Here is a 72,089-nt window from a genome sequence, read left to right as displayed (position 1 = left end):
GGGAGGGAGGGTTGCTGGAGGGCAGCACTGCGGTGGTCCCGGGCTGGCCAGCAATCAACTGGCTAGTAAACAGGGAGATTGACAGATCGGGACCACTGCACATGTGCAGAGTCCCAGAACTGTCAGACTCCAGCGTGATAGGTCCCACCCCCTGGGTTTATAATGAGATTCACGATTGTGACCTCTGCAGTGCGCAGAGTGCAGAGATTCTGGTGAGAAGTCAAACTGACAAAACGGTAGGGATCTCAAACAGTTTTCCCGCCAGTTCAGCGCTTTAGGGAGAATCGCAGTCAATATTCTGGGTGTGGCCCCACCAAGGCTCCGTATAAATGCAACAACGCATCCCTGCTCTTGCATGTGAAACCTTTCAGAATGAAGGCTAACATACCATTTGCCTTCTTTACCACTTGCTGCACCCGCATGCTTATCTTCAGCGACTGATCCACAAGAGTACCCAGGTTCCGCTGCACACTGTCCTCTTCCAATTTACAGCCATTCAGGTAGTAATGACTATCTGAGTACGTACGTCCGACGGACAAAACATTCAGGCCCTGAACTTTCCAAGGTCTTTGAGATCAAACACCTGCTGAGGAGAACAGGAACTCTTCATTCCATTTACTGAACCTATCAAAGCATTTGCCTCAGTAAATGGAGAGGGCTCTGTGGATTATGCCCTAAAGATTTGGATGTTGCAAAAGCTTGACCCTTCATGGTGATATGACTGCAACTGTTCTGATTAAGAGATCTGAAACAGACGCATTCAAAATCTTGGCTAGTGTCAAACAAGGTTGTGTGATAGCCCACAGATTATTTACAATCAACCTGAAGTGGTTATTCATCTTATCAAAGTTCAACTGCCCTCTGGTATCAATATTACATAATGCCTAAATATCATATGCTTTAACCTCAGTTGCCTCCATGTCAAAACTAAACTGACCACCATAGACACACATGATATACAGTTAGTGGATGACTGCAGCGTTGTTATCCACACTGCACCAGACATGCAAGCCACTCTCAATCACAACCAATTCTGCATAGAGGAAACCTGACTAGTCATTGAATTTTACCAAATCTGAACTTATATATCAATCCACACCTGGGCAGCCAAATGTTCAATCCCCTGTCTGTGTCGAAGCTGAGACTCTGGAATATGTTCAGCACTCCCCATACCTTGGCAGCCACTCCTCTCAAAGGAAATCTAATACAGGATCAGCTGCACCAGTCCAGCCTTCTACTTATTTAAATTTATTTATTATTATCACAAGTAGGCTTACATTAACATTGCAATGGTGTTACTGTGTAAAATCCCCTAGTCGCCACACTCCTATTGGGGTACACTAAGGGAGAATTTAGGATGGCCAATGTATCTAACCTGCACGTCTTTCAGGTGGGAGACCCAGACCAAACCCACACAGACATGGGGAGAACGTGCAAAATCCTCACAGACAGTGACCCAAGTTGGTAAACGAACCTGGGTTTCTGGCACTGTAAGACAGCAGTGCTTACCAGTGTGCCATCATGCTGTCCTACCATGCCACCCCAAGCGACAGTAATATCACTGAATATATCAAAAAGTTCCATTGTGCATTTGCCATTTGCTTAAACATATGATAATAATCATTATTATTTTTATAAACACTGGCAGACCTAATAGGGCACGATAGATGGTGACTCTGAAAGATTAAAATAACAGGGGTGTTATGCCAAATCATTTTACCAGGGACATACTAAGTCATCTAAATTGGAAAGAGTGACCTCTGACCTGGAAATACTGGGAGGGGTCTCGGGACACAGTCGTATTTTGAAGGGAGGACTCAATAACCATCGGAAAAGAACATTGGGACTTGTCTTGAGATCTGGAATCACTGAGAGAGGGCCCTGCAATATGGGGCATTTTGCATGAAGATCCCAGAGCTTGGGATAATTGGGAGATCCCTGGAAATAAAGGATACTGGAAATGCAGCCTAGGTGCTATAGAGGATAATGCTGTGAACTGGAACCATGAAGCCCTTGAGAAAGGATGTCAGAACATTATCAGAGCATAATGTGGCACAATTGGGATTATTATAATGTGAGTACTAAGGTGGGGTGGGCTTACACTCCCCACAAGTGCCTCTGCATCCCAGTCAGGGGTGATGATCCTGGCGGGAGGCTTCCTCCTGGATCAGGGGTAAAGTGCATCCTGCTTCTGCTCCACTCCATCCAAAAGTCTGGTCCCTCTGAGACTCATGGTGTGGGTTTTCTGGCTGTCATCCCCTGCAGTCACTGTGGAACAAGTGCTGGAAGCTGTTTATATGTAGGTCCCCAGTGATTGGTGCGATTACGTAGAGTGGTGGCAGGCGAATCAGAAGGAGGCCACTGTGGACATGGCGTTATTCTCATGGCCATTAAAACCTTTGTCAATGGGGCTCAAGATCTGGTTAGTAATTACGTCAGAGCCATCACCATGATTCATGCCATTTTGCCCACCTGAGCTGACACTTTGCCAAATTCTGGTATGATTGACCCCACTCCCTCCTGAGAGTAGACACAGTCACTCTGGGGGATTTTCTCGCCTGCCGGAAGTGTGTTTCTCAGGGTGGGAGGCAGTGCACTGTTCACCACTGTCAATGATTATAGCCCTCGACACCGGGAAACCGGAGACAGGGATGCACTGTCAGCAAGAGCAGAAAATCCCACCACTGTGAACAGCTGGAAAATTCCAGCCCCTCTCTCTAAACTATCTTCTGATATATAGACATTGCCACTCTCTCCCAAGCTGTTTCTTCCTATGGTTACGGAGAACATTTCTCACCAGCTAAATAACAGTTATAATGTCTGTCCTCCCTAACTGTGTTTGCTACGACTTCGAACAGAGCCTCAACCCTTCATTTATGTTTTCCTGTTGTTGGCACAGCTTGTTTCTCAATCTCTGTTTGTTTTCTGTTCTGCTTATAACTGTTGCCCCATTGCTATTGAATTCCAGAGCATTCAATAGATAATTATTGCAAGCAAAAGCAGATCCATTTGAACAGTTTCTTTCAGAACATGTCAGAGCTCCTTAGAAAAATGTTGAAATTAAAGGATCAGTGATGCCAGCATTACCATGTTTTCAGTATTAATTGAGTGAGATATTAAAGTAGGAGGCGAAGCTGAGCACAATAAGCTAAAAGGGGTTTTAACGTATTTGGGAACTGGACAGACAGGTGACCATTGAAATATAAGACGTTCATAATTTGTAACATGTGTCTCTATCTGGCAAATGAATTTCAGCATAAATATGTGTGAGAGTGCATCCTGTTGGAGAAAATAAGGGGATCACACCATCCCTTGGTGTAGATGAGCAAAGGGATCTCAGGGCACAGATACACAAATCGCTCCCAGTAGTGACCCGAAGCAGAGAAAAGCAAATAAAGAACTGTGCTTCATTTCTTGAGGGGTAGCATTCAAAAGCAAAGGTGTTGGCCGGAATCCTCCAACTGTTCATGCTGGGGATTCTTCAGTCCTTCAGAAGCGCACCCCAGTCGCGGGTTTCCTGCCAGCTTGGAGTATATCAATGAGAATTCCCATTGACAGTGGAAAGACCAGAAAATCCCATTGCTAACAAACAACTTGCCACCTCCTGCTGGTGGAAACATGCGCCTGGGAGGCCGGTGACTCTTGCTTGTTATGTTAAATCTCTGAGCTAGAATTTGTCCTTTTTTGGGTGCAGGATCACAATTTGAGGTAGAGGTAGACAGCAAGCACGATGATGCTGCTTCCCCACTTGCCTGATTGTAGCACTGGGACAAGTGGTCCTCATGTTGCTGGCTGCTCAAGCAGTAAGCAATGAGCCGAACAGTGTGTGCTAATAGCAGGTGTTGCAGACAGCCTCTGTTCTTAAAGGCAGCCTGTCCCTCTCAAATGCAAACTGCATGGGCTGACAAGAGGTTGCTGCTGAACATTATTACTGCAATTGAAAATTAAGGAAACTGGACCACCAGTATATAGAGAGAGCTCCAGGTTCATGGTCATGGTGCCAGAGGCCTTGATGATGAAGGTGAAGAAGAGAAAAGGGATTAAGGATCCACAGTTGGTTAGGGGTGGGGAAGGTGGGGGGAGGGGATGCGGGGGGAGTGGATTGGAGTGAAGTGGAAAATGGTCAGGAAGTTCTCAAGAACCCACCCTCAACAGAGATTGGGAACAGATGGCCAAGGATATCTGACCCATAGATTTAGCTGCAATGATACAAGAAATCTATGTCCTCAAGCATCATCACATGCAATTTCCTACCCAAAATTCCACCCAACCTCTACACGGCTCAATGCACCATACCTCTATCACTACCCATCAAAGGAAGCCTTATGACACAGTAAGGGTGTGAAGATACACAAGAGAGAGAGGGACTTACACAACAGTAATTTCTGACAATCTAGATTCACACTTAATGTGCAGATATTTCACCTCACCTTCACATGCATTCCAATGCTGCCATCCTCACACCCAGGCCTCATTGCTTCCATACACCTCCAGCTATTCAACTGTGGTAAGAACATCAACCAAATTTGATTTGATTTTGATTTGATTTATTATTGTCGCATGTATTAGCATACAATAAAAAGTATTGTATCTTGTGCGCTATACGGATAAAGCACACCATTCATTGAGAAGGAAACAAGAGAGTATGGAAGATAGTGTTATAGTCATAGCTAGGGTATAGAGAAAGATCAACTTAGTGCAAGGTAGGTCCATCCAAAAGGCTGATAGCAGCAGGGAAGAAGCTGTTCTTGAGTCAGTTGGTATGTGACCTCAGAGTTTTATATCTTTTTCCCGGTGGAAAAGGGTGAAAGAGAGATTGTCTGGAGCACATGGGATCCTTAATTACACTGGCTGCTTTGCTGAGGCAGTGGAAAGTGTAGACAGAGTCAGTGGATGGGAGGCTGGTTTGTGTGATGGATTGGGCCACATTCATGACCTTTTGTAGTTTCTTGCGGTCTTGGGCAGGGCAGGTGCCATACCAAGCTGTGATACAACCAGAAGGAATGCTTTTGATGGTGCATCTGTAAAAGTTGGTGAGAGTCGTAGCTAAATTTTCTTAGTCTTCTGAGAAAATAGAGGTGTTGGTGGGCTTTCTTAACTATAGTGTCGACATGGGTGGACCAGGTCAGCTTGTTGGTGATCTGGATGCTTAAAAACTTAAAGTTCTTGACCCTTACTACTTTGTCCCCTTTTGCTTCTTGAAGTCAATGACAACCTCCTTCATTTTGTTGACATTGAGGGAGAGATTATTGTCACCTCACCAATTCACCAGTGTCTCTATCTCATTCCTGTACTCTGTCTTGTCATTGTTTCAGATCCAACCCACTACGGTGGTGTCGTCAGCAAACTTGAAAATCGAATTGGAGGGGGATTTGGCTACATGGTCATAGATCTATAAGGGGTATAGTAGGGGGCTGAGAACACAGCTGTGTGGGGCACTGGTGTTGAGGATGATCATGGAGGAGGTGTTGTTGCCTATCCTTATTGATTGTAGTCTGAGAATTAGGAAGTTCAGGATCCAGTTGCAGAGGGAGGACCGAGGCCCAGGCCACAGAGTTGGAGATGAGTTTCATGGGAATAATGGCGTTGAAGGCTGAGCTGTAGTCAATAAATAGGAGTTAGACATAGGTAACTTTGTTATCCAGGTGTTCCAGGGTTGAGTGCAGGGCCAGGGAGTTGGTATCTGCTGTGGACCTGTTGCGGCGGTAGGCAAACTGTAGTGGATCCAGGTCATCCGGGAGGCTGGAATTGATTCATGCCATGTCTAGCCATTCGAAGCATTTCATAATGATAGCTGTCACAGCCATGGGCTAATAGTCATTAAGGCACATTGCTTGGTTTTACTTTGGTACCAGGATGATCATTGTCATCTTAAAGCGGATAGGGACCTGAGATTGTTGTAAAGAGAGGTTGAAGATGTCTGCGAGTATCCCCGCCAGCTGATCCATGCAGAATCTTAGTGTTCGTCTGGGCACCCCATCTGGGCCAGTCATTTTCTGTGGGCTGGCCTTTGAGAAAGTTGCTCTGACATCTTTACAATGGTGAGCCCATCCAGGGCTTCCGGGGTAAAGGGCATGCTCTTACTTACCTCTTGCACAAAACGGGCATAGAATGCATTGAGCTCATCAGGGAGGGATGCGTTGAAGCCGACAATTTTATATGCCTTCATCTTGTAGCCTATTATGTCTTGCAGACCTTGCCACAGTTGGTGGGGTCGATGTGGCTAGCCTGGGACTATAGCTTGGACTGGTATTGTCTTTTGTCATCTTTGATGGATCTCCTTAGATCGTATCTGCATTACATTAAATCATAATGCATTGCAACACAATCACTGACATTCGCCCTCTTTCTTGCAAGGCAAGTTGACACATAGGGAATAGAATAGAATTAATGGGTGACAAAGAAGCCTACATTTCATGAACCCTATGAAGGAGATGGCTCTCAGTATCATGTAGCATCCAACTTCTCTGAGAACAGTGAGGATGATGGTAATATCCTGTCTTGTGTTCTCATCAACATCCAGCTCAGCTTCATCTTGTTCTCTGCATTGTGAGTAAGTTGAAGATGGTGTAATGATGCATTTCCAGAATTCCACCCCACCCTTTTCCCTTATACTAACCTTCCCCTTTGGAGCCCTGCTTTTAGGCACCCAAAAAAAAACTACTACAGAAGCTCCAGGTCAAAGAGAGGCAGCAAGAACACAGCCCTCATGAAGATACACTACAATTTGATCTGACACTTGTAGGCACCAACTCAGATACTGGCACCATATGTACTTTATTCTTGTAAATGGAGATTGCAGAACTCTGTGACGCAGAAGGGTCTGAGTGTCCTAGTACATGTAAATCACAAAAGGTCAGCATGCAGAGACAGCAGGTGATCAGGAAGGTGAAGAAATGGTGGTATTTATTCATTGAAGTTCAGAAGAAGGCCATTGAGTCTGACCCTACATCACAGTCTTATCCCAATAACCTCACTTATTTACCTTTCTAATCCACATTGCCTATACATCTCAGGACTCTAAGGGACAATTTAACAGGACCATTCACCTAACCTGCACATCTTTGAAATGTAGAAGAAAATTAGAGTACCTGGAGGAAGCCCATGCAGACACCAGGAGAATGTGCAAACTTCACACAGATAGTCATCCAAGGCTGGAATCGAACCTAGGTCCCTGGTGCTGTGAGACAACAGTGCTAACCACTGTGTTACCATGGTGTCACAATTAGTGCAAGTTGACTCAAGTATAAAAATACTGTAGAAAAATCTAAGTTATACAGGGCGTTGGTGAGATCACATCTGGAGTGCTTTGTAACGTTTTGGTCTCTTTACTGAAGAAATTATACAATTATATTAGAAGTTTAGAGAATGTCTGGTAGACTGATTTCAGGGATGAAGAGGCTATCTTATAAGGATAAGTTGACCAAGTTTGACCTGTATTTACTGGATTTTAGAAAAATGTGAGATGTTCTTATTGAAACGTAAGATTCTAAGGGGACTTGACGCTATGGACGCTGAGAGGATGTTCCCTCTTGTGGGAGAGGCTAGAACTAGGGGGCACCATTTATTTATTTATCAGTGTCACAAAAAACTTGCATTAACTCTACTATGAAGTTACTCTGAAATGAAATTACTGTGAAAATCCCATTCTGGTGCCTGTTCGGATACACTGAGGAAGAATTTAGCATTGCCAATGCACCTAACCAGTATGTCTTTCAGATTGTGGAAGGAAACTGGAGTACCTGTAGGAAATCCACACAGACACAGGGAGAATGTGCAAACTCCACACAGACAGTAACTCAAGCCTGGAGTCGAACCTGGGTCCCTGGTGCGTTGAGGCAGCATTGCAAACCACTCTGCCACCATGGCGACGGGGGGGGGATCTTCTATGCCCCCACAGTATGGTTCACAGTGGCAGACATGGCCCTCTACTGGCCGGTGGTGAGATCTTCTGGTGTCAACAGGGTTTTCCCATTGTTTGCACCCTCCGCTGCCAGGGAACCCGCAGCAGGAGTTTGTTGTTGGTGGGACTTGAAGACCTGCTGGCATGTACAGCTGGGAAATTCAAGCTAAGTGCTCTCCCTTTTAAGACAGAGATGAGGAGAATTTTTTTCTCTCAGAAACTCATTAATCTGTGAAATTATTTTCCCCAGGGAGCAGTGGAAGCAAGATCATTGAATACTTTTAAAGTTAAATTATGTCGATTCTTGATTAATACGACATGGAGATGTCGATGTTGGACTAGGGTGAACAAGATGAGTGGTCATACAACACCAGGTTAGAATCCAACAGGTTAATTTGGAATCACAAACTATCGGAGTGCTGCTCCTTTATCTGGTCTTCATCAGGCCTCCTCATAGACTTTTACAGCACAAAAAGAAGCACTTTGGCCCTTTATGTATATTGGCCATTAAGCATTTATCTATTCTAATCCTGTTTTCCAGCACTTTGGTCCATAACCTTGTATACAGTGGCATTTCAAGTGCTCATATAAATGCTTCTTAATTGTTGTGAAGGTTCCCACCTTTACCACCCATTCAGGCAGTGAGTTCAGATTCTGGGTGAAATTATTTTTCCTTGAATCCCCTCTAAATCTCCTGCCCCTTACCTTAAATCTCTGCCCCTTGGTTATTGACCCCTCTACTAAGGAGAAAAGATTCTTCCTATCTATATCCCTCATAATTTTGAATAGTTCAATCAGGCCTCTCCCTCACCTTTCTCTACTCTAAGGAAAACAACCCTGACCTCTTCATAGCTGAAATGCTCTAAATCAGGCAACACCCTAGTGAATCGTCTCTGCATCCTTTCTAGTGCAATCACATCCTTCCTACAGTGTTATGACCAGAAATGCACACAGTGCTCTAGCTGTGGCATAATTTTGTACAGCTCCATTATAACCTCCATGCTCTTATATTCTATGCCTCAGCTAATAAAGGCAAGTATCCTATATGCCATCTTAGCCACCTTATCAATCTGTCCTGCTGACTTCAGGGATCTATGGACATTTAAGAGAGGCAATGATGTAGTGCAGATGGTGAAATTTGACTTCAATAAAAAAAATTGGAATTGAAAGTCTAATGATGACTATGAAACCATTGTCAATTGTTGTAAAAACCCATGTTCTTTAGGGAAGGAAATTTGACTCCAGATCCACGTCAGTGTGCCCTCTGGAATGGAGGGTAGTTAGGGATGGGTAATAATTGCTGCCCACCCAACAATGCCCACATCCCATAAAATATATAATTTTTTAAGCCTCAAGATCCCTTTAGTCCTCTGCACTTCCTAGCATTGTACTGATCATTGTGTTATTAGTCTTTCCAAAATACACCTCACATTATTCAGGGTTAAACTCCATTTGCCATTGTGCTGTTCATCTGAACTGCCCATCCATATTGACACTATTCTCCCCTGAATCTGGCTAAGTTAGGGGTTCCATTCGTAGACACGCAGGGTAGAATAGGTGTAGGATGGTGCGGCGGCGCGGGCTCGTTGGGCCGAAGGGCCTGTTTCCCGTGCTGGGTTGTTCTTTGTTCTTTGTTCTTTGTTCATATCACCCTGTAATCTAACGCTTTCCTCCTATTTACCATACAGCCAATCTTCATGCTATCTGTGAACTTATTGATCGAACAAAGAACAAAGAACTACAAAGCATGGGAAACAGGCCCTTCGGCCCAACGAGCCCACGCCGCCATTTTAACATTGTGAGTGCCCTCCTCTACCTACAACCTTTGTCTATGCCTATTGGGGAAGATTGAGGGAAGACTAATTTAGGGACAATTTGTTACACCAATCAGCCTAAGAGCACGTTTTTGGGGTGTGGGAGGAAACTGGAGCACCAAGAGAAAACACAAGCAATCACGAGGAGAATGTGTAAACTCCCGCAGACACTGGCCCAAATCCATGTATCTGCACAGCAAACAGCGATAGTCACTGAGCTGTCATGTTGCCCGTCAGATGGTCCAGTTTAAGCGTACACTAACAATGTGAAGCGCTAGGCAACTCTCGAAGCAACATCCAAGAGCAGCCCTTGCACGACTCACCGCGTGTATGCCCCTTGTTGGACAACAAGGCGGACTGAATCACCTGTGAAGTAAAAGAAAAGACATCAATAAACATGCACAACTTAAACAGACATTTAAGGAATCCCCAGAAACTCAGAAGTAAGACAAATAAGCTTTGAAATATGTTGGAAGGTCCATAGGAATCAGTTGATTCCCAGGGATGTCCCAAGGCTCTTGATCTTTATTTAGAATGGTCTCCTGTACCCCTCCATCTCTAGTTTGCTCATGTGCCTATCTAAGTAAACCTTAAACAACTCTAGCGTGCCTGCCTCCACCACCCTACTTGGCAGTGCATTGCAGGCCCCCACCATCCTCTGTGTGAAAAACCTCCCTCTAACATCCAAATTATACCTCACCCCTCTCACCCTAAGCCCATGGCCCCTCGTAATTTTTGTATCCAACCTAGGAAAAAGCTTACCACTGTTCACTCTATCTATACCCTTCATAATCTTACACACCTCTATTAGATCCCCCCTCATTCTCCATCTTTCTAAGGAGAACAGCCCCAATTTGCACAATCTCTCCTCATAGCTCAGTCTTTCCATACCAGGCAGCATCCTGGTAAACCTCCTCTGCACTCTCTCCAGGGTCTCCATGTCCTTTCGGTAGTAAGGCGACCAGAACCGGACGCAGTACTCCAAATGCGAATGAACCTACGTTCTATACAACTGCAATATTAGACGCCAGTTTTATACTCTATACCCCTCCCTATAAAGGCAAGCATACCATAGGCCTTCTTTGACACCTTCTCCACCTGTACTGCCACCTTCAAGTACTTGTGAACTTGCACCCCCAGGTTCTTCTGCGTTTCCATACTCTTAATAGGCCTACCATTTATCATGTAACTCCCCCCTACATTATTTCTTCCAAAATGCATCACCTTGCATTTATCTGGATTAAATTCCATCTGCCTTTTCTCTGCCCAATATACCAGCCTATCTATATCCTGCTGTGTTGCCTGACACTGCTCCTCATTATTAGCAAGTCCAGCCATCTTCGTGTCATCTGCAAATTTGCTGATCACACCATTTACTCCCTCTTCCAAGTCACTTATGTACCTACTTACCTCCTACCTTCACATTGAGATCATTAAAGTACACTACAAACAGCAAAGGACCCAGCACCGATCCCAGTAGGACACCACTGGACACAGTACAGTCTGAAAAACAACCTTAGACCATTGTCCTCTGCTTCCTACCACTAAGCCAATTTTGAATTCAACTTGCCAAATTGTCCTGGATCCCATGGGCTCTTAGCTTCTTGAACAGTCTTCCATGCGCAATCTTGTCAAAAGGGTTATTGAATTCCATGTAGACGACATCAACTGCACTGTCCTCATCAACACACCTCCTCGAAAAATGCAATCGAACTTGTAAGATATGATCTTCCTTTGACAAAGGCTGCTGACTATCTTTGATTAATCCTTGCCCTTCCAAGTGGAGATTAATTCTGCCCCTCAGAATTTGTCCAATGGTTTCCATATTACTATTGGACTTACTGGTCTGTAATAACCAGAATTTTCCCTACTTCCCATCTTGAATTGTAGTATCTCATTAGCTGTCCTGCAATCCTCTGGCACTCTGTGGCCAGAGAGGATTTGAAAATTAGTGTCAGAGTCCCTACAGCATTCTCTGTTCTGTCACACAGCAGTCTGGAATACATATCATCTGGACTTGGTGATTTATCCACTTTTAAGCCACTAAAGCTGTAATACCTTATCCCCTCAGAGCTAATTTGTTCAATTACATCACAATCCCCCTCCCTGCTTTCCATACCTACATTGTCCTTCTCCATAGTGAACACAGGTGCAAAAAACCCATTTAAAACCTCACTACATCTTCTGGCTCTACACACATTTGCCACTTTGCCAATAGGTCCTAGTCTTTCATTGGTTACAGATCATAATATCTAAAGATATAAAACACTTTGGGTTTTCCTTTATTTTGATGTCCCCTCTTCCCTTTTAAGACCCTTTTGTACTTTCTGTACACCTTTGGGGCTCCCACAGTTTTGAGCTCCCTGTATCAGCCATCAGCCTCCCTTATTTTGCCTTATCCAATTCTGTATATCCTTTGACATCCACGGTTCTCTGGACTTGTTGGTCCTATCCATTATTGCTACAGGAACATATTGGTTCCAGGTAAGAGCTCTGGTCCTCTTCCCTCTCCTTTTCGAACTTGTCCTGTTTTCCGTGGGATCATTTCATTTTCTCAGTCAAGTCCAATTCCCAAAGAAAGCCCTAGCAGGCAACGCTGGAAATAACTTTTTTCAGCATAAGCTTTTAATGAAAGGGACAGCAACTTAACATCTGTCAGATCAATTCCCTTACACTATTGAAACTCTAGCCAAGTAAAGTTCCAAAAACACTTACAATTGCATCAGCAGCCAGAAGCAGTAATCCAACAATTAACCTGTAAATAGTTCACGATCTCTTTAAATATAGCTGATGAGAATAAGAGACTGTACAGCAGTCTGTTTACTGTTGCTGTGCAAGATGAAAACAGGATATTGGCTGGATTGTATGGTTGGAAAACAGCAGACTGGCATCAAATCAATCACATGTGTCATAACCTTCTGGATATGCTGTTGGAAGACTTCCATTGTGTTTGCAAACTTGTTCATGGTGCCCTGTGTACCTCCCATTGAAAATTTGTGCACACATCTTGCACCTAATTTTCAAGCATTTAGTGACTATGTAGCACCTGAAAAATGAGTTCTACATGGGCTGAATTACCTCCCAAACCTTTTCCTGACTGGAACAGGAACAGCATGTTTGTGCTCACACAAGCTATCTCTCAATCATTTTTCTGGAAGGAATTCATCAATGTATTAATACTTTGATTGCCTGAAGTAAAAATTTTGAGTGATCTTGTTTTCTCAGTCCTTGGGGGAAAAAAAACAAAGGACCCTTCAAATCCTCACTGGATTAAAGGATGTCAGCTGGTTGATGCACAGCTTGTGAAACTTTGCAAATTGTACGTGATCATGGGCGCACAGGTGTGATTGAAAGCTGAGAGCGAGAGTATTCAGACTTTTGAAAGGAATTAAGGCCTGGAAGCAAAATCTTTAATGAAGTCACTGAAAGACACACAAGAAAATTGGGCAACGTAACCATCCCAATGCAAAATACAAAATGATTTGAATAGCTCATTTTTATGCATCACTAAGACTGAATATTTCCATCTCCATCAGATTGTTCCACTTGGTTCGTGACTCAGTTCATTTGCTGCTGAAATATTGATTTGTGTCTTTGCTACCTGTGGACCTGACTATTCCAGTGCACTCTGAATTGGTTGCCCAAGTTCTGCCCTCCGTGAACTTGAGGTCATCCAAAACTTCTGCTCATGTCTTAACTTGTAGCAAGGACCAGGGAGAGAAATCATGGATGTTGGTACTTCTCCTGTTTCTGGGCCTCTTATTGCTACCCTCACAGCCCCCTGCCAGCCCCACATTAACCCTCTCCCCCTGCATGATTTTGTTTTTCCCCTTTCAATATTCTCCAATTAATTCACCAGTCACAAGAAGGCCCTAATAAAATGATAATGCACATCATTGACAATTAGTGACAGTTATCATCTGATATATGTACAGCATTAATATTAAAAGCAATAACAATGTAGTTTATGTAAACCCATAGGTAATCCCATTGTGACTAACGGACAAATGGAAGTGTGCAAGTAATACTTTAACAGCATTGTGCAAGACTGCAAATTTGCATGAAAATAATGACAGATGACAAAGGCCATCTAGTCCAGTTTATCTTACCCAACCAGAATGGCATACAAACATATGTATTAAGTTTTGGAGTAGACCATTTGGCCCCTCAAGCCTCCTCTGCCATTTGATAACATTACCTATGTCATAGCAATAACTACAACTCAGAAATACTTCATTGGCTCGAAATTGATTTTTGATATAGTGAAAGGTCCTGTAGAAATGTGGATTTTCTTTTTCTTCCATTATACCTATAAGCAGTAGGTAGAGTGACTAGAACAATGGTGAAATTGGAGGCCCAATACTGATAATTAATCGCAGAGCAATCAACAGACAGTAGAAAAGTGACTACAAAGATATCACAAAATTTACAAAACAATTTAACTCTGTAGCTAATATAACTTTATCATTCTGACTTCTTTGGCACCAACCCACGAGGCAGAATTTTCCCATCATTTGTCAGAGTGTCAGGTTCTAACTGAAAGCTGGTTTGTATCTCTCCAGATAAACAGCCAAGTTTTCACACCAGGTCTTCAGTCAATCTGACAAAACAAACTCTGGGGGCATGTTTTACTCTGGGGGGGGGATGGGGTCTGATAGAACCAGTAAGGCCAGCTCCACAGGGATAGGGGCACAATTCTTAAAGGGTGCCCCAATCAACATTTGAAGTCAAACACCATCGACCCCTCCACATGGACATTGAAGACCTCCCCCCTCCGCATTCCTCCACCCCCCCCGCCCCACCCCATCAAGCATTGGGGAGTCAACTCCCCTCTCCTCTCTCCCTCCACCTCAATGGTGTCAGAGACTCTTTCTACCACTCTCACCCCAAGAGCAAGGTACCAGAGGTTCTACTCCCCCCTGCAATATGAAGGTAATGAGGGCTCTCTTCCACCAGCCCCCAGCTCCCCTCACCAAATAGTATTGCAGGCACTCTACCCCTCAGTGGCAAGTTCCCTCTACCCCATTTTACTTCATACAGAAGACCACCCCCACCCGCACCCCCGCCACCTCTCTCCCCCCCCCCCCCCCCCCCCCCCCCCCATTTCACTGGCCAATCTCCACCTTCAAATCGTAACCTTTACCCTCCTCTTCCCCAAAATGGGGCTCCCCAGATGTCTTGCCACACCACTTCATCTGGCACAGGTAGGCACTGTTAACCTATGCCAGAGGGAAGTGCTAACCTTTGCCAGGGATAGTATGAACCAGTCATGGGTCAGTACCAAGGCACTGCCCAGTCATGTTCCTCTCCCCCAGAGGGCTATATTTAGTGCCTCCAGCTGGACGTCCTTGACTGAATTCCATTCTTCTGAAGCTGTTGTATTCCTCACCAATGTGATGTAACATTGACAAGGTTTGAACACTCGAATGGAGACCCGTTAATAATATTAAAATTTATTAAAATCCATTTAAATGAGGTTCCCACTCTTTGTGGTTGGGAACCTTGTTACGCCACTGACGGGATTCAGGGGAAATTGGGGAATGAGATCTCACTGATGACATTCCCATTCTCTGACTTCCACAGGATTTTGCACCTGCATCACTGTTTACACTTGCAATGAACGTTGGCACAAAATTACCCCCAGTATTGTAGAATTGTGCTGTACACTGTAAATTCACAGCTTATCCACAGGCTGTTGCATTATATTCCTATGAAATTATTTTGCAAGTAGTATTTTTTAAAAAGTTTTAAATGTTTTTTGAAGTGTGAGAGAAACAAGGAAATTAGATGGAAAATGTAATTAATAAATAAGAACTTCCAACAGTGAGAAAAAGAGTGTGATAGCAAAATTCATATGCCTCTTCCTTAGGGAGCTAGGTCTGGCTGTGCTGGCTGATGCTCATGCATTCACACACAAGATAGAGCTTCAGGGGAACTATCCAGCAGACGGTATTAACAAGTCTGTACACATAGCTGATCCACTACTGTCATACTTCAACGGTGAATTGACATTTCATAAACTGATTTATTATCATTTCCTTGTGTTTGTGTTATGTTCTGCTGTATGCCCTCCTCTTCATTATGAATGCCCATCATATTATACATCAAATTGGGAAGGAGGGCACAGAAGTTATTTATATTAATTGAGCTCCCAGTTTACTGTCAGCGCTTTGCCCCATAGGACTGACTGGTGTCAACTATGTATCATTACAAATCTGTTCACATTCAGTGATCTTCCCAGGCATGCCTCCAGGACTATTGGCACTGTTGTCCTTTCAGGTTTTAATTAGTAGATGGTGCTCATTACAAGAATTCCTGACTTCCTATAACATTAGGGCTGAGATCTAAAGAGCTTTGCCAACCCCTTAATGATTCATTTTCCACAATTGTTTTAATATGAATAATGTGCAGGAACAGGAAATAGAGAAAGAGAAATAAGCGCCTGAACTCCCATCACTTGCTGGTGGTACATGATCTGTATTTGCTTCAGAATGTGCGGAAGTGACCTACATAGAGGCTTTTCTCCATGAGTACAGACTTTACACAGCTGGGGTAGAGTATTTTATCAAGTAGTTTTAAAATTTATTTATTAGTGTCACAAATAGACTTACATCACATTGCAGTGTTAATGAAGTTACTGTGAAAATCCCCTAGTCACCGCACTCCGGGTGCTCGGGCACACTGAGGGAGAATTTAGCATGGCCAATTGCACCCAACCAGCACATCTTTCTGGGAGGAAACCAGAGCACCCAGGGGAAACCCACACAGACACGGGAAGAACGTGCAGACTCTGCACAGACAGTGATCCAAGCTGGGAATCGGATCTTGGTCCCTGGTGCTGTGAGGAAGCAGTGCTAACCACTGTGCCACCATGTCTTGTTTATTGGGAAAGCTGTGATTGTCTTTACAGTATTCTTATCATTGGCCCTTAAGAGCAATGAACTGAGACAAGTGTTCTTGCTGCCCTTCTCTCCCCCTTGTTCAGTAGTGTCAAATTTAATTTACATTATGGGTTTCATCTAGCAGTTTAGCACATGGTGTGGCTCGCATTCAACATAGGTTTTTGGGTAGATATTTTCCCCATTTTTGTAGGGTTGAGGAGAGAGGGGCATAAAACTCACACAATACACAATTTCTGTCTTGGACCTATTCTGTGAGGTGACAGATTAAACCCCATTTATACAGTCTGGGTAGCTGGCTGAAATTAACAGTGAATAAATTTAACTATATAAAGAAGGATCCTGTAGCTTGGCTCTAAAGGAAAGTTTTTGAGGAAACTTATTACGGATGAAAGGCTTCAAATGCAATGGACAGGGTTTCAATGATTGTTGCTTGCTGGAAAACCACAGCAACTTCAAATCAAAGCTGTGTGCACACACTGGGGCTGAGTGCACAATTGGGAAGACTGAAACCACCACCCCCCCCACCCCCAGTGGAATTGACATCTCATCTTCATCAGAGGACTTCAAAGGGGTCTGCTCACACTAGCAGCTTCTGACAGGGAGGAAGGAAAATCTCTGCTGCAGAATGGAGTGTTGCAATGATTTAAAATCTTGCCGGGTAATCAAGGGCCATGGAGATTAAAGTGATCTGGCAACTTTACAATTTGCACAGCTAAGGCAGGGATGCAGAAATTGATCTCAGGGCTGCCTGATTTCATTATTCCAAGCGTGATCTTCAGGTTTGCCAGGGCTAAAAGGAACAGTCTAGCTAGGACACTACCACCCCAGTGGAGAGTGGTGAGGTGAGCTCTTTGCCCCCAGTTGAGCCCACCCAACCCCCAGGATCCATGAGGGACCCTTTCTCTGTGGACTGGCAGCAGCAGAATGGCGAATGGAAACTGGAACTATCTCCTCAAGCCCTCTTGGTGCCCAAAGTGCTAGGGCAGGGTGTCAGTAGCAGGGTGCCAGGGGCAGTGCACTGTTGACACTACCAAGGCATGTGGCCTGAAAGGAAGACTGAGTGTGGGCCTAGGAGAGAAGGGAGCTGAGTGGGGGAGCTGAGGTGGGAGGGGAGCAGGGTCAGAGATCTGATGGAGGAGGGAAGCTGAGTGGGAGGATCAGGTCAGGTCACCCTGATGCCTACATGATATGGGGGGGTGGGTCACCCATTATTTATAGATAGCTCAGAGGATGTCTCTCTTTGCTGAGGGGTTGGTGGTGCTTCACTGTTCAGTGGTGGGGCACGTTTCATTTTTAGGAGGAAGAGAGCCAATAAACAAGCACGGAGATTGGGTCGCCATTTAAAAATAGTGGTCCGGTCTGGGAACAGTGGGCCTGGGGAGGGGCTGGTTGCCCGATATGAATAAATTAACATCTATCAACTGGGAGAATCCCAGTCACCAGACACTGCTAATACCAAGTTTCCAACTGATGTGGGCATTTAGTCCTAATTCAAGAGAAACACAGTGAACACCAACTAAAACCTTAGGATATTGCAAAGTTTTTCACAGATAGTCAAGTACTCCTGAAGTGAAGTCATTGTCATGATGAAGGAAACATGGCAGTCAATTTTCACATAGCAAGCTCCACAAGCAGAAGCTAAATCATACTGAACATGTAATCTGTCCTTGTTGCTTTAGCTGAGAGATAAATGCTGGCAAGGAAATCTGAAATGCCTTGCTCTTCTTCAAATAGGGCTATTTTATATTCACCTGAGTAAGCAGATGAAGCTTCAGTTTAACAGCAGATCTGAAAAGCAGTATTTCCCACAGAGCTGCAATGTCTGAGTATTGCATTGAAATGTCAGCCTAGATTATGTGCTTAATTTCAGGAGGGATTCTGAATGACTCAGAGGCAGGAATGCAGTCACTGAACCATGACTGACAGTTGCCTTTCAACAATCTAACCATTAACTAAGCTCACACAAACTACCAGCAGTGATGCTTTGCAAATTTATTCTGCTCCCTCAGTGAAATTTTCTGCCACATCCTAAAGTTTAGTCCGCATTAAAACAAGCACAGATGCAGACTTAGCCATCGTTGGTTGAATCAGGTTTTTGGTGCATGTATTAAGCAGCAGGAAGGCTCTGTGATTAATCATCTAACCCACAGCACATTTTTACAATCATCAACAGCAACAATGTGCATTTATACAATGCTTTCAATATAGCAAAGTCTCGCAAGGCATTTAGAAACCATTGAATCCCTACAGTGCAGAAGAAGGCCATTTGGCTCATCGAGTCTGCACCGACCGCAATCCCACCCAAGCCCTATTCCCACAACCCCACCTAGTTACCCTGCTAATCCCCTGACACTAAGGTCAATTTAGCATGGCTCATAAATCTAAACTGCACATCTTTGCACTGTGGTCCTGGAAGAAACCCACACAGACACGGGGCGAATGTGTAACCTCCATACAGATAGTGACCCAAGGCTTGAATTGAAGCCATGCCCTGGCTCTGTCAGGTAGCAGTGTTAACACGGTGCCACGGTGCTGCCCCTTGACAACAGCAATGTCAGTAAAAATAAAATTGGGTAACACAGTGGTTAACACTGCTGGCTCACAACGCCAGAGACCTGGGTTCGATTCCCGGCTTGGGTAGCTGTCTGTGTGGAGTCTGCACGTTCTCCCTGTGTCCACGCGGGTTTCCTTCAGGTTCTCCGGTTTCCTCCCAAACTCCAAAAATGTACGGGTTAGATTGATTGGTCATGCTAAATTAATCGTTAGGGTCAGAGTGATTAGAAAGATAAATAATAGATGGGATTATGGGGATAGGGCCTGGGGGTTGGATTGTTGATGGTGTAGGCTTGATGGGCAAAAAGGCCCCCTTTTGTACTGTAGAGATTCTGTGAAAAACATTTTTGACACTAAGTCACCAAAGGAGATAACAAACCGATGACTCAAACTATGGTCATAGAGGTCACTTTTAAGGAGCATCTGAAAGCTGGAGAGTGAGGCAGAGGTCCAGAGAAGTTCAGGGAGGGAACACCAGAGCAAAGGGCAAAGGCAGCTGAGAGCAGCACTGCCAAAGGTAGAGCCATTCAGTTCAGGAATGTGCAAAATACCAGAATCATTGAATAGAATCATAGAATCCCTACACTGCAGAAGAAGGACATTTGACCCATTGAGTCTGCACCGACTACAATCCCACCCAGGCCCTATCACCGTAAATTGTCAAGAATTGGACCAGCACTGAGATCTTGAAGGCTTGTTAGGATAGAACAGGTTAAAGTAATGGGAATGACTGAGGCTATGGAAGAACTTGAATAGGATTGTGGAGGAAATTCAGGATATTAAACAATAAGGGAAAACTATTGCCATGGTTAGGGCATCAAGAAGTAGGACACACAAACTAAAAATTAGAATTAAACCTTTCAGGAATATAATTCAGAAATACTTTTTCACAGATAAGTGGTAGACATTTGGAGCTCTTCTTCTGCAATTGGGAATAGATGCTAGATTAATTGTTAATTTTAGAATCACTGCAGTGCAGAAGGAGGCCATTTGGCCCATCGAGTCTGCACCAACAAACAATCCCACCCAGGCCTAATCCCTGTAATTCCATGTATTTACCCTGCTAATCCCCTTGACACTAAGGGACAATTTAGCATGGCCAATCAACCTAACCCACACGTCTTTGGACTGTGGGAGGAAACTGGAGTACCTGGAGGAAACCCATGTGGAAATGGAAAGTACAAACTCCACACATTCCTAAGCCAGGAGTCAAACCCAGGTCCTTGGCACTGTAAGGCAGCAGTGCTAACTGCTGTGCCACCATGTCAGCCAATTTTAAAACTGAGTTTGATCGATCTGTCTGTGTGGAGTTTGCACATTCTCCTCATGTCCGCGTGGGTTCCCTCCGGGTGCTCCAGTTTCCTCCCACAATCCAAAGATGTGCGGGTTAGGTTGATTGGCCACGCTAAAATTGCCCTTAGTGTCCTGAGATGTGTAGGTTAGAGGGATTAGTAGGTAAATATGTAGGGATATGGGGATAGACCGTGGGTGGGATTGTGGTTGGTGCAGACTTGATGGGCCAAATGGCCTTTTTCTGTAGTGTAGGTATTCTATGATTCTATGATATTTATTAGCCAAAACTATTGTCAACTGTCAAAAATTGCAGATAGGTCAAGAAGGATGAGGGAGGATAGATTATCATGTTCATTGTTACACAGAAATACTTACCATTTGGGAATTTGATAAGGGCTGTTTCAGGAATGTGACAGGGTTGGAAACCTGATTGAAGGTATCAAGCATGGAATTTTGGAAGAGATCAGCACAGATTTGGAAGATGGCAATGTGATTTAAGAGTTTTGCGAAGGAAAGGGAAGTTAGAGATGGGGGTAGTTGCATAGGTCATGGCTGGATTTTTTGAGAGTGTACTAATGACAGATTTGAAATGTGAGGCGGGAGTGCTGCACTAACTTAACACCTAAAAAGAGGGAAGCATTCAGTTAACATGGGGCTCAGGAAGAGAAGCTGGATGGTCAATAGTTTTGTCAGACTCGGATTGAGAGAGCAGGAATTTGGTCTTACAAAATAGCTGAACTCAAACAGAGCAAGATAGGTAATGGGATTAAATCTAGAGAAAGCTGTGAGTTTAGGACTAAGGCAGTGGGGAACATCCACGGATGTATGGTTCAGTGTGATGGGGGAACGGAGGGAAGCAGTTGAACAGATAGTACCAATCTTTGCATCAAAATGTCCAGGAACTCCATACAATTGTTGGAGGCAAGGATGAGGAAGATAGAAGTTGGGTGGTTTAAGAAGATTGTGGTGGAAAAGTCAAGGGTTATCATTATATTCCTCCATGATCTTTGAATAGTGAACAGTTTTAGCAATGCAGAGTAGAAGCTCTTAACACCTCATGTGATCCAACCACACATGGTGATGGGTGCCAAAGGCATTCAAATCTGAGTTCTTTGAACTTCTAGAATGGACATGAGAATACACTGAGGGAATGAGTCACACTATTACTCTTTCTTAATCTAATCGAGACAAAGGCATCAAAGATGGTGGAGAAGGTGTGAGTTAGCAAACAAGCAGCCGCAGAAATGTCATGATAAATTGTGGGTCAAAGGCTAAGTAGTTGGGATTTTGAAAATACTGTGATAAATAAGGTCAGTAACTGTCAAATTCATTTGTCTGCCTTTGTCCTGATTTCATTTACTTTGACTCTTTTCTAACCTTATCTAGTATAAAACCTATCTGAACTGTGGCTTAATTCCAGCTACATCACGCTGTCTTTCTGTATCTGGGACATTATATCCAATATTTGGATCAAATCTCCAGTATGTATTCACTAGATCATCATACTCCTCTGGTTTATTTTGTTTTCTGCTGCAATGCCAATTTAGCAGAACAGTTTGATGCCACAATTGTTCAACAAAAGCTTTATACGGTTATTGACGTAATGCCCAGAATTTGCAGTTTAATTAAAATAAATTAAGATTGCTTTGAAATATTTTACGTATCTGCCTGAAATGGTGAAATTTTGCATTCCATTTCAGGTTACACTTCTGACTGTCATAGAATTCCTGCAGTGCAGAAGAGGGCATTCAGCCCATCGAGGTTGCACTGCTTATCTTAGGCTGGCCCTCTCCCCTTCCATATCCCTGTAAACCCACATATTTCCCATGTCTGATCTATCTAACTGACACATCTTGGGACACTTAGGGATGATTTTACCATGTCCAATTTGCCAAACCTGTACTTCTTTGGACTATGGGAGAAACCCACGCAGACATGAAGAGAATTTACGAACTCCACACAGGCAGACATCCAAATCCAGAACTGAATTCGGGTCCCAGGCGCTGTGAGGCAGTAGTGCTCACCACTGTGCCACCTTAACTAGTCCTAGTTTTGTCCTTTGACTTCCTGTTTAAATGTTTAATAGTCTCTTAATAAAAGATATTGTCACTGGGAGACCCATGAACCATGTGCTGTTTAAGTTTTATGTCCTGTCACTATTGGGTAGAGTTCAATGAGAACAGCTTTTCACAAAAATAAATGGCAGAAAACGTAGATCTTCAATATGGAAGTATTATATTTGAGATTTGATATTAAGACTAATTATAGACCAATAGGTCAGTGCTAATAAGCAGACTGGAACAGTTTATTAACATGTCTTTATCCCAGCACAGTTAGCACAAGACTGGTTAGACAAGCTTCACCCAGGGGAGCTTGAGTCCTGGGTCACCTGACCCATTGTCTAAAAGGGGCATGCCCCAAAAAACCTATCAGGAAAAACATATAAAAGAAAGGCTATGTGACACATCTCATCAGTCCTGATCTGCATTTACCAGAAATTCCATTCCATTCCATTTTTTCCAGAATGTCACTCCTCTTATTTTTACTCAGATGTTATCCTGCCTGAATTTATTTCTCATATTGTTTCCATTCCGTTAGATTTTGGCAGCTAATGGCTGTGTGAAAATAAATGCTAACACAATTAGATGGTGACGGAATTCAGAGGCTTTGTGAAGCATTCTGTTTCCAACCTGTCAGCTCAGGATTCAGAAAACATGAATCATACTTCAGAGACTCAAAAGTACTGGTCTTCTCAGCAAATAATGTGTGACGGTAAACCAGGCTAGCAATGTACCTTCATACCAGCTTGAAATCGCTGCCTGATTAAGATTAATCAAAGTGGGGAAAGAAGGTGCATAAAATGTTCAAACAGCCTTGCCAAAATTGTCAAAAATGAACGTTTATGGAACCCAGCCAGATTTGCAGGGAAGTGGATGTCTCAGCTGCTCCCAAATTACTAGGATTATGGAAGCTGATTTTCTAATTGGAGTACAATAGTGAAGCAATCTGAAGTGCTTGAACCATCTCTTGTAAAACAAGCACTGCACAGACCATGCAATTCAAGTTTTGGGAGACCGACTTGTTTACCTCATTATTAGAATCATAGAATCCCTATAGCGCATAAGGAGGCCATTTGGCCCATCAAGCCTGCACTGACCACAATCCCACTCAGGTTTTAGCCTTGTAATCCCACATGTTTATCCCGCTAATCCCCCTGACACTAAGTGGCAATTTATCATGGCCAATTCACCTAACTGGCATATGTTTGAACTTGCAGTGTTCGGGTTATATGTTAGGGAAGGTGCAGGCTGAGTGACAAAGTACCCAAAGCAGCAGAAAGTTTTCAAGAGCTGCTGCTGCTGAAAGGCTCAACAAAAGTGACAAGAGTGCAAGTTAACAGCTACTAGAATTTGGAGAGAGAATTGGCATACAGCATTGCCAAAACTCTGTGAAAAGGGAAAGAATCGGAGGTAAGGCCAAATGATGTGCACCAAAACAGGATTGCCATCTTCTGGTCTGAAGGGTATCCTTCTCAGGAGTCTGCAGTCTGAAACCTGAATCCATGAGAAGTGGTTACAAAGCAGGTGAGCACTATGTTGAATGTCATGGAGGTCAATAGCAAAATCAGGAAAATGTGGATATTTGACACCTAATCCTAACCCTGAGTCTACCCTGAATGTAGGTGCTTTAATGTAGCACAATGGCATTGATGAAAAACAAGATCACATCCTGACTTCAGGGATGTGGGACTGGATTTTCTAGTGGGCAGAGGAACCCTGACTTCAGGCCCATACGGGGATCCTCTAGTGCAACCTTCCAGGAGGCACCCTCCTAATTTGCTGCCTCTGCGTTCACTGTCTTGTTAAGGACAGCAGATAGACTCTGGCCACCAGATATTGGATGGATCCTTATCCAGGTGTCAGAACCTCATGTTAATATTTAAACCAATGCTGCTTAGGACCACAAGACCATAGGAAGTAGGAGCAGAAGTAGGTCATTCGGTCCATCATGTTCTCTCTGCCATTCAATGAGAACATGACTGATGTGACATGATAATCCTCAACTCCACTTTCCCGCCTGATCCCCATAACCTTTGATTCCCTGACTGATTAAAAGTCTGTCTATCTCAGCTTTGAACCAGTCTCCACAGCACTCTGAGGTAAAGAATTCCAAAGATACACTACCCTCTGAGAGAAGAAATTCCTTTCAGGCCATTAAAAAAAAGTCTCTGGGCCAATTTAGCAATGGTCCTGATGGAAATTGGCACTGGTTATCACACCATGCAAATCATCAGTGTTGAGCCTGTTCCACAGTATAAAGTTGTGGAACTTAGACCCTTCTGTATCTCGATGATTTATCAATTTAGTGGTTTTGAATAGAACATTCCTCAACCTAACCCTGAGGGAGTAGAGTGTTTGATTAGAAATGTTGAGGTCACTACAAGAGGATCTTCGGAGAGTGATACGTGGACAAAACAGGCTGAATTTCACTTGTTGGGTCATGGTCACGATATTGACATTGGCCTCACAGCAATGTCCAGGCAGCACACCCAGCAGATTGGTGTGTGCTGCTGAGACAGGCAGGAGGCCGCGCAGTCATCTCAAGATTAAATCTCATACATGAACACAGGGGTCCGGCCGTCATTGTAGGGGCACACCTCCACAGGATGGCTCGCAGCTATCTGTAACTGTCATGTTCCAGTGGGACTGTGCTGGGTGATTGAGAGATCACGGTGATGCCACCCCAATATGCTGCCAGGTCGATACCTCCAGTTCAATGATAGACTCTGACCTCAGCAGGGGATCCGTTGGTATCAGGAATCCTGACACCACCTTTCTGTCAATTGATGTATCGTTGAACTCAATTGCTTACTCATCATTGCAGGCAGATAGTCATTGTCATATTGACACGACCTCCGGCAAAAGTGTCTCCTGATCTGCTTCCCTAGAACCAGAAATATTCAACCCAGCATCTCAGGTGTTGTTATATCATCATTTGCCATTCTTTTAAGTAACCTATCTTACCCAGGTAAATTATCGTGCAATAGGATCCCCCAAATGAAGTCCTACCTTCACTATTTTGTTTGCTGCTAGTTTCTTCACTATAGCCAACAGTAATACACAGTTAACATTGTGAAGATGTAAAAATAAAGCACTCAAAAAAAGAGTGGGAAACTTTCCCATTTTCCTGCCCATCCTTGGACTGAGAATTTTTTTGGTAAGTTTGCCCCCATAAAGTCACAGGTGCATCCTGGTATATGCAAATGAAGTGTTTGTCAACTGACCATATACATTCGACAGTCAGTGTTACCTGTGCAATTGATGGGAATAAGGTAAAGATATGGAGGCTGTATAAAAGTACTTTTTACCTCATTACAGCATTCTTCATTTAAGAAATTAAACTTTCTCAACAGAAATGTGAGTGCCCCATTGAATAAGTTAACCATAATGTGTTGCAGAGAAAACTGTCATGGCAACATAGAAAACCCTGAGAAGAATAGTGATCACAGCAACAAGTAGGAAATAGCTGAGAGATTGCAATTAAATGGAAACAAATGTCTAATGGAATGATATAAATGGCTTTAAAACTGGCAGTTAGCTTTTATTGTCCAGAAGCAGATTTATTTACCTTTCCACTGAGTTTTTTTAATTTTCTTCCTACCATTGGCAAGCAGTGGCTATCAGTGGTTATCAACATAAAGTTGCAATGATGGATGTTTCACTTTAAATTCCTCAAAAAAGGATGAATTATTTTGCAATATCATCACTAGACCTCAGTACTATTCTGTCGCTGAATATTGCCCATTTTGGAAAAAAAAATTTCCATCTGAATAGTTAAGAGAAGATTATGGTTAACTTTGGTCTGCATACCGATTGGGAGAGTCAAATTAGTCACAGTACAATAGAGGAGGAATATCTGGAGCGCATATGGAATGGTTTTCTGGAGCAATATGTTGAGGAACCAACAAGGGAACAGGCCGTCTTGGACTGGATATTGTGCACTAAGAAAGGACTAATTGGCAATCTAGTTGAGAGAGAAACCTTGAGGACAAGTGACCATAATATGGTAGAATTCTTTGTCAAGGTGGATAGTAATGCATGCAGCTGATTCTGAGACCAATGTCCTGAATCTCAATAAAGGTAACTAGGATAGTATGAGGCATGAATTGGCCATAATGGACTGGGAAACATTACTGAAAGGAAACACAATAGGCAGGCAATGGCAGGCATTTAAATAACGAATAGGTGAACTCCAGAAATTGTTTATTCCTGTTTGGCACAAGAGTGGTGAGGGAATTGCGGCCAAACCATTCTGATAATATCTCAAGGAAGAAGCATACAAATTGGCACAAGAAAGCAATATGCCTGAGGATTGGAAGCAGTTTAGAATTCAACAAAGGAGGACCAAGGGATTGATTGCGAAGGGAAAAATAGAGTATGAAGGTAAGCTAGTAGGGAACATAAAAGCTGACTGTAAAAGTTTGTATAGGTATGTATAGAGCAAAAGATTGACAAAAATTAATGTAGGCCTCTTACAGTCAAAAATGAGAGAATTCATAATGGGGAATAAAGAAATGTCTGAGGAATTAAATTTGTACTTTGCTTCAGTCTTCACAAGGAAGACATGAATAGTTATCAGAAGGTAGGTGTAGGAGGATGCGGCAGCGTGGGCTCGTTGGGCCGAAGGGCCTGTTTCCTGTGCTGGGTTGTTCTTCGTTCTGAAGGAAACAAGTTTTAGTGAAGAACTGAAGGAAATCAGCATTAGTACTGAAATGGTTTTGGGGAAATTGATGGGATTGAAGATGAATAAATCTCCAGGTCCTGATAATCTTCACCCCAAAGTACTCAAGGAAGTGTCCCTGGAAATAGTAGATCCAGTGATGGTTATTTTCCAAAATTTTTTGGACTCTGGATTAGTTCCTATAGATTAGAAGGTAGCTAATGTAAGCCCACTGTTCAAAAAGGGAGGTAGGGAGAAAACAGGGAATTACAGACCACAGAGCCGGACATCGGTACTGGGGAAGTTGCTAGAAGTTGCTATTATCAAGAATTTCACAGCTCAGCATTTGGAAGGCAGTGGCATGATCAGACAAAGTCAGTATGGATTTACAAAAGGGGAATCATGCTTGACAAATCTATTGGACTTCTTTGAGGATGTAACTAGTAGAGTTGATTCAGGAGAACCAGTAGATAAGGTTTATTTGGACTTTCAGAGGGCTTTCGACACGTTTTCATATTACAGACTGTTACCTCAAGGATCTGTTTTGGAGCCACTGCTGTTTGTCATTTTTATAAATGACCTAGATGAAGGTGTAGAAGGATGGATTAGTAAATTTGCTGATAACACCAAAGTTGGAGGAGTTGTAGACGGTGAGGATGGATGTTACAGTTTGCAGAGGGACATAGATAAGCTGCAGAGCTGGGCCGAGAGGTGGCAGATGGAGTTTAATACAGAGAAGTGTGAGGTGATTCACTTTGGTAAGAGTTACAGGAGTACAGAATATAGGCTAATGGAAGGACTCTTAGTAGTGTTGACGAGCAGAGAGATCTCGGGGTACATGTGCATAGCTCCCTGAAAGTTGATAAGGTTGTTAAGAAGGCATACGGTGTGTTGGCTTTTATTGGTAGAGGGATTGAATTTCGAAGCCGTGAGGTCATGTTACAACTGTACAAAACTCTGGTGCGGCCGTACTTGGAGTATTGCGTACAGTTCTGGTCACCACATTATAAGAAAGATGTGGAGGCATTGGAAAGGGTGCAGAGGAGGTTTACCAGGATGTTGCTTGGTATGGTGGGAAGGTCTTATGAGGAAAGGCTGAGGGACTTGAGGTTATTTTCATTGGAGAGAAGAAGGTTACGAGGTGACCTAATTGAGGCATACAAGATGATCAAAGGATTGGATAGGGTGAACAGTGAGAGCCTTTTACCTCGGATGGTGATGGCTAACATGAGGGAACATAGCTTTAAATTAAGGGCTGGTAATTGTAGGACAGATGTCAGAGGTAGGTTCTTTACTCAGAGGGTAGTAAGGTCGTGGAATGCCCTGCCTGCAGCAGTTGTGGACTCGCCAACTTTAACGGTGTTCAAATGGTCAGTGGATAGGCATATGGATAACATTGGAATAGTTTAGGTTAGAGGGTCATTAGATTGGTTCCACTGGTCGGCACAACATCGAGGGCCGAAGGGCCTGTACTGCGCTGTAATGTTCTATGTTCTGTGTAAAGTTACAGCACATGGGATTACAAGTAATCTCTGGAGATGGATAGAAAGCTGTTTAGCAGATAGGAAGCAACAAATTGGCAAAAATGGGTCTTCTTCTGACTGGCAATCAGTGACTGGTGGGGTTCCTCAGGGATCTGTGTTAGGACCCCAACTGTTCACATTATATATTAATGATTTGGAAGAGGGAACTGAATTTATTGTCTCCAAATTTGTAGATGATGCAAAGTTGGGTGTGTGGGTGATCTGTGAGGAGGATGCAGAGATGCTTCAGTGTGATTTAGTCAGGCTGAACGTGTGGGCATATGCATGGCAGATACAGTATATTGTGGATAAATGTGAGGTTATCCATTTTGGTAACAATAATAGGAAAACAGATTATTACTTGAATGGGAGTAAATTAAGAGAGGTGGATACTCAATGAAACCTTGGCATCCTTGTGCATCAGTTGCTGAAAGTAACTGTGCAGGTACAACCGGCAGCAAAAAAGACAAATTGTATGTTGGTCTTCAGAGCAAGAGGATTTGAGTATAGGGATGTTTTGCTGGAATTTATAGAGCATTGTGAGGCCACACCTGGAGCACTGTGTGCAGTTTTGGTGTCCTTATCTGAGGAAGGATGTCCTTGCTATAGAGTACAGTGAAGGTTTATCAGGCTGATTCCTGGGTTGGCAGGTCTGTCATATGAGGAGAGACTAAATCTGTTAAGATTATATTCACTGGAGTTTAGAAGAGTGAGAGACGATCTTATAGAAACTTATAAAATTCTAACAGGATTAGACAGGATAGGCTCAGAAAGAATGTTCCCAATGGTGGGAGAATTTAGAATTAGGGGTCAAAGTTTGTAGATAAGGGGGTAAACCTTCACCCAGAGGGTGATGAATGTGTGGAATTTATTACCATTGAATGTAGTTGAGGGCAAAACGTTGTTTGATTTCAAGAAGAAATTAGATATAGCTGTTGGGGCTAAAGGGGTCAAGGGATATGAGGGAGGGGGAGATTAGGCTGTTAAATTTGACATTCAACCATGATCAAAATGAATGGTGGAGTATGCTCAAAGGGCCAATTTGCATATTCCTGCTTCTAGTTTCTATGTTTCTATTTAATAATAATGCAGTGGGCAGCTATGCAGGAAGTTAAATGCTCAACCCGGATATTGTTTAAAATTAATGGAGTTTGAAATCATATTGTTTTGCAAAAGCTTGAGTACTTATTGATGGTGGTCTAAACACTTACTCCAAAGAGCACAGTTCTGAAGCAGAATTATGTTGGACTCAAAATATTAAATCTGTATCTCTCCTCACAGATGCGGCCAGACCTGCTGAGGTATCCCAGCATTTTCTATTTAGATCTCAAATTTCCAGCATTTTGCTTTTATGATAAGTGACCTTACTGTGTGCAAAACTGTCACCTTATTCCCTATGTTGCTCATTATCCTTTTTTCTTCATGTTCTAAGATGAAGGAACACTAACTATGGCTTTCCATCTGTGAATGCATGATTAAGAATCATCATAAATTTTTTAGGTCCAGAATTTGCTGAAAAGATGCAAGCATTTGAAAGGTGCACCCTGCTCTATATCTGTAAATCTGGCAGCAGTTTGCAACAAGGAAGAGATAGCTTGTGAACTGTGAATCACTACAAGTTGCTGCCCAATTTACACTGCTCTAATGTTAGCCTCATGGAAGTAACATTTTGCCCTTAACCTCCTGTAATGTTCGTGAAGGTGTTGCATGAGAATATTAATAACCCATAGAAAGTGAAGTTTAATAACTAGCAGCGAAAGTATCCTTCTAAAAACAAAATCAGAAAAAACAACAGTCTAGAATTGATTATTGTGAGGCATTTTAAAGAGCTCCAGATAGTTATGCCTTATTCTTGCATGCCTTGGCTCAAAACATTTTGCAGATAAATTTGTTGGAATTTGAGTTGATAAAGACACAGCTAAGATAATAGGGCATATGGGATCTTCATAGACGATGGGTCAGATGATCTGTCTCTTTAATCAATCAGATTAACGTTTGAGAAATAAACAGAGAAAGCCTAAATATGACTGTGAATTCAACATTAAACTAGGTTCAAAAAGGGAAATAAAATGAAGGAAAACTGATGGGTTTAAGGAAAAGGGGAAAGTGAGTCAGAAAGGAAAAATAAGGCCAAATAATATTAAAGTTTATTTATTAGTCACAAGTAGCCTTACTTTAACACTGCAATAATGTAACTGTGAAAATCTCCTAGTTGCCACACTCCAGCATCTGTTTGGGTACAGTGAGGGAGAATTTAGCATGGCCAATGCACCTAACCAGTACGTCTTTCGGACTGTGGGAGGAAACCGCAGCACCCGGAGGAAACCTACGCAGACGCAGGGAGAAAGTGCAAACTCCACACTGATGGTGATCCAGGCCAGGGATCCAGGGTGGGAATCCAACCTGGGTCCCTGGTGCTGTGAGACAGGAGTGCTAACCATTGTCCGACCATGCCACTCTTTCGACTTCTGACTTCCTTAAAATTTTCTAAAGCAATGCACAACCAAACTAAGTAAGTCTTTACCATTGAAGTCCTACAATGCAGGAGGAAGCCAATTGGTCCATCGAGTCTGCACCGACTCTCAAACAGAGTATCTTATCCAGGCCCACCCCCTCCCCCGTTATTCCCATAACCCCACACATTTATCAGGGCAAATCCCCCTCACCTACACATCTTGGGATACAAAGGAGCAATTTCACATGGCCAAGCCACCTAATCTGCACATCTTTGGACTGTGGAAGGAAACCCACGCTGACACAGGGAAAATGTGCAAATTCCACACAAACAGTCTCCCAAGGCTGGAACAGGACCTGGTACTGTTGGTAGCAATGCTGGCCACTATGCTTCCACCCCCACCTCCCCCCCACCACCTCCCCCTCACTCTCATTACTGTTCACTTTTTTCTGGCTGTCAGCATCAGTTGAAAGAATAAAGCTGAGCCAAACCATTAGCACTGGTGTGGATCAGCCAAATTGTGAAGCCTTGTGTCGTGAGGAGCAGACCTCGGAGTAACTGAGGTACAGACCAACAAGGCAGAGCTTACAGCTTCATGCAAATCTATCAACTGTTCACCTCTCACCTTCTTGCTTCCAAAAGCACTCAGCTAGTTAGTCCAATATGACTCTTCTTTGGAACTGTGTTCTTTGGAATAAGTATTCTTCAGAATGCTTTGGTCAATATGGTTTGTTGTAGCAGAGACTCAAATGCCACTATATTTGGCGACTAACTGAGATGCACGTCAGAATCCTGTGGAAATCCTGAAATGTGGATCCATGGGGAAATTGCCAAGGATGTTTAAACTTTTGAAGGGCAATTCCCTGCTCCCCAGGACCCAGCGTGAATGTCTCCAACTCTGAGATAGGTCTGGAGACTTGGGACAATTCCATGGTATTTACCTGGATGGTTACGCTGTATATGTTAGACTGTTTAAAACGTGGTCTAACACTTGGGTAACTCCATATTTGATCCCCCACAACTACAACCCCAATCATCATCTGTCTATCACAACTGACACGCTAATTACCCTCAGCACCCCCAAGTAAACCCCCAACCTTACCTCGATCACCGTACCCCCCAACTGCACCCCTGATTTGAACCAACCACCTCCAACTGGAGCCAACCACCAGCTCCCTCCCCACAACCCGCTGACTTGACTCGATTAACCTTCAGCTGGACCTGACTTACCCCAGCCCCTAACCACCCAACTACCCTGCCGAGCCCAGTACACCTCCTGACCACCTAATTGTCCGCCCCCTCCGATCAGCCCTGACTATCCCTTAACAACCCAACTACCCACTCCCGACTCAGCTATCCCAGTAACAGACCAGGCTAATCCCCCAACAACCCGCCCGTCCACCTGACTTTTCCCCTGACCTGATCTGACTATCTCCTAATTACTTGATCAAGCCCTGACCAGATCATTTACCCACCAACCTCGCCCACTGATCCACCAACTCAAACTCAAAGACTGGACCTTTAAAGTGAGCAGGCAGATTATAGCAGCTAGTGCCATAAATGAAAGGGGTGGGGGTATTATATCTACCCCTTCACTTTCGCCACTCTGACGGGGCTCCTCAGAGGATGCTGTGCTGTGTATTTCTTTGACAGCCAGGATCGGATGGCCTGGAAGGAATATACAGTGACGTGGGATGGGAGAATCTTTGGGGGCGATTCTCCCAAAAACATTCAAATGTCAAATTCACGCAAAAACTGGAGTAACTCACGTTGGTTTTCTCAGTGCGAGTTTCAAAATGAATTGCCCACATTTTGTGCACTGCAGAGTGCACTAGCGTGGATTATGCTGAAAAGCTGTGGGCTATTTCCGCAGTAGAGGCAGCCGGCAGCATAGTGCTGAGCAGGCCACTGCACGTGCACCAATCTGTCAGCACCAAGATCGGCACATGCACAGTGGCCCCACACTGCTGGCTTCCTGATTGCTGGCCAGCTCGATTACTGAGAGAAAAATATTTGTCAGGATATCAGGAGAAACTCTTACCTTTCTTTGAATAGTACTATAGAATCTGTAAGGTTCAGTTAAGTCTGTCTGTGCCCCTAACTAATTAATCCCTTATCACAAGTGTTCTTCCTTTCTTCTTCCTCCCTTCCCACCAGACAAGCTACTCTTGGTGCCACAAACTTGACTCTGACTGCAATCTTGTGAGGAACCAGCTTCCAAAATGGAAAACTGATCTGTGAGAGGGACCCCAAGGGATTTCTACACAATCTGCCTGCTTCTCTTGAACTGCCCAGTAGTCACACATTTCCTCTCTGCCTCCTAAGTTGTGATGTGACCATTTCTCTGAACATACTATCCACAGAGCTCTGAGCCTTGCTGATGTGCCACATTTCCTCCAGCTGCTGTTCATGCTCTAAAACCTGGAGCTCAAATTTTTGCAGCTTGCTGCACTTTCTGCACGTGTGCTCATTTGGGAGATTGGTAGCTTCCATGATTTCCCACACCTTGTAGGATAGGCATTTCATTTGACCAAGTTACCCTGCCTTATCTTAACATTGATTCCCTTAAATTAACCTTATTTTACTTTAAATTACGTGATTAATCTGGCCCTCACTTTTCCTTATTCCTGGTGCTTCACCCTTAAATCCAAGTACAACTATTTCTTTAAAAACATAACATGCTCTTATAACTTACAGCAATTTAAAGATAATCCCTAATAACAGTTTCTTATCAATTAGTGAACTTATGGTATTACTGTGATTTCATTAATATGTTTCTTTTCAATCTCCTTTCAAGCTCAGTGCGGGCAGTTTCTGAATGTTTCATGGCACTGTGTTAATGTTGTCATTAGGAGATTTATAAAAGAAAGCCTAAAACACTGCCTTGCTTGTATACACTTGTGTCTGCTGCGGTAAAATCAGAAAACTACAGGGAATTGGTCATGCAATCGATGACAATAAAGAATTCCTGAAAGACAACTTAAAGTACACTAATGAATGATTTCTATTTTAAAGTCATTGTAAATGCACAATTTTGTTCTCGATGGAAACCAAACACAGAATGTAGGAGTAAGGGAAAACTGAATTATGTTCTTCTCTGACTCCCTGAATGTAGGCTTTGAGCCTCAGCCCCAATTTATAATCTCCTGCTCTGAGATGCTCCCTCACAGCTCTGCTTCCTCTTCAACTCCCAGATAAACAGCATGTCCTCAAAACTTATTGACATGAGCTGCTGTTGCTTTAACTCTTGTACTTTATAGCAACGGACACCTATAATTGCTTTTCTCTTCTAAATCCATGACACCTCAAGGAGGCTTGCTGGAGCTGCACTCTGCACATAAGAGTTTCTTTTTCAACTTGATGAAACACAGTAATGGGCACCAAAAACCTGAGCGTCCATAATTGAACAGCAATTCTGCAGAAATAACAGCATGCTGCAGTTGTGTACCATGCGTGACTTGCTGGTTATTGGAATTGTTTAGATTGTGTTATGAATTTAGGTGCCTTCAGCTTGTTGTGTGAAAAATCTGGGCACCAAAATATTAAACTTGCAAAATCTAATCCAGGTGAATGAGGATTACCACACTGGGTCAAATAGTATCAAATCCAATGAGGAAATTATCAGAAAGTATTTCAGTTCCAACTTAACTGTGTTTGATTTCCATCGACAACAAAATTGTGCATATACAATGACTTTAAAATAGAAATCACTCATTAGTTTACTTTGAGTTGTCTTTCAGGAATTCTTTATTATCATCGATTGCATGACCAGTTCCCTTTAGTTTTCTGATTTTACCGCAGCAGACACAAGTGTATACAAGCAAGGCAGCGTTTTAAGCATTCTTTTATAAATCTCCTAATGACAACATTAACGCAGCGCCTTCAAACATTTTAATTTAAGATCAAATGAATTGCCATTATTAATTGCAGACAGTGGTAGATGCCATGAAAATAATTCATGCTGAAAGAAGTAGATGATGTCCATGATAAAAGGTTTCTTTATTACAGCAGTGAAAGATATCTAACAGTGCTGTGTAGGTAAATTATTCGATATGTCATTGTGTATTATTTGGGTGTTTTTTTATACTGAAGGGAAGCTTGAATGAAGGCCGTTATGATACAACAACAGTATTATGGTGTTTATATCTATTTGCAGTTGTGCTCATGCTCCTTAGTATAGTTAAAACTATCTTATTAGTTTTTACTGAATCATTTGGCACAGAGGGAAGCTATTCAGTCCTTTGTGCCTATTCTGGCTCTTTGGAAAAAAAACTATTCAATAAGTCACATTCCCCCATTCCTTTCACAGCTTTGTAACTCTGTTCAAGATCATATCCAATTCCCTTTTGAAAATTACTTTAAATCTGTCCTCACTGCTCTTCCATTGACATTAATGATAACGCATTACATTAAAAAGAATCTCCTTAACTTGCCTTCTGATTATTTTGCCAGTTATCTTGAATTTGTGTCCGTTGTTTGCAGATCCTTCTATCAGTGAAAACAGTTATTCCTTTTTTACTCTATAAAAACCTTTTGTAATTTTAAACACCATCTTCTCTTTGCCTTTCTCTGTTCCTAACCTCTTTAGCCTCGCCACATAACTGAAGGCATTCATTCTGGTACCACGCCAGCAAATATTTTTAATGGTACCACGCTAGTAAATTTTTGCATCTTCTCCAAGGCTTGACTTCTTGAACTATGGTTGCAATACTCCAACAAAGGCCTAACAAGTGACTGATAAAGGTTTAGCATGACTTATATACTTTTGTACGCTATTCCTCAATTTTAAAGCACAGCATCCTGTATGCCTTATCTCTGACAGCCTTTTCCACCTTCAAGAATCTTTGTAGGTAAAACACCACCACCAGAAATTTCCACCCTGCCTGCCACCAGAATGGAGCAGGCAAGGGATGGTCAATGGGAAGGTCTGACCTCGGGCAGGATTTTCTGATCTTGGGTCAAGTGAGACCATAAAATCCCACCCCGGGTCTGTGTTCCAGCACCCTTTTAAGGTTATACCATATAATTTACATTGCTTCTCCTCATTCATCCTTCCAAAATTATTTTCTTTTCATGATACCACAAGTGAAACAGAGGGGATGATCTTACCAGAAAAATTCTAAATGTTAAATGAGCGTGAAAACACAAGATAATCACACAAGATAATTTTAGGGCGAGCTCCTGAATGCTAACTTATGGCACTTAGAAAGGCAATGAGGTAAAGTGAGATTCTTGCTAGTAAAGGGAGTAGATGGAGTCTATTCATGCTGGGAAGCCGGCTGCCGACTGCTAGAGGGCACTATTGCACAAATGCCCTAATCTCCCAGTGCTCTGTTACAAGTGCACCGGAAATCTGTCACTCTCTCCAACCTATGGACAACGCATTCCAATCCCTGATCACCACCCTCAATCATGACCACCCCCCGATTCCCTCCCACCAATCACTGCCCCAGCTCCTCCCAGCGATTGCTACCCTCAATTTCGCCCTGGCTTTTCACTGCTGCAAATCCATCCCCGGCTGATTGCTGCCCATTTTCCCAACCCCCCCCCCCCAGATGATCGCCACTGTGGCTATCCCATACATACATCTAGACCTCTCCACTCTGTCTCATCTTCAGGCCCTGCCCCTCCTCTTAGGCCACATCCCTACCTTTAGACCCTGCCCCCCCCATTAAGCTCTGCCTCTAGGCACTTCCCAGTGCCAGTGGACAGTGTCAGGTTACCTGGTGGGCACTGCCAGTCCCAGGGTGGCACTGCAAGGTTGGCACTATCCAAGGGGCCCTGTCAATCCTTGCCCTTGATCATCAGGGAGGCTTCAATGGCGTCTGATCCCACCAGTGAGGCCATGATGTCTGGTCCCCATTGCTGGAAACCATATGTAATCCTTGTGGGTGAGGACCTCCACTGGCAAAGTCGTTAAGGCAAGTGCGTCTGGACAATTGCATCCCATGCTCACTAATCATATCAAAATAAGGTAATAAATATTTAAATCAGCCTCACATCCGTCCTGGGTACAAGGCTCATTACACCGGTAGAAATGGACCAGTAAAATTGCAGGAGGTGAGGAACCAGCGCGGACTGGATTTTTTGCCTCTCACGTAGTCTTGCCAGCTCGTCATACCAATTAACTGGCATGACGAGCCAGTAAGATCACCACAACATCAAAGCCAAACCCAAATTTCCATTTTGGAATTTTCCAAGAGGAAGAACCTTAAATAATCCCAAATTTTAGTTTGGAGTAGTTGAGCCATCAGTGTCATAGTCCAGAAAATCAGATGGTTTAAAATAGAATTGGAGCCAATCTTTATACGTGTTTATAAACTGTGTTTACAGAGATGTACATTACAAATACGCACTGCCTAATCCAACAATCACAATTTAAATTAAAGAGGCTCCTTTTTAATAAGAGTACAAGTTAATGTCCACAACCTGCCCACAATCCAATTAAATACACATAATTTACAATTAATAATCAGTGTGTAATAATGAATGAACCAATGGGGCCTCACATTAAACATGAATTATTTCCTGGACTATGACCTTACCTCCTCTGGAGGTCTCCCATGAAAGACCTCCAACCTCAGCCTCCCAACTTAGAACTTGAATCTCATTCTTGTGATCCACAAACATGACTCCTTGGTAAACCCTCTGTTTTGGAATGTTCTTGCTCCACTGAACTGATTCCTTTCTATCCTGAAACTATTTCATCTCCCCTTATCTAATTACTCCCTACCCTGATCTCATCTGTGACTCTTCCAATGCCCTCCATCACTTTAACAGTTGTAATGACCTGGTCCTAACTATCTTCTTTTCATCGTGGATGTTGAATCCCTCTATACCCCCAGCCCCTCCCAGAATGGTCCAAGAGTCCTCCTTGCTTCTTCCTTGGGGAAAGATCCAACCAATCACTTTCCACAATCATTTTGTTCCGCTTTATTGAACTTGTTGTCACACTGAATGACCTTTCCTTCAATTCCAATCATTTCCTCCAAATAAAAGATGTTGCTATAGGTACCCACATGGGTCCTAGCTACGCCTGTCTTTCTGTAGGGCATATGGAACATTCTTACCTCAGGTACATTGATGACATAAGAACATAAGAACATAAGAAATAGGAGCAGGAATAGGCCATCTAGCCCTTCGAGCCTGCCCCGCCATTTAATAAGATCATGGCTAATCTGTCGTGGCTCAGTTCCACATTCCCGCCCTCTCCCCATAACCCTTAATCCCCTCGCTTATCAAAAACCCATCAACCCGCGACTTAAAAATATTTAGCGAGGCAGCCTCCACCACCTCAACGGGCAGAGAATTCCAGAGATTCACCACCCTTTGAGTGAAGAAGTTCCTCCTCAACTCCATTCTAAACCGCCTCCCCTTTATCTTGAGGCTGTGCCCCCTAGTCCTACTGTCCTTTCTGAGCGGGAAGAGTCTCTCCACCTCGTCCAAAAACCCTTTTCTGATTTTTGACTCTGCTTTAGTACTCAAATGCCATAATCATGACAAGGAGAATCATTTGCATCATGCTGCCTTGAAAGATTAGAAATTTTAATTTTACAGTGTTATATCATCACTGAATCTAACAGCACGTGAGTTAGGACATTCAATCCATCATGGCTAATGTCTATTTGAAAGAGCTAATCTAATTAGTCTCACTCAGCAGTGTTTTCCCACAGCCAGCCATCTATCCTTTTTGAAGTACATGTCCAACTCTTTTTTGAAAGTTACCACTGACTTTGCTTCCACCACCCTCAAATTCACTCTATTCCACTGTAGATATTCCAACTAAAGTCCTTTAAATTAAGATGGATCATAATGGTCTATTATTGTCATAACATGTTCTCAAATGATATAACCTGTGAAATAAGTTCACCTCTAAAGCTTTTTTGGATTTTGGCCAAAATGCGCTCGTCTTGCCTGCTGTGGGAAGCATAGTGGCCCAGACAAAAAATTCGGTGGCCCATTGAACTCAGGTGGGAATTTCCACTAAATTGGTACTGTTCCCTACTTGCTCTGAACTGGAAAAATAAATCAACTTTGCTTCCATTTTCAACCTTACGCTTGCTTTTAAATGATATATCTAAAATACTTTTCTTCACTTCCTTGATTTCTTTGCCTCTGTTTCTGAGAATAGGTTAACAATCAATATTCATATAAGCCTACTGACTCCAACTGTAACCTTGATTACATTTCCTCACACCTTGCTTCTTGTAAGAACATATACAATTCCCCCAGTTTCTGTATCTCCATTGCAGGTTATCTGGAATTGTGACCTTCCATATTGACACTTTTTACATGTATTCTCTTTTCACAGAATTGTTACAACGCAGGAGGCCACTTGACCATCATGTGTGTAGTGGCACTTTTCCATACCTCTGCACATTGTTTCTATTCAAATAATCATCTAATGCCCTCTAAGCTACCTTGATTGAATGTGACTCCACCACACTTCCAGGCAGTGCATTCCAAACCCAAACCAATCAAGAATTCCCATCTCCCCATTCATTAGCATGTGTGTATACGCATGGCAGGTGCAGTATAATGCAGATAAATACAAGGTTATCCACTTTGGTAGCAATAATAGAAAGACAGATTATTGCTCGAATGGATGTAAATTGAGAGGTGGATACTCAGTGAAACCTTGATGTCTGCGTGCATCAGTCGCTCAAGTAAGCGTGCAGGTACAGCAGACAATAAAGAAGGCAAATGATATGTATGTTGGCCTTCATAGTGAGCAAACTTGAATACAGGGACAGAGATGTTTTGCTGCAATTGTATAGGGTGTTGCTGAGGCCACATCTGGAGAATTGTGTGCAGTTCTGGTGCCCTTATCCGGGAAAGGATGTCCTTGCTATCGAGGAGTACAGCAAAAATTTACCAGGCTGATTCCTGGGATGGCAGGTCTGTCATATGAGGAGAGACTAACTCAGTTAGGATTAGATTCACTGGAGTTTAGAAGAGTGAGAGGGGATCTCGTAGAAACTTATAAAATTCTAACAGGGTTCGACAGGGTAGATTCAGAAAGAATGTTCCCAATGGTGAGCGAGTCCAGAACTTGAGGTCATAGTTTGAGGATTAGGTGTGAACCTTTTAGAACTGAGGTAAGGAGAGATTTCTTCACCCAAAGGATGGTGAATGTATGGAATTTATTATCACAGAAAGCATTTGAGGTCAAAACATTAAGAAATAAGATATAGCTCTAGGGACTAAAGGGATCAAGGGATATGGGGGAAGTGGGGATCGGGATAGGGGGGAAGTGGGGATCAGGATATTGAATTCAATGATCAGCCATGATCAAAATTAGTGGTGGTGCAGGCTTGAAGGGCTGAGTGCCTACTCCTGCTTCAAGTTTCCATGTTTCTATGATTGACAGGGTCCTCCAGCAGATCTGTTCCATTTCCCACACAGACAGTGACCCAAGCCAGGAATTGAACCCTAGTCCCTGGTGCTGTGAGGCAGCAGTGCTAACCATTATACCATTGCACTGCCCTCATCTTCCACACCACCAGTCTTTACATTCAAGGGATCATCTTTTGCCATTTTCATCATCTCTAATATGCTGCTTCCAGCAAACATGTCTTTCCTTTTCCTCCTCTTTCAGCATTCTGAAGTGACCATTCACTCTGTGATCGATACCTTGATCAACTCCTCAGTCATCCACCACACCCTTCCTATTTGACGTTTCAATGTAAGTGTTTTCAGAACATGAGCAATTCAAGACCTTGTTTTTCTGCCCTCGGCAGGTTTAAATGTACAAGCAAAGGCAAATAGCCCCATGCCTATCCTTACAGTAAATTGTGGCCCAGGTTTGATAGCTCAGTGGGGAGCAGTGACCGTTCTGCCTAATTGCTTGAGGTCACTTGTGAGCTTGGATGAGTTTTTTTTTTGCCCCATAGTAAGGATATCTGATCATTACCTATATTTATGAGTTCAATCTGATTTTATAACTAATGCCACCAGTGCCATACGAGGCTAACCAAGAATTTAAACACAAGTACTAAGGATGCTGGAATCTGAAACACAAACTGAAAATGATGGAAAAGTTCAGCAGGTCTGACTAAGAGTCATCGAAACGTTGGCTCTATTCTCCATAGATGCTGTCACGCCTGCTGAGATTTTCCAGCATTTTTTGTTTTTGTTTACCAAGAAGGCCTGCTTTGTCCATCGTAATCTTGCAATGAAGGCTTTAGAATTGGACTTAGATTCTTATACTTGACCAGATACCATATAAAATGTACTTAGAGGTCCCCAGAGCGTTGTTTCTCTGCCAGCTTCATCAACATTTGGACTCCCTGCACAAAAAACAAATCTCATCTAAGATTGCAAATTGTTTCCAACACCTTCGGCTTTAAGCGAAATGAAATCCACTCTTGCAATCGTGTATTGCCTACATCATGTGCTTCTGCCGATGTAAATGACATCTTGTTGATAAGTTGCACTGTGCAATCTTTCTAGCATCGAATCAGCACTTGATATCGGCAAAAGCTATATCAGTGAAGGCTTGTGTTCATTTACTTCGCATCTGACTTGCGATAAATGATGTGTGAATGTTGACTATTTCCTGTGGAGATAGTGACCATTACCACATGTTGCACCTCTGAAATCTATCTAATAGCGGGTTTGACTGGAGCGCACGTGATGTATGTGTGTTATGCAAACTAGTGCCAACTTGTACGCGTTGTGTACTGTATCTCCTGGGTGAAGTGACATTATTGAGTGGCTGCCAGGCTGAGGGAACCACAGCTCTATCTGAATGGAGGGGTTTCCTGCTAATATCCTTCAGTTTTCTCAAAGCATATTTGAATAGGATGGCTTATTGCTCGGTTAACTACAGTGCCAGGCTATTACTAGATTAAATATTATATCTTAATGAGTTAGTAGCTAATATTCAAGTTATGATATAGATTGTTATATAATTCGTTTAATCCGATAGTTAAGTGCGACAAGGTAAGTATAAACTTATGATCTGGTATTCTGATAGCAAACACACATCTTACTGTGCCTATCGCTAGCGTGACTGTTACGTTGCTCTGTTTTAGGAGACGCGTTAGTTCTCTTGTGGTGGGCACTTTTGACCACACATGTTCAGTGACTCAGATGTTCATGTGATAAATAGACCCAATAAATCTTCCCACCACTCAAGGCAGCGCGGGGATTTAAGCCAGTGTGTCAATTTTAGCCTCTGTGTCTTCAATAGCCATTGCTGATTGGGCTCTGGGAAGAGCCCCATGAACACTTTGGAAGGCGCAGTCAGCCAGTGGTCCGATCATTACAGACCCTCAGCGGCGTGGACTTTCCTCGTTCTCGGCGGATCCAAGCGAGCCAGTGACGTGGAGCAAACAAACCTCCCCAGCAAACTGTAACTCGGCTGCGAAAATAACAGCGGGACCCACTGGAGTGGAAGCGAGGAGAGATCTGCACAAAGATGTCTTTTCTGGGATGTGGGAATAACGGGGCTGGCTACGAGAGACACTGAGCGGTGAGCACCATGGGCACAGTGGAGGTGATCCTGTCTCTCTTCCTAAGCGCTCTGATGGTCGTGTCGTTGCTGTCCAATGTCTTGGTGCTGATCTGCTTTCTCTATAGTGCTGAAATCCGGAAACAGGTTCCCGGGATGTTTATCATTAATCTGACCCTCAGCAACTTGCTGATGACAGTCCTGAACATGCCCTTGACTCTCGTGGGGATTATTAACGCAGAGCAGCCGGGAGCCGACTCTGTGTGCCGGATCGTGGGCTTCTTGGAGACTTTTCTGGTGACCAATTCCATGCTGAGCATGGCTGCTCTAAGTACTGATAGATGGATTGCGGTGGTTTTTCCTTTAAGTTACAATTCCAAAATGCGCTACAAGGACGCTGCCATTATGCTGGGTTACACGTGGTTCCACTCCCTGTCCTTTCCTATAGTGGCAGTCTGTCTGTCCTGGGTCGGATACAGCCACCTGTACGCCTCCTGCACTCTTTGCCAGACCCGGACTGACGATCGGACCCAGTTTGTGGTTTTTACGGTAGCTTTTCACAGCCTCAGTTTTCTCCTTTCGCTCATAGTGCTATGTTTCACCTATCTGAAAGTGCTGAAAGTGGCGCGATTTCACTGCAAGAGGATAGATGTTATCACCATGCAGACACTAGTGTTACTAGTGGACATTCATCCAAGGTAGGCAAGCCAGACCGTGGGTCATGTCCGCCAGAATGTACTTAATATTGTACTGAATATAACTAAATGTGAATGAATATTTCTTTTCTGCAGAAATTCTCCCAGGAACCTCACACACACACACACACACGGCAAAGCAAACTGAGATGTTCTGACCATTGCGTGTGCAGCTTTTGTGACTAAGATCTTGCTTGAACTGTATAACATATTCGGATTTTATGGTATGAATATCTTGAGAAGCATTGGCTACTTGTAATTCTAATACTAGATTCCCTCCCTTTTAATATTTACTTAGTTATGTTTGCATTCTATTTTGAAGATACACCCTTTAGACTATTCGTCGAGAAATGACGGCTATGTTAGAGAAAGTTATTGACTATGAAGTATTACCCTTCTGGGTGCTATGTTAATTCTGCAGATTTATGCGTCAACTGACGTATCCGTTCAGCCTCCGCAATCTTAACACTGACAAATTATAAAAATAAAACCGAGTCTACACGCGCGTTGCAACAAGCTAGAAGGTGTAAGACATAGAATCATTTCTGACGGCCCAAGTGTTTTCACAATCCATTTTCTTTTATTTAATATAGGCAACGAACTGAACAAGCATGCATAAAGATTGCACGCTCGATATAGAGTAAGATGCCTTGACACAACAACCCATGTAAAATAGTGACTTAATCCCTGAGTATCCAAAATAAGAATAAAAATCCAATGATCATATTTGAAATTATTTGTCATGATGGACATTATAATGTTGCTGGGCTGGAAAGGCTTTTCCCCTGAAAGGTCAGTTTCAGTAGTTCTAATCGATGATTTCAGGATACTGGTGAGAAAAATATTGTTCTGCAATGGAATATTCCCCTGTGCGATTTCATTTAATCACATTCGTTAAAACTGCACAGTGACAAAATACAAAGCGGGGACTGTTCCATGGCCACGTTTGTAATGAAAGGCATGCACCGATAAATTCGCCTTTTTTCACCAACTCCCAAGTAAAGAATTTATTAATCTATTTGCTGCAGTGGGAATTATTGGTTTTGGCTTATCACAGTTCTTTGCCGCAATTAAGTGCCACTAAGTCTATACAGACCCCATGGTGGTCATTGTTGCGACAGTTTGCGGTGGACTTTGGACTTTTCAGCTGATGTTTGTCAACAAGTAGTTCAGTATTTGTATTGAATGGGGTTTATCGGTCTTTAATATTTCCCCTGTTTCTTGTTTCATATTTCTAAACTCTCTTTCCAAAGCACCTGAAGGAAATTGCCTTCCTCACAATAGAAAATGTCCAAATTAAGTGTAGCCAATAGCCATGATTGATATTTAAGACTTACACTCTAAACTAAGAAAGTTTCAGCTTGAGATGAAATATTTTAAACTCAGAATAAACCATTTTGTATATGCGACTCATATTTATATTCATATGTGAAAACACAGGCTAGTAATTAAACTTTGATTTTGATGTTAAGTTTGTGAAGTTGGCTAGGTGATTTTCTTGTTATAAGGATTAATTAGGTCCCTCAGGTCAAAAATTGCAAACCATATCCTCCCTGTTCTCTAAACATAATTTTCAAACTCTGAATAAACAAAACTCAAGGTTTTAATAAAGTCAATAACTTAAAAAAATTGTTGAGAATGGAGTATTGGGTCAAAGGGTTTGACTGGGGACTAAATATTTCAGGATTCAAGGTGTTCAGGAAAGATAGTGAAGGGAAAATCAGTGGAGGGGAGGTAGTAGTCTTGATTAAGAAGAATATTCTAGAGCTAGAGAGAGAGGATGCCCCAAAAGGCTCAAGGGCAGAATCTATTTGGTTAAAGTTAAGAAACAATAAGGGTACCATTGCATTACTGGATTAATTCTACAGGACAGCAATTGGTGGGACAGTCATAGAAGAACTTTTTTCAATGAAATTACACTGAGGCATAAGAATTATAGAGTTGCAATTGGGAGGAGGAGTGGGGGGCTCTAATTATCTGGTATAACCTGGGATACTAGGCTAGTAAGGGGCATAGTTCCTTGAATGTGTTCAGGAAAATTTCCTACAAAAGTATGCTTCTATTCTGATGAAAAAGAATCGTTGTTAAACCTTGTTCTTGGGAATGAGGTGAGATCAGTGGATTAAGTATCAGTAGGTGAATACCAAGGGTGTTCACCCACTGACACTCATTCCATTCTCACTCTGGATTGTTCCTTGTTCTTTTCCATAAACTTTATTATACAATGTTCCCCTACTGACACTTGATCCACTCGGCCCACCTCATTCCCAAGAACGAGGTCAAACAATGATTCCTTTCTCATTGGAATGGAAGCATCATTTAATAATAAGGTTTATGGAAAAGGACAGGGAACAATCCAGAGTAAGAAAAGTTAACTGGACAAAAGCCAAATTCAGTGGGGTAACAATAGACTTGGGCTCAATCAATTGGAATCAGAAGTTCCAACAGGAAAAACAATAGCAGAACAATGGGCTACTTTCAAAGAAGAGATAATTTGAGCACAGTCAAAGTATATCCCCTCGAAGGGGAAAGGTTGGGCAAACAAATCAAGAGCTCCCTGAATGACAAAATAAATAGAGCTTAAGTTGAAGTAGAAAAAGGGTGTATGACTATGTAATGTGAATTGAACAATTGTGAATCAAACCCAATATAGAAGGTTCAGAGGGGAAATGAGAAAAGCAAATAAAAAAAGAGAGTACGAAAAGAGACTGACAGCTAATGTAAAAGGGAATCTAAAGTTTTCTATGGGAATATAAATAATAAATAGTGTGGTAATAGGTGGAATTATGGCCAATTATGAACCAAAAAGGAATTTACACATGGAGGAAGGGGGACAACATGGAACTACTAAATTAATACTTTGCTGTTGTCTTTGTCAAGGAAGAAGATACTGCCAAGTTATAGTGAAAGACAAGATAGTTGGTCCACTTGCTAAGCGAAAAATTGGCAAAGAGAAGGCACTTAAAAGCTGTTAATTCTTCAGGGCCAGATAAAATGTATCTAAAGAATACTGAGGGAAGTAAGTGTGGAAATTGCGGAGGAACCTGTCATAATTATACAATCCTGTTTAGATACAGAGGTGGTGCCAGAGGACTAGGGTATTATAAATATTATATTCTTGTGCAAAAAATGACAAACTCAGATACAGACTAGTCACTTGAACCTCAGTGTTGGGGAAGCCATAAACAGTCACTTGGACAAATAAAGATGAATTAAGGAAAACAAGATTGTTCAGGCAAATCATGTTTAACAAACTTGTTGTGGTAACAAAGTGGGTAGATAAGATTCATATGGCTGATATGATATACACAGAATGTTAAAGGACATTTATTTGATAAAGTATCACATAAACATTAATTTATTAGTCACTTACATTAACACTGTAATGAAGTTACTGTGAAATTCCCCTCGTCACCACAATCTGGTGCCTGTTCAGGTCAATGCACCTAACCAGCATGTCTTTCAGAGTGTGGAAGGAAACCGGAGCACCTGGAGGAAACACTCACAAACACAGACATTGACCCGAGCTGGGAATCAAACCTGGATCCCTGATGCTGTGAAGCTGCAGTGCTAACTACTGTGCTACCGTGCTGCCCACCACTGTGCTACCATGCCACCCCATCATTGTACTGCCATGCCCTCCATATCAGGCTTGTTAGCAAAGTTAATGTTTATGCAATAAAAGGAACAGTAGCAGTATGGATTACAAATTTGACTGGTGAACAGGAAGCAGAGGTTGTGGTGAACATTTATTTTTTGGATTGAAGGGAGATTTATTGTGGGATTCCCATGTATCAATGTTAAGGCCTCTGTTTTCTTGTTATATATCAATGACTTAGACTTGAATGTACAGGGCACAAATTCAAAATTTGCAAATGAGACAAACCTTGCAAGTATTGTGAACCGTAAAGAGGGTGGAATTAAATTCCAAAAGGCTGGTGAAATTAATGGACAGGTGATGTTTGGTGCAGAGAAGTATGAATTGATTATTTTGGATCAGAAGAATGAGGAGAGACAATAAATAAAGGATGCAATTCCAAAGAGAGTGCAGGAACAGAGGAACCTAGGGGCATATTAAAGGATAGGTTGAGAAAACAATTAATAAGGCACATAGGGTCCTGAACTTTATAACTATCTGCATAGAGTAGAAAGGCAAGGAAGTTATGATAAACCAGTTTAAAACCCAGTTTCAGCCTCAACTGGAGTATTGTGTCCAGTTCTGGGCACTGCAGTTCAGGATGGATGTGAAAGCATTAGAAAGAGTGCAAAAAGGGATTCAGAAAGAATGGTTCCAGGGATGAGGAATTAAGGAAAAACTGGAGCTATTGTCTTTGGAAGAGAAAAGAGTAAGAGGAGATTTGATAGAGGTTTTCAAAATCATGAGAGGTCTGGACAGAGTGGATAGAGAGAAATTGTTTGCATTGATAGAAAGATCAAGAGCTACAGGACATTGCTTTTTCTGGCAATCACCGTAAATCAGTGATAAGAGGAGAAAAACATTTTGTATGGCAGGTTGTTAGGATCTGGAATGCCCTGCCTGAGAGTGGGGTGGAGGCACTTTCAGTGGATGCTTTCAAAAGGAAATTGAATACTTTGAACAGAAAAAACTTGCAGAGCTTCAGGGAAAAAACTAGAGTGGAACTAGATGAGTTTGAGTTGCAGAGAGCTGATACAGATCTGATGAGCCAAACGGCTACCTCTGTGATATAATTCAGGTTTATAAGTAATGCACACTATTATTAAACAAGTATCCGTGGTCAATCCCTTTATTGCATATACCATGCAATGAATCGTTTTGACTTCCAACCTTCAGGAAGAGAAAATGCTTCAGAATCACAGAATTCCTACAGTGCAGAAGGAGGCCATTCAGTTCAGCAAGTCTCCACTGACACGAATCCAATCCAGGCTCGATCCCTGTAAACCCAATTATTTATCCCACTAATCTCCTGACACTAAGGGGCAATTTAGCATGGCCAGTCAACCTGACCAGCACATCTTTGAACTGTGGGAGGAAACCGGAGCACTTGGAGGAATCCCAGACAGATAGGAGAGAATGTGAAAACTCCACGAACCCGAGTCACCCGAGGCCAGAAATGAACCCTGTCCCTGGCACTGTGAGCAGCAGTGCTAACAGTTAAATTACCATCCTATTTAACTGTTTCATATTCCATTCTTTTTTGAGTTCTCATTAAGCATCTGAACTATCACTTCAAGCCACAAAGCAAACCATTTTGGTAATTTTGTAGTCATTGAGTTACACTTATTTCCAAAATTTCCCCTGCGCCTGAGATTAACTATAGGTTTTTAATAGTCAAAGAAAAATGTATCAGCAACTGGCATTTATATTGTACCTTTAGTTTAGTAAAACACCCCATAATGCTCCATAGGAGTATTATATAATGCTACCAAGTCAAAGATGTTAGAATAGCTGACCAGAAACTTAGTCAATGAGGTTTTAAGTAAAGGAGAAAAAAGAGATTGAAATGTGGAAATGTTCAAAGAGAAACCATGTTTTTTGTAACTTAGCCAGCTGAAGGGTGGTTATTAATATTAGAGTGATTAAAATTCAGGATAGGCAAGAGACCAGAACTGGAAAACCGCAGCAAACTTGGAGAATTGTAGGGCTGGAGAAAGTTCTAGAGATAGAGAGGATGTAATTACGGACGAATTTGACAACAAAGATGAGAATTTTAACATCAAGATATTGCGGGACCAGGAACCAACATAGATCAGCAACAACTGAACTAATGGGTAATCTGGATTTGATGGGAATTAGAATAGAGGCAGAAAATAACTCCAGTTTACAGGATGGAAGGTGGGAGCCCAAAGAACAAGGAAAATTACAGTTCAGGTACAGGCCCTTCGGCCCTCCAAGCCTGCACCAACCGTGCTGCCTGACTTAACTAAAACCCCCTACCCTTCCAGGGACCATATCCCTCTATTCCCATCCTATTCATGTACTTGTCAAGACACCCCTTAAAAGTCACTACTGCATCTGTTTCCACTACCTCCCCCGGCAATGAGTTCCAGGCACCCACTATTCTGTGCAAAAAATCTGCCTCGTGCATCTCCTTTAAATCTTGCCCCTTGCACCTTAAACCAATGCCCCCTAGTAATTGACTCTTCCACCCTGGGAAAGAGCTTCTGACTATCCACTCCATCCATGCCTCTTATAATCTTGTAGACTTCTATCAGGTCTCCCCTAAACCTCCGTCACTCCAGTGAAAACAAACCAAGTTTCTCCAATCTCTCCTCATAGCTAATGTCCTCCATATCAAGCAACATCCTGACAAATCATTTCTGTACCCTGAAGAACATTGGAATAGACAGCCAGAAGAACATTGGAATAATCAAGTTTAGAGGTAATAAAGACATAGGTGAAGGTTTCAGCGTCAGATGAGCTGTGGTAAGATGGAGTTACGTTTTGTTACAGAGGTCAAAGTAAGACAGACTTGGTGACGGAGATGATATGGGGTCAGAAGCTGAGCATAGGGTTCAAATAGAATGCTGAAATTGCGAACTGTCTGGGTCAACCTCAGACTTTGGCCAGGAAGAGAGATGGAGCTGGTGGTATGGAAATGGAGTTGGAGGCGGGGATTGCCTACAATAATTTAGTCTTTCCCAAGATGTAATTGGAGGAAATTTATGTTCATCCAATACTAGATGACAGATAAGCATGGCATGGCATGGACAAGATGGGCCGAATGGCCTCCTTCCATGCTGTAACTTTTCTATGGTTCGAAGCAGCATGTCAAATCCAAGGCAGGGGACGAGTTGAGAGCGTTGGTCATGACATAGAGCTGGATGTTGTCAGCTTATATCTGAAACCTAAATTGTAATTTTTAGATACCAAAGCAATGTAATTCACTGTTTATGTCTGGGGGTAAAATGAACTTATCAACTCGGTAGTTTATAATTTGCTTGTGTAAGGTAGTTTGTTCTGCCTTGGGACAAATAAATGGCTGAGTATGCTGCAGTCTGCAACAAGTTGGATTCTCATCATAAAATTAAAAAAAAGAATACTCGCAGAACGTTGAGCCAAGTCACAATCGGCGCAAGACATGCTTCAGTAGTGATATATTTGTCACGTGTTATAGTAAGGCCATGTTATGCAAAAGTAGCACCTGGGGAAAAAAAAACTTTTGACAAATGAGTCAGCAAATAGCCTGTCTGCTGAAATGTTGAAAATGAAACAAACATATGCTACAGCAAGACTTGTTTTCCTCTCCATCATAGCTGAAATCAATTTGATGAAATTAGTGAAATAGGTTATATACAGTTGGAAGCACTTCCACCAATTTTCAGTATTTATTACGTTCAATAACATTGAAAAGCTCTGCGTGAAACCATCTTGAATTAAATTGCCATTTCTATATATTTATCAGACTGTATTACTCTAGCCCAGAATAGTGAAGAATTAAATCTAGTGCACACCATTTTTAATGTTTTCTCATACATACAATTATAAATATATGGTCATATTTGTCACAAATGTATCAGAATTCCGAAATAACATTTTACATAAAGTACATATTGTATTGTTAGTAAGGATTCTGAACATATGCATGTAATGTTTGTCCCAATTAAAGATATATTCATGTTGATTAATAATTAAATGTTAAATAAGTTCATTCTTATTGCCCTTATTGTTTCTGCAAGATGATGTGTGTCATCTGCAAATCTTACAGCTGTGGCGATAAACAGAAGAGCATATTTGAAGCAATTTTGCCTATTTTAAAATAATACATTTCTTGTGACAGTTGCATATTGACTGGAGCTGACCACTTTTAATATTGATAAGAACATAAGAACATAAGAAATAGGAGCAGGAGTAGGCCATCTGGCCCTTCAAGCCTGCCCCGCCATTCAATAAGATCATGGCTGATCTGTCGTGGCTCAGTTCCACATTCCCGCCCTCTCCCCATAACCCTTAATCCCCTCTCTTATCAAAAACCCATCAACCCGCTTCTTAAAAATATTTAGCGAGGTAGCCTCCACCATTTCAACGGGCAGAGAATTCCAGAGATTCACCACCCTTTGAGTGAAGAAGTTCTTCCTCAACTCCGTTCTAAACCGCCCCCCCTTTATCTTGAGGCTGTGCCCCCTAGTCCTACTGTCCTTTCTGAGCGGGAAGAGTCTCTCCACCTCTATCCTATCCATCCCATTCATCATCTTATACGTCTCAATGAGATCTCCCCTCATTCTTCTAAACTCTAACGAGTACAAGCCTAGTTTATTCAGCCTCTCCTCATAGCTCAACCCCCTCAACTCCGGCATCAGCCTAGTAAACCTCCTCTGCACTCCCTCCAGGGCCAAAATATCCTTGCGTAAGTACGGCACCCAAAACTGCGCACAGTACTCCAGCTGCGGCCTCACCAATGCCCTATATAGTCGCAGCAAGACCTCCCTACTTTTATATTCAATCCTCCTCGCTATGAAGGCCAGCATCCCATTAGCCTCCCTGACCACCTGCTGCACCTGCAAGCTGGATTTTTGCGACTCATGCACAAGGACCCCGAGGTCCTTCTGCACCGTTGCCTGCTGCAGTTTTTCTCCACATAAGTAATAATCCTTCCTACCATTATTCCTACCAAAGTGTACCACCTCGCACTTGCCAACATTAAATTCCATTTGCCAGTTCCTGGCCCATTTGCCCAGCCTATCTAGATCCTTCTGCAGACTCTCCACACCCTCCGCACAATTTGCCTTTCCACCAATCTTGGTGTCATCAGCAAATTTCGACACCATACACTCGGTTCCCTCCTCCAGATCATCTATATAAATGGTAAATAGCTGAGGCCCCAGCACCGACCCATGAGGCACTCCACTAGTCACCAACCGCCAATCCGAATAGCACCCATTGACCCCCACTCTCTGCCTCCTATTTGACAACCAGTCCTCTATCCATGCTAACACCCTACCCCCAACTCCATGTCCCCTGACCTTCTGCAATAACCTCTTGTGAGGTACCTTGTCAAACGCCTTCTGAAAATCAAGAAAGACCACATCCACCGGCTCTCCTCTATCCACTGCCCTAGACACATCCTCATAGAACTCCAGTAAATTTGTCAGACACGACTTCCCCTTAACAAAACCGTGCTGCGTCTGCTCTATCAAGCAATTCCCCTCAAGATGCCTCGCTATTTCCTCCTTGATCACGGATTCTAACATTTTACCTACAACAGACATTAAACCAACCGGCCTATAATTCCCTGCCTTTTGCCTGGCAAATATAGCAATGAACTACTTATAAACTGCATCTTCCCATCTCTGTGGTCGTTCTTGTTTTATAGCACTTTATAAATAATCCTTTTAGAACTTGCTACTGATGACTAAGAGTCAGAAAAGCAAGTTGATTTTTTCTTCTGTAATTTTACTGGCAAATGCTTCTGACTTCATGGTATATCATACATAATTGCTCACCTATATTCCTTTGCAGTGTAAGACAACGCTGCCTAGAAGAACAGAAGCGGCGAAGACAGCGGGCAACAAAGAAGATCAGTACTTTCATCGGTACCTTTATACTGTGCTTCGCACCTTATGTTATTACAAGGTGCGTATAATAATGTAGTCTCATGCCATAACAAATGATGCAGCACTTTGGTGATCATGTGCCAGATGTAAATATTTTGCAGAAAACAATATTCATGAGGCTTGAAAAGTGGAACTTAATGGTTTCCAGATACATTGTTGTCTTATTTATTCACACCTTGTTATCAAACTTCATGTTGTTGTAGTTCGGCTTTAGTTAATCAAGGAATAAGACTTTGATTTTTCATCATTCATTGCCTTAAAGCTTTTGGGAATATTGTACAGGATGCTTTTAAAAAGCAACAACACCATGGGCAGAGTTTTACGCAATCCCCAAGGCGGGTTCTGAGGAGGCAGAGGACGGTAAAATTGAATAGGATGGATTCCCCCGGGAACCACCCAAATCCAGAAGCAATTTCATACCTGAGTGGATAGGGCCATGGCTGGGAAACCCGTCTATTCAGTGATTAAATCCCTTAGGTGAAAATTCAGGTGTTTCTCGCGTGTTAGTGCAAAGGCCAAAGTACCTCTTCTACACTGTATGACTCTATGATTCCAAAGGGCCATTTAATGGCCGCTTAAGGGCCTTATCCCACCCAATCTCAATTTTTAGGCAGGCAGGTGAGCGTAGGATATGATTGGGTGCTGACTCTCAGAATGGGGAGCACTGATTTGTTCGCCATCCTTAAAATTCTACCCCGCAAATAATATTTTCAAGAGATGTAACTGCTGTCAGCATTCCAAGTAATAGCTGTACTATTTGTGGGTTATAGAGAAGTAATCTCAGTAGCACAGAGCTCCCACACAAATTTCACATGTTGCCAGATTGCTATTCTGAAAACGTGGATTGCTGAACTGAAGATGTTGATTAGACTATTATTGGTAACATAATAAACATAATGTAGAAATACACTAATACTGATTTATTGCCTATGCTGTGAATTACTAGTTCTCATATGCAGAACCTATACTTGACTTGCTGATTCTGATACGTGAACTGTGACGTATGTGAGCTGCAAATTACACCTTTTTTGTATCCGGTAAGTAGTGGTTTCTGAGTTATACGATTGCTGCTATCAGCAGAGAGTCCACCCATGATGCCAGGTGGCACAAGCAGAATTATTCACAATCATAATTAATGGGATTAATTTATATTTTTCATATGTATTAGGATTATGTCATGTGTGTTTGCATATGCGCAACTCATTGAATCAGGTGAGTAGTCCGGAACATCCAAGATTTTCCAGCTGCACTCACCCCAAGGACGGAAATTCCTGTCCGAGGTCAATCATCTTTGCATGATCCGCCCCCACCTACTGTGATTCCTTTGGCAGGCGGAATGGGAAAATACCGCCCCCCACCCCCCAAGTTGAATGTTTGCATCCTTATATCTTTTAAACGCTTCATATGGGGATCTCAATATATCTCTTAACTACAGTGATCCTTATATAAGTTGATTCCAAACCATACCCTGTAATAATCTCCAACTGTTCACTTTTTTATCATTGATTGTTTAAAATCCATTCCACTGCAAGTCCCTGTTTGGACATTAAGAATTTTGATTCTTAAAGCCTGAGTGACTGTTCCCAATATTTTTAATTTTACACATCAGCAGTTCAGCATTTACTTTGGTGCATTGCTCTGCTGTTGGCTGGTGTATTTGTACATTGTAAGACCTCTTTGTGGATCCTTTTGCTACAGCGCTGCCCCTGAAAACACCTGCTTCATCAGCAGTAACCCCATAATTCTCACAGCTTGAGATTTCCACTGGGCCTTCCAGTGACAATGGTGGATTTGGAGATGGATGATGGGTTTAGACAGATAATGCATTTAGCACCCATTGGTTTGTCACCCAGCAGCCAAGTTGTCAGATCTATTCACACCTACTCAAGCATATATGAGGAGATCTGCCATTGTCACATACCCTTCATGAGGGAAGCTGTCACTGAACTAGACAATTTGAAGGAGCAGCTCCTGACAACATTTATTACGACAAAAGCCTTGTTCAATGTTGTGGAGGACTTCATAGCAGTAACCATTACACAATCAGATGTCCTCAAGCCATTTGTTTAAAAGTTCCAAGTTTAATGTTTAAAGTTTATTTATTTATTACTGTCACAAGTAGGCTTACATTGCAATGAAGTTACTGTGAAAATCCCCTGGTCGCCACACTCTGGCACTTGTTCGGATATACTGAGAGAGAATTTACAATAGCCAATACACCTAACTAGCAGATTGTGGGAGAAAACCCACAAAGACACAGGGGGAATGTGCAGCCTCCGAATCGACAGTGACCCAGGCCAGGAATTGAACCTGGCTCCCTGGTGCTGTTGCAGTGCTTTTGCAGCATTTATTAGACTCCAGTTCCCTAATGCTTAAAACTAGTGATAAGAATCTTATTATGCCAAATAAAACACTTTCATTACATTCTGAATAGAATGGAGCAGCAGAACAAGGCAGCACAGTCCTTTTACCAAGTAGAAAGTCTTTTGCAAATACATGACTTTACTGATAGCGGGTATCGAGGCTTCTAGAAACAACACCAAAACATAAGTGAACAGAAAAAGTTTTTAGAGTGCAGATAGTTTAGGAACACAACGTGACGCACAGCAATGAAATTGGTGCAAAGTCTACCAACAGCACCCATGGTGATTTTAATTTTAAAATCACTTTGTCACCACAGTATGAAAGAAGGGGAAACTTGATGGGAGTTTGCTCTGGAACCAAGGAAACCCGCTGTAACCCTTGGCAACAATTAGAATTAAAAGTTGAGCAAAGGCAGGACTCAGATGCAATGCCTTCACCCAGTTAGTTTGCTAAAGTAGTGATATAAGGAAAGTATTGTTCGATAGTCATGGTAAAGTAACAAAGGTTATTATAATCTTTTGTAAGGTTCCTGATAGGAAAAACAAGAGCAGAAGCGAGTCTATCTGAAACCTTCATGGATGTACAGCGAGAAGCCATTGTTGATGTGGTCTTTAGTTAAATTTGTAAATGTGTTCTTTCTGAATAACTTTCACCATAATATATTGTCTTTAAGGAGAACGTGCTGTGCTTTTATTATCTTACCTGCTTAGATCCACAGCTTGTAACATTCAGATGCTCCTTCTGAAGATAAATTTACTGACTAGGCCACCAACTTATTTTGGAGCCACAGTTTTGTAGATGAGACTTCCCTGTTATTTATCCTTGGTGTGAGTTTGTGGTGTGTGACAACTAATATTATACCCCTTCTCAAATGTTAACTCAGGAAGAGGAGAAAGTGTGGTGGCAACCTGTTACTCTGCAATGGAGGTCTCTTGCCATGGCAGTAATAAAATGAAGGGGAATCATTTCCACTGGGACATAACCTGAAGATTGGTAGTGCACTGTGCAGGGGTGTTTTCAGCAAAAATTTCTTTACATAAAAAGTAGAGAAAGTCTGGAACTCTTTCTTGCAGGAAAACTGTTGACGTTGGGTCAATTGCAACACCAAACACTGATTTTTGTTAAGTGAGGGTATTAAGGAATATTGAACAAAGACTCATTGATAGAGTTGAGGTACAGATCAGCCATGACCTAACTAAATGGAAGAAGTGGCTTTAGGAATTGAATGGTCCACTGCTGTAACAATATAATTTTTACGCAGATATGAAATCAGCTTACAATTATTATTGCCAATAATTTGTCCCCTCCATGGGCTGCTCATTCTTTAATCCTCTGAAGACCAGCTGAAATACGCACGAAGGTTAACCACTTGTGAGGTCCTGCATTCCGGCACATTCTAGCTGCCAGGTGTCCCTTGCGAGTGACTTTGAATCAATATGGGAATCAACCATTCGGTACTTTAGGTGTGTGAGACTGATGTCAAGTTTCTCTTCAGTTGGTTCATTGCTCTCAAATCACACCAGAGCAGATCCTGCAAATTAGAATCCTGGATCTCCATATCTCCACTTACAACATCCTTATGAGAAGTTACAAGTAGAATTCATGCTTGGGGAAGCCCAGAAAAAGAACCACATCCCAGATCTCATCCCCATTTGGATCAAACCTTTACATTCCAGTTCCTGTATAGGGGAATAGGGAGTAGTTCAGGGGGCAAGATTGCAGTGGTGGGGGAACATGGTACAGCCAGGTATTCCCTACAGTTTACATTAAGAGATCATATTCCTGATCTTCCCTGGATCTGTAGAGCACTCTGCTCTACTTTTAAAAGTGTACGTCTCTCCCGTTGTACAAATGTTGGCCATGGGTGAAGGAGAGAGAGCATGAGCTTTTTCTGTCTCGTACATGCCAGCAGAATGGATGTCAGGAATAGTCAGACCATATTGTCTGCAACTTCTATCTTTCCAGGTTTCCTTGCAGATAGCTAGGAAGTTATTACTCTATGGTAACCTACAGATTTCCCAATCATTCTTGAATGACCACACACATGTTAGAATAATACTTTTGCAGATTTTTTAACATTTCATGCAGGAACCTCTGAATACTTTCATTAATGTTTTGTAGTCAGCATCTCTGAAATAAGAACACAACAGATAATGATGCAGCCCTGAATCTTTATCCACTTTGTAGATGCTCATCTGCTGCCTGAAATTGCTCCTCCTCGATTGTGCTCTATAATTTTAGGTACTTCCTTTTCAGCCTTTCTTTCTAAGTGCACTTGCATGGTAAGGTGTGTTGTAGGTTTCTATTAAGATGCATATTAATTTATGGTGGCAGACACAGCATCTTGGGCATCCCTACGAAGAGAAAAAAGAAACATGGATTTGCTATGATGTTAATTGAAGTAATTTTGCACACAGATACGTTGTTGAAAGCTAAGGTTATGCTGTTGATGAGTAGTCATTACTGAGTGAATTTGTTGGTTTGCTACCAAGTCACATCCTTGGTTCACACCATCTCCATCAGTTTGAGGTCTGCCTCCTCGTGTGGTGATTCAGGATGAAGAAAGTTCGCAGCCCAACCACCAGTCCAGTTTATGGCTCTCCAGTTATATACAACCTTCTCATTTATCAACAGGCAAAATGTAGACTGTCAGTATTTGGAAATTTTGTCAGGATCCAACCCTTGTTTGGTGATTCCTGACTACACAAAGATACGAGTCATTAGAAATGGCAAATTGTTTTGCTATTGCAAAGACCAAATTGAATTATTATGGAAATAATGGGCAAGAAGAGATGGGTGACATCGGTGTGACTCAAGTTCCATAGCTGATTCTGTACCATGTTGGGGACACAATGTGTGAAGACTCAATTTGCATTAGATAATTACTATATCACTATTCCCAGGCTTAACAATTTCTTCCTCTTCTGTGCATGTAACTAAAGGACATGATAAACAGTATTCACTCGGTTCACCAGTTCCTGCTACACCTTTGCATACAGAGAAGGATTCCCTCCCTCTGAAATAGTATTGTTCTTTATTTCTTAGGAACCATCTTCAATCTCACTTTCAAAGATGGCAGTTCTGACCACTTTTCCTTGACAACCCTCTGTTCTTGTTATCCACGCAACAACGAACAAATGAAGTACTGGTCCTTTTAAGATTCTTCCTTCATTGTCTGCACCTTTTCATCAAAAGCATTCCTACAATCAGGAATAAGACACATACGGCACATTAAACCTGTTGAAGCCAACTCTTTGATCCTCATGCATGAAGCATCATGTTCACACAATGATCGTAGATCCATTTTGATTGAAATTGTAGAATTATCACTATTGCTCACAATAAGCATTTCAGTCATTGTATCTGACATTAATGAAGGGGCTTGTTTGCTTAGTTGAGTGGACAGCTAGTGTGTGGTTTATAATAATGTAACCAGCCTGGGTTTTAATCCCCATTGTAGCTGAGGTAGACTTGGGCCTGCCCCTTTGATCTGCCTCATTAGTAATAGCGCAGCCTACACCTTGATTCAATAACCCTCGAATAATCGAGGAGAAGAAGAAATCTTTTTTGTGACACATATAAAGTAAGATCAATAAGCTCACAACACATGTTTGAGAAATACCTCACACCCAATATTTTGCTCAACTACTCTACTAAGTGCACCAATTGATAGAAATAGATTTCATCAGGCAGCATGGTGGCACAGTGGTTAGCACTGCTGCCTCATAACGTCAGGGACCTGGGTTCAATTCCAGCCTCGGGTGACTGTCTGTGTGGAGTCTGCACATTCTCCCCGTGTCTATGTGGGTTTCTTCCGGGTACTCTAGTTTCCTCCCATAGTCCAAATATGTGCGGCTTAAGTTCATTATCCATGATAAATGTGGGCTTATGGGGATAGGACAGGACCTGGTGGGATTGTTGTCAGTGGAGGCTCAATGGGCCAGATGGCTTCCTTCTGCACTGTAGATTCTATGATGATGCTTGTTTGAAAAGCAACATTTTAATTAGGCATAATTCAGTGCCATGGCACAATAACATATTTGCTTTAAAAGAACCACTAGACAAACATTTAAGGCAGAATGTACCTGTCCCGCTTGCCACTGGAATTGAAGTAGGCGGACATAGACCATGCAAAGGTCCATTGACCTCGGGTAGGATTTCCCGGTCTTAGAATGAGCACAGCTGAAAAATCCCACCCTTGATATTCGAGTAGTATTACGGAATTTAAGTATTGCTGAGAAAAGAGACATGCTGCTGAAACTTTTCATCTTGCACTCATCAGGACAGCTCACAAGATAAACCAGCAGTAAAGGGAACAACAATGTATTGATTACGCATGGGAAGAACATGTTAATTGTTTAGCAGATGGACTCTGATTGGTAGAGGTGTTACCATGAAGAACGTAGCAGAGAAGTGTTAACTGCAAAATTATTGTTCAAATTTAAACTCAGTCATAGTGGTTTATAGCATAGAAACAGGTCCTTTGGCCCAACTTGTCCATGCCGCCCTTTTTTAAACCCCAGAGCTAGCCCCAATTGCTCACATTTGGCCCATATCTCTGTATACTCATTTTTATCCATATAACTGTCTAAATACTTTTTAAAAGACAACGTTATATTTATCTCTACCATTGCCTCTGGCAGTTTTTTCCAGACATTCAACACTCTCTGTGTGACAAAATTGCCCCTCTGGACACTTTTGTATCTCTTCCCTCTCACCTTAAACCTATGCCCTCTAGTTTTAGACTCCCCTAAGTTTGGGAACAGATGTTGACTATCTGACTGATCTATGTCCCTCATTATTTTATAGACCTCTATAAGATCACCCTTCAGCCTTCTACGCTCCAGAGAAAAATTTCCAGTCTATCCATCTAACTCAAACCATCAAGTCCCGGTAGTAGCCTTGTAAATCTTTTCTGCACGCTCTTTCAAGTTTGATAATATCCTTTCTGTAATAGGGTGACCAGTCAGGTCCACTTTGATTGGTCAAGGCATTGTCTTGGGGTAACTTGGGTTCAGATTTCATCTGCAGGCTAGATTGTAAGCCAATTATCCTGCTGTCAGACAAATAACTACGTTTTGCAAATCTGAAGTTTGAAAAAAAGAAAAAAAAACAATGATAGACGAAAGCCAGGGATAAAAGCAGGAAAAGATCAATAAATATCACTCAAAGAACAAGGGGGACAATTCTCCCAGTCGCTGGGCTTCTGTAGTGGGCTGGGAGACTCTAGCGCGGCTCCTGCTGGGCGCCATGGCAGCCACGCATCTCTGGCCATCAGATTTCCAGCACCATTAGCTTCATGCCAGAAATCGGTGCGAAGCTGCGTAATTTATTTTAATAGCGATTTAAATATAATTAGCAAGCCTGGGACTGAAGCCTCCAGGAACACTATAGTTTCCCCACCCTCCATGACTTGCAGGGTTTACAATAGCTCCCCACTAGCAGGCAGCTGGTGGCCCACCCCTGCTGGAGTGAAAGAGGGCCAGGAGTATGGGGTAAGAGGGGGGCAGCCCTGGGCATTGCCAGTTTAACAGTGCCAACTGAGCACCAGACAGTCCCAAGGGTGTGGGGCCAGAGGAGGGTGCGGCCTAATGGAGGGGCAGAGCCTGTGGGGAGATCAGTAGGGGTAGGGTCCCATTGCCATTCTGCACTCGGCGGTGACAGATATAGGGAAGGGCTAATGGGGGCTGGCCATCAGGGTGGGGTGGGGTGGGGGGAAGGGGAGGGCCGGCCCGCCAGGGGGGTCAGGACTATTGTGGAGGGGGATGGGGCAGTTGGTGGCAGGGGAGGGAAATGAGGGATCGGGACTGCTGGGGAAGACCAAGTGGGCTGGGTGGGGTCGGTGGCAGTGGTCGAAATTTGCCCATACATGTCCTGGGGGCCAGCAATTGGGGCATGGTGAGTCACATGGCCAGGGATGGTGGGGGGGAGGTGTCAGCAATTAGGAGGCCGGCAGTGTGGGGCTTCTGCACATGGGCCGACCTCAGCACTGAAAGATCAGCATGTACACAATGACCTGCTCAGCGCTATTCTGCTGGCCTCTCCAGTGGGAATAGGCCCTGCACCCTGATTTTTAATTATATTCACGCTAGTGACCTTTGCACTGCACAAAGTGTGAGAGATTCATTTTGAAAATCCCGTTGAAAGAAACCAACATGATTTACTCCAGTTTTTATGTGAATTGGCAATTAGAATTGTTTTGGAAGAATCCCACCCCAAGCGTTCTCCACTTGGAGAATAGTTTGAAGTGGTGAAAAGTTTCACAATCTGTGATGTAAATATTCCCATCTTCACACCAACTGATAGGAAATAGTTAGTTCAATATGACAGGAAGGTTCTATTGACTGGGAAAAGGGGTGTCCACCGAGGTAGTTCATTATATATCAATACTGAACTCCAATCTGTAGCTGGAGTGAGATTAGAAACCTGCACCTTTTAGAACAAAGAACAGTACAGCACAGGAACAGGCACTTTGGCCTCCCAAGCTTGCGCTGTCACATGATGCCTTTCTAAACTAAAGACCTTTTGACTCTACGTAGTCCTTATCCCTCTGTTCCCTGCCTATTCGTGTATCTATCAAGATGCCTCTGAAATGTTGCTGTTGTATCAGCTTTTACCACCTCTTCTGGCAGTGCATTCCAGGCACTTAACATTCTGTGTGTAAAAAAACTTACCTCTTACATCTCCTTTAAACTTTCCCCCTTTTACTATAAACCTACGTCCCCGAGCAGCTGACATTTCTGCCCTGGGAAAAAGATCCCGACTATCCGTTTTACCTATGTCTTTAAGAATTTTGTAAATTTCTGTTGGGTCACGCTCAGCCTCTGACATTCAGGTGAAAACAAATCAAGTTTGTCCAATCTCTCCTCATAGCCTCATGCCCCCACCCTCATCCCTGGCCTCGCCCCTCCCCCATCACCACCACCTCCCTGGGCTAATTATTTGAGTTTTCTAGGAAAGCTCATAGATCTGAAAAAAAGGTGCAGTGTTAAAAGAGTGGGGTCGAGTGAACAGTTGTGGTGAAAAAAGGAAGTTCTTGAGTCTTATTGGATTTTACAACAATGAAACTGTTTGATCTGCTCTAAAGTTGTCAATCAAGCGTAGTTCAAAGTGGCCAGACAGCACCTGCTGCTCATTCAGGCAAAAAAGGGGATTCCCCTTGTAAAACTGACATCTCCTGTCAGTCAAAGGACTTCATAGGGGTCTGCCCACAGCTGGGACTCTGTAGGGAAAGAAAAGGAATCCTTTCTGCTGAATGGAGTGCTGCTGTGATTTTGGAGGTTTTCAAGTGTCCAGAGGGCCTGAATATTAAAATGACCAGGCCACTTCAAAAGTTTCATAGTACACAGCCAAGAATGAAGATTTTGAACAGAGAACTGCCTGAGATCACCAGGCTAAGGGTGGTTTATGCAGGTGGAGAAGGTAGTCAAGAAGGCATGCGGCATGCTTTCTTTCATCGGCTGGGGCACTGAGTTTAAAAATTGGCAAGCTTTATAGAAGCTTAGTTGGGCTGCACCGAGAATATAGCATTCAGTTCTAGTCGCCACACTACCAGAAGGATATGAAGGCTTTAGAGAAGGTACAAAAAAGATTTACCAGGGTGGTATGGAGGGCATTAGCTATGAGGAAAGTTTGGACAAACTTGGTTTGTTCTCACTGGAATGACAGAGATTGAGGAGCAACCTAATATAAATCTACAAGATTATGAGGAGCATGGAAAGAGTGGATAGTCGGAAGCTTTTTCCCAGGGTAGAAGAGCCAATTACTAGGGGCATAGTTTTAAAGTGCAAGGCGCAAAGTTTAAAGGAGATGTATGAGGCAAGATTTTTATACAGTGGGTAATGGGTGCCTGGAACTCGCTGCTGGGGGTGATAGTGGAAACAGATAAAATAGTGACTTTTAGGGGCAGCTGGACAAATGCATGAATAGAATGGGATTGGAGGGATATGGTCCCTGGAAGGGTAGGGGGGTTTTAGTTCAGATGGGCAGCAGGGTTGGTGCAGGCTTGGAGGGCCGAAGGGCTTGTTGCTGTGCTGTAATTTTCTTTGTTTTTTGTTCTTTGTTCTTTGAACTGTGGAACTATCACTTCAGATCTGGTTCTCTCCTTACCTGATCTTGAATTGCCCTAGTAAATATTTTTATTATTATTGTTAACTGTAGTGTCAGTCCATTAGTATAGTTGCTGCCTTAAATATTCTGACAGACTTCTGAATTATAAATTCTTATGAGCTTACTGCATTTCATAAAACTATCAAGTTATCCTGATGTTAACTTCAGCTGCATTTAATAAACAAACATATATATGAACATAGGAATTAGGATCAGGAATAAGTTTCTCACCCCTTGAGCCTGCTCTACCATTGCCATCATCATTCCTGCCTACGCCCAGTAACCCCTTTGCTTATCAAGAAGGGATGGTTGTGGGTTGTCAAGCAGTAAGTAGGCCTGGACTATTTTAGCTCCCAGGTCTCATTAATATGTTGAGATTTACTTGGGGTGGAAGTTGCTGGCCTGTGGAAAATTGGGCATCCATGCCCCCCATTGACATGTAGATAGGTGTGAGGAAAGAGGAGGACAGGACGGGATTAGGGAAGGGAACTCGGGATGAAGATGCCTGAATTATTTTTCTGAGGCCTTCAAGGAAATAGCAAATGTACCATAAAATGGCCACTTATAAGTCTGTAGTCTCTTTTCACTCAATTTTAAATGGCAGGAAAAGAATAGGGGCTTCCCTATTGAGCTGACATTAAAATAGCATCAATCTGCTGCCTACACAGAAGCCTGAATCAAAGTTATGGAATTGTGCACAATGGGATCCAGGCAGCTCTATAATAGGAATTAACCCCGGGAAATTTAACTGCCGAAACAATCAGTTTGTACTGGATGATGAGGATTAAAATTGCCTCAGAGTAGTTGTGATGCAAAGCATTTTAAAATGATGCCAATTAACCATAAAATAAATATTACTTTTTAATAGTTGCATAAAAATTCAAACTTAAGCATCTTAGAACTAATTGGAAATCTATCCTGCTTTGCTGATTGACTACATCTGAATTAAGTGCTCATTCCCACCAATAGTTCCCAAAATTAGTTTTATATTCACTACCCTACAGAGGCCATCACTCATCATTGGAGAAGATGAATCCATGGCAAACATATATGTGTTCACAATTTTAAAATGAGTGTACACTTGTTTTAATTACTTGCTAGGATTCTACATTTGCACAGATTCCATAAAAAGTAGCATTCACATGCAGCATGGGAGAGGGTTTCTGATAAGTTGTGGTTTTTTGTGTGTACTTTCCTCTTTCAAGTGCAGATCATTTCCAGTGTAAAACGAGCTATTCGATCTTTTGCGCTGGTTTAAAAAACATTGTTCTGGAAGTTAGTCCTGTCCACAGAACTGGCCACAGTTTTCATCAGATTAATCACCATGGTGAGTTTCAACTAACTTAATCTGTCTGCGGCTCTTCAACCAAGATTTTAAAATTAACCTTTTTTTTCAACACAAAATCACTAGAATCATTAAAGTTAAACAGCATAGTGGAGACAAGGTTAAGTACAAGTTAAAGAGATATGTATTGCCTCCCGATTATATGAGTACAATCTCACTAACTGGCCTGGCTGGAGACAATACACATCTCTTTAACCTGCACTTAACCCTTTCTCCACTCACGTTGTCTGTACTTTTAAGACTTGATTACCTGTAAAGACTCGCACTCCAACCATTATTTTATAAATTGAGTTTTTGTCTTTATATGCCCTGTTTGTGAACAGAACTCCCATTCACCTGATGAAGGGGCAGCACTCCGAAAGCTAGTGGCTTGTGCTACCAAATAACTTTAAGCTGGTGTTGTGACACTTCTTACTGTGTTTACCCCAGTCCAATGCTGGCCTTTCCACATCAAATCAACACCAGTCAACCTCTGAAAGGGGAGAGCAGCCGATGATCATCTGGGACTATGGTGACTTTACTAGTTCTTGTCATGGAGCACACAAGAGCATAATGATGCAGTTAATGATATCAGGCACTAAACACAGGTAATGGGACAGAGATGTATGATGCCTAGTCTTTGCCACTTGAAGTGGCCATGGGAATTTGGCATTTCTCCCTAAGCAAATGAGTGAACATTGCCTCCCTGCAGCTCATTATGTAAGGTGAGAGTGAGCTGTCCAACATCTCATTTCAGGAGGCCTCAGGCACAGCAGTTATTGCCATAACTGCAGATCTCTCAGGTTCGCATCAGTGGTCCTCCTTATTTGACTAGGGCTTTTCAAGTGACCCAGCTCACCAAATTCAGGCATGCTGAATGTATCTGTCTAGCATCAGAGAGAGGTGTTCAGGGAAAATAAGCCCCAGTATAAGAACATAAGAACATAAGAAATAGGAGCAGGAGTAGGCCATCTAGCCCTTCGAGCCTGCCCCGCCATTCAATAAGATCATGGCTGATCTGTCGCTGCTCAGTTCCACTTTCCCGCCCTCTCCCCATAACCCTTAATCCCCTCTCTCATCAAAAACCCATCAACCCGCGTCTTAAAAATATTTAGCGAGGCAGCCTCCACCACTTCAACTAATTGATACAAATTTAATTTCACCATAAATTATTCTGTAGATTGGGTCAAAATCCTGGAACTCATAGAATCATACAATGCATTAGAGGCCACTCAACCCGTCGAGTTCGTACCGGCAGAGACCCTGCCTAACAGACCTGTGTTTGAAGAAGGCAGCTCTCAAGGACAATTAGGGATGGACAGTAAATACTGGCCTAGCCAGTGATGCTCACGTCTCCTGAATGAATAAAAAAGAGTTACACAGTTAGGAATCACTGTCGATTAATGTTCTTGTCTGCTTGTTTCCTGAAGGTGTTAACCCATTTAATGTAAACAGATTAAGACATCCGACAGAGGAATGCTGCACAAACACATAAGTGATCATTTGTTGATCTAACAAGCACTGAGGTTATTATTCTTTATTGATGTTTTTCTGTATTTCCTCCTGAAAATCTTTTTTTCACTCACCTTCATGGCCTAGGGATAGAGGTGGCATTGTGCGGGTGGGGGGAGGGGGTGGGGCAGAGGCAGGGAGTGGGGGTGGGTGGGGGGGGGGGTGGGTGGCGTCGGTGGGTGTGAGAGACTGCGACAGACGTCTTCAATGTAGCTCCTTGACAGGTTTGCCAAGAGGTGCGTATCAGCAATTCTGGAAGTTCTTTTTCATCATTCCTCCATATACCTTAATTAAAACTGACAATATTTACACATCTGCGTGCAAATGTTGGTCAAGACTTTAATGAATCAGATGTAATCAGATGTAAAGTGCTGTCATTAAGTAAGCACCTTCAACCAGATCATAACAAAACAGGAACATTTTTTAAAATACTTTGTTCTTAATATTCCATCATTTTAATAAATATTGGTCAATTGCTCAAAACATCACATTAATATCATTATCTTTTTCTGCAGATTAGACCAGTTCCATTGGCTACATGCATTTTCATTAGATATTCAAGGGGTAAATATTAATAGTCTCTAGAAATGGGATCAGGCACCATGAGGTTACTTCCACTGTGGGCAGCGAGCAAACTTCAGACTAACTGGTATTTTGCATGATTGTTGCATGCAGCCAGAACTAAACTTACTGTTCAGTGGCTACATACCTCAGCAGGGAGCCCAAGATCGTACGAAGCTAACATCACTTAAAGCTCACTGCAGTGGGAGCATGGAGTGAACAGCCAGTAAGATCACACCCAATATCTCCTATGTGACTCATTGTCAAATTTTGTTTTACAATGTTCCAGTGAAGTGCCTTGTGATATGTTATTACACTAAAAGCACTATTGAAAGCTAAGTTGTTGTTATGTGACTTGTTGTCACACTTTGTATTGTATTGCACCTGAGTCATGCGTTGGGACGCATTATTACGTTAAATAAATAAATGCATGTTGTTTTGTTGTTGATCGAAGGCAGCAGGAGTTAACTGGAGAGGATACCAGGCGTACCTGCAGGCTGTTGGTGAGCTGGTGGTCTGTATCACTGGAGTGCTGAGGCTGTGGCCAGCTGTGGGGCTGAAACCATAAAAGTTGATGATATCCTGATGCCTAATCCTCCTTCTCACATAGCACTCCTTCTTAGCCCAAAAATTCTTACCAATGACAAACTGCAGCTGCTATGTAGCTTGTGCTTTCCAACACCTCCCACAACCTTGGTCCCATTACAACCTTACCTTGACCTTGTACCCTTTACCTTTCAGAGACCCAAGAACTGTCACTGGGTTTTAAGGATGGCCCTAAAGGATGAGATATAAGAATATAAGAACATAAGAACGAGGAGCAGAGTAGGCCATCTGGCCCCTCGAGCCTGCTCTGCCATTCAATAAGATTATGGCTGATCTTTTTGTGGACTCAGCTCCACTCACCATACCTTTTAATTCCTTTACTGTTCAAAATTTATCTATCCTTTCCTTAAAAGCATTCAATGAGGTACCTCAACTGCTTCACTGGGCAAGGAATTCCGCAGATTCACATCCTTTTGGATGAAGAGGTTCCTCCTCAACTCAGTCCTAAATCTGCTTCCCCTTATTTTGAGGCCATGCTGCCTAGTTTCAGTTTCACCAAGAAACAACTCCCCTGCTTCTAACTTATCTATTCCCTTCATAATCTTATATGTTTCTATAAGATCACCCCTCTGCAACATAACCTCACTGTTTTACCTTCTTAATTACCTGTCGCACCTGCAAACCAACTTCTTGTGATTCATGCACAAGGACACCCAGGTCCCTCTGCATAGCAGCATGCTGCAATTTTTTACCATTTAAATAATAGTCCATTTTGCTGTTATTCCTATCAAAATGGACGACCTCACATTTGCCAACATTGTACTCCATCTGCCAGACACTTGCCCACTCACTTGGACTATCTATATCCCTTTGCAGACTTTCAGAGTCCTCCGCACACTTTACTCTGCCACTCATCTTAGTGTCATCTGTGAATTTTGACAGACTACACTTGGTCCCCAACTCCAAATCATCTATGTAAATTGTAAACAATTGTGGTCTCAACACTGATTCCTGAGGCACACCACTAGTCACCGATTGCCAACCAGGAAAACACCCATTTAGCCCCGCTCTTTGCTTTCTATTAGTTAATCAATCTTCTATCCATGCTAATACATTACCCATAACACTGTGCATCTTTGCAGCAGCCTTTAGTATGGCACCTTCTCAAATGCCTTCTGGAAATCCAGATAAGACCTTATCTTTATAAGACCCTTGTCAGGCCTCATTTGCAGTACTGTGCGCAGTTCTGGTCGCCTCACTATAGGAAGGACGTAGAAGCTATTGAAAGGGTACAGAGGAGATTTACAAGGATGTTGCCTGGACTGGGAGGCATGCCTTATGAAGTTAGGTTGAGGGAGCTGGGACTCTTTTCCCTGGAGAGACGAAGGTTGAGAGGCGACCTGATAGAAGTTTATAAAATGTTGAGAGGAATAGATAGGGTGGATTCTCAGAGGCTATTTCCCCGGGTTGAAATGGTCGCTACGAGAGGATACAGATTGAAGGTGCGGGGAGGCAAGTACAGAAGTGATGTTAGATGTAAGTTTTTCACTCAGAGGGTGGTGAGTGAATGGAATCGGCTGCCGTCAGTGGTGGTGGAGGCGAACTCGCTGGGGTCTTTTAAAAGACTTCTGGATGAGTATATGGGATTTAATGGGATTGGGGGTTATAGATAGGTCTATGGATTGGTAGGTGTTGATGTGATCGGCGCAACTCGTGGGCCGAAGGGCCTGTTTGTGCTGTAGTGTTCTATGTTCTATGTTCTATATACCACATCCATAGGTTCCCCATAGTCCACCGTGCATGTAACGTTCTCAAAGAATTCCACCAAATTGGTTAAACATGACATGTCCTTCATGAATCCATGCTACATCTTCCCAGTGAGACAATTTATATCCTGATGACTCCCTATTTCTTCCTTGATGATAGATTCAAGTATTTTCCCTACTACAGAAGTTAAGCAAACCAGCCAATAATTACTTGCCTTTTGTCCACCTCCTTTTTTAAACCATGGCATCACATTTGCTCTTTTCCAATCTAGAAACACATGGATAGGTTTAGGGAGGAAATTCCAAGATTTGGCCCTAGATCATTGAAAACCTGGCTTCAACTGGAAAGGGAGGATGGGTGCATTAGAGCTCAGAGAGTGGAGATGGCTATTATCAGTATTATCACTAAACTATTAATCCAGAAACCTTGCTAATGTTCTGGGGGCCTGTGTTTGAATTCCACCACAGCAAGTGATGAAATTTGAATTCAAGAAAAAATAATCTACTGATGACCATGAAACCTTTGTCAATTGTTGGAAAAACCCATATGGTTCATTCATAAGGAAGGAAATCTGCTCTCCTTACCTGGTCTGGCTTCCATGTGACTCCAGAGCCACTGCAATGTGGTTGACTCTCAATTGCCCTTGGGTAACTAGGGATGGGCAATAAATGCTGGTCAGCCAGTGATGCCCAAATCCCGCAAATGAATAAAAAAGAGTCAAAAGAATGGACAGTCCAGAGTGGTTTTAAGTCAAGGTTGGGAGAAGGTGGAGGGATAGAAAAAGAAATAAAATAAGTTACTGAGGTGGGATGGTGTGAGGCTATGAAGGATGTAAAAATGAGGGTGGGAATTTTCCAGTTTTGAGAAATGACACAGGCCAGCAAGGAAAGGGATGGGGATAGGGAATGAACAGCAGACTTGGAGATGAAAAACATTAATTGGCAGCGCAGGATGTTCAAATACCTCCACTCAGATTGTTACGATCAGGCAAGAAGGAATGAACCAGCTCCCCTCTATTCAATCTCCTTGGTTGGTCACAATAAAGGTTTATGTTTCTTTATTCAAGGATATGCCCTTATCCAAATCAGAATGTAGTTAACTATTTAAGCTGTGGGCATTAACGAGACAATCAAACAAGGGTTAGTGAATCCAAGGAAGTGCAGATTTATTAACCCCAAAACCTGAAAAAATAAAAACATTACATCAAGTATTCAGACCTTATGTGACCATTACGGCTACACACACACACACACACACACACACACACACACACACACACACACACACACACACACACACACACACACACCAGAAATAAGGGGAGTTGGAGTCAAACAAAGAAAAGTAAAAGAATATACTATGAAGTTTCCTGTGACTGAGCTTGAGATGTAGATTTTAAGCATTGCAGCAGATTTGGGTTTGCTGGTTTCTTGGGTGCAGTAAGACATAGATGATGTTGCAGTTATTACAAGATCTCTGTTCACAGGCAGATTTCAGATAGAGTTGGCTTCTCGATCTGCACGACATGCTGATTCCAAAAGAGAACAAGGGAGCGAATGAGCAACCCTCAGTTAATTTTCTCTGCTGAAGGCTTTCTGGATACTTGCAAAGCCTTGCAAATTGCTGGCAACCTTGTGTTGAAATACTTCACCCTTTGTTCACCCAGAGGTTTTGGGCAGGTCTGTCTGTGGCAGCTATGGTTTCAGTATCCAGTATTTTGCATTTTTAATGTTGCTTGTACAGACAACTATGATTTTCGATTGGTGCTTGGATTATACAAAATATCTCTCTCTTACATTCCCCTGAGGGTGATTTGTTGGGTTCTCACCCTCACTGTGGAACCTGGCCTTGCATTTTTAAGCAGTTTGCTGTTTCTGAATTCCAATTGCAAATGTTACAGTCAGTTAAAGTTGAAAAATTATATTTTTGAAAATAAATGGGCATAACCTAATAACAAAATATTAATACAATATTAAATAACTATTGATTCAACTTGCAATTGTAGCTTGACTACTGCACGGAAACAAAGATTAAGCCTGTTTAATATAACCAAATGGGAGTTGCCTTTCATACTTGTGAGAAAATTGGTAGAATTAAAATAAATGACAAAAAGAACATTTTTTCTTCCACACGTGCAGTTTCTTCAGTAATTGCATTAAATGGGAGAACATCATTAGCAAACCCTTTGAAATATTGAGTAGCAATGAGTTGTTGATTTGCCTAATTTTTGTCCTTGTTATTGTAAAGTTGAACCCCGTGGTTAATGAACATCCACTCCTACGATGCATTTCATTATTTGGTTCAATGGGAAGCAATGCTAACATATATGTCTTTTCCTATAAACTGTGCTCCACTTATTAGGTGGAATTAACTTTCAAAGCCAGAGTGAAACTAGTTTCCCAATGGTGCATCTCAAAAAGAGTCTTCACTTGAGTGACAAAGGGGAATGTTTATAAATTCACAGCTGAAATATAATCTCTCAAAACATTTCATTGGAAGATTCCTGTTTACATTTTGTTTTTTGGCAGGCTGGTGGAGTTGGCTGTCTCAGTACCAATCAATCCATATTGGGGAGTCCTTTCCAAATGTTTGGCTTATAGCAAGGCTGTCTCAGACCCCTTTGTATACTCTTTGCTGCGTCATCAGTATAAGAAGACATGGATGGACATTATTAATAGACTGCTTAAACGAAGCTCCTTAAACTCCTCTGCAGTGACAGGTGAAACGCTAAACAGCAATTATGTACATACAGCTGAATGAAATAAACTTTGTGAATGGAACAGTTTGACAGATACCTGCGTTGGGATTTTTATTGAAATACGTGTCTTATGGAACTTTTGACTTTACTCTGCTTTCTACTACTTTAGACAATTATTTTGGTTAATGTTCAAAGGAAAATTCTCACAGCTCACCTTTACACTTTTGTAATTGTAATTTTTATTTGGTTCTTTTTCTTAAGTGTACTTGGATGCTTGGCGTGTACTTTAGGTAAGGCCCTGTAAGCTCACAAGTAAAGTCATTTTGTAACATCGGTGGGCATGCGTGGGTGCACCAGTAAC

General features: G+C 42.4%; 1 protein-coding gene across 1 annotated transcript; it reads left to right on the top strand.

Annotated features, from left to right (window-relative positions):
- The first annotated feature begins 42,648 nt into the window (after positions 1-42,648).
- On the top strand, positions 42,649-71,790 carry gpr26 (G protein-coupled receptor 26). Its single transcript, XM_080205289.1, has 3 exons — positions 42,649-43,316; positions 52,753-52,866; positions 71,559-71,790. Exons 1-3 carry the CDS (start codon positions 42,649-42,651, stop codon positions 71,788-71,790), a joined length of 1,014 nt encoding a protein of 337 aa, XP_080061415.1.
- The last annotated feature ends 299 nt before the right edge of the window (positions 71,791-72,089 follow it).

Source organism: Carcharhinus amblyrhynchos, chromosome 17, assembly GCF_965287045.1.
Source record: "Carcharhinus amblyrhynchos chromosome 17, sCarAmb.v2.hapA, whole genome shotgun sequence".
Classification (NCBI taxonomy): Eukaryota; Metazoa; Chordata; class Chondrichthyes; order Carcharhiniformes; family Carcharhinidae; genus Carcharhinus; species Carcharhinus amblyrhynchos.
Note: the sequence above shows the minus strand (reverse complement) of the source record. Positions and strands in the feature narration are given on the sequence as shown.

Excerpts from the sequence above, each read along its gene's own strand:
- gpr26 (XM_080205289.1), top strand. The coding sequence starts at position 42,649 with ATGGGCACAGTGGAGGTGATCCTGTCTCTCTTCCTAAGCGCTCTGATG. Across the intron at positions 43,317-52,752 it reads CTAGTGGACATTCATCCAAG|TGTAAGACAACGCTGCCTAG; the intron begins GTAGGCAAGCCA and ends ATTCCTTTGCAG. Across the intron at positions 52,867-71,558 it reads GCACCTTATGTTATTACAAG|GCTGGTGGAGTTGGCTGTCT; the intron begins GTGCGTATAATA and ends GTTTTTTGGCAG.